Here is a 71,028-nt window from a genome sequence, read left to right on the forward strand (position 1 = left end):
AAACCCACAAGAAACCTCTTTCCAGTGCCCTGGCCCAAATTGGAACTCCTTCACTATGTTCCCCTTCCTGCCACCAGAGTTTCGAGGACTCTGGCCCACACCATGGAACTGGAACCTGCAAAGATAATTCATACAACAAAGACTTTTGAGCACCTATCTGCTGCCACCACCACCACCCCACGAGCACACATACCCCGCTTCAGCTGAAGCTGAGGCAGATGCATAAAAGAGGAAGACCTTTAGCCCAGTGATGTGGGGGAAAGAGCAAGAGCTCAGGAGTCAAGGACCTGAGTTCAAATCCTGCCTACGCTTCTTAAGGTGTGTTAACTGTGTTACTTTGGGCACCTTACACAACCTCTCTGAGCCTGTTTCATCACCTGTAAGGCGGGGTTAGTAAAATTCACCCAATTATTCTGTGAGGACTAAAAGACAGGGAAAGACTCCATCAGCAGCAATGTGTCCACCCATGTGTGGACACCCAATGTGTCCAACGACCCCCTTCCCTTTCCCAGCCCCTGTGGCGAGCGTCTCCTCAACATTCTCCCTGTCCTGCAGTCGCTGAAACAGAAATCTCGTCCCTCAGCCTCAGACCCCCAGGCGCACACACCTCGGGAAATTTGATCTTCAACTTGGCCAGCTTCATCCGACTCCCGCCGCCCGCCCCCCCCCCCCCCGCCCCCCCCCCCCCCCGCTCCTGCCCCTCCTGGTCCATCATGCCTCTCGCCCTCCGGTTTGCAGGTCGCGTTTTCCGTAATAACCTTTAATGCGGCTGGCCACGGCCCAAATGTTCGCGATGGAGCGCTGGGCCCCGCACATCAGATGGACGATGAAGTGTTAATCATTCCCCAGGGAGCCGTCCCGCGGAAAGTCGTCATTAATTTCTCTGAATTACACCAATTCCGAGACATTCTTTATGGACAGACAGTGCGGGAGACAGTTATATGACAGGACTTGCTGTGCTAAGCAGATGTGGGAGAGATTGCGTCGCCCCATGAATACTAAACAATCTCTCGGAAGAAACCTCACAAGCTTCTGCGCTCAGAGCTGGGACGCTGCCCAGGCCGCCCCCACCCCGTCAGGCACACCCTGCAGTTGCCTGGAACTGGAGTAGGGGCTGAGGGGGGAGGGGATCACACCGCTAACCCTTGCTGCTTAGGTGGCTCCTCAGCTCTGTTCCGTAGTCAGAACTCAGCCTGAGTGGGAAGTGACTCTAGGAGTCTTATCCTCATCTTCCTGGGACCCTCCAAGAACCCACAAATAACCTTGCTGTCCCTGCCCGCTCTGTTCCCTACATTCCTTCCAGGGCCTGACCGGCTTCGGAGCTGCTGCCTGTCATCCCCCTCTCCCACTCTGACCCTCCTCCAGCTCTTCCTCTAGGCGACTCACCCTGCTGACCACCTCTGAGATCCCATCTAGCATCCTTCATCGCGGTTCCGCCACCTCCCCACCCTGCCCCACTCCATCCCTCCGACCCCTTATCCTGCCCACCTTCAACTGTGCCCCCTCTCCAGCCAGATCACCTGTCGCTTGCCACCTAGACAAGGCCCTCACCTCCTAGTGGGCTCTACTCGCCCATTACCTCTATCTCTCCAACTGCTGCATCTCACCATTTTGCCCCCTCTCAAGTCATTGCTCTTACATCTGCTTTCACCCTTCTCCCACCCTTCAGAACCTAAGGGGAATGGCAAGGGTCAGAGCAGAATGGAAGGCGGACGGAGGCTTGGCCCTTTCCTGTCTCCTCATACCCTCTTCCTGCCCTCCTCCCTCTCTTCCTCTGGCAGACCAAACGGGTGTTATCGAGAGCTGGGGTCATCTCCTCACTAGCGAAGTGGTGGGCGGGAGCGGGTGAGGTAGAAGGCGACCAGGGGGAACCCTGAGTGGCAATTCAGTCACACCTGAGGGAAGCTCCGCCCACCTAGGGCAACCCCGCACCTCCCAGTGGCCTCCGCTGGCGGGCCTGCCAGCCCGCAGCTAACCCCCGCCCCAGGCCCGGAGGGACTTTTGGCAGAGCTGGGACCTCGGAGGCCCCCGTTTCTTAGTCACCCCAAAGTCATTCCCCCTCTAAAGAGGACGGGGGCGAATGGTTACTGTTCCGTATCAGGTCATCCATTACCCCCACTTCCACACCAGCTGGAGGGGAGACTCCCCTTCAGCTCCTAGCGCGGGGGTCGGGGAGAGAAAGGAAAGTGCGCAGCCTCTGCGTCTTTTCTGCTCGCAGATAATTTATTTCTGAGAGCCGAGCAGATGGCGGGTAATTTAGGAATTACCGTGTGCAGAAACGGGACTCGCGCCTCCACACGGAAGCCAAAGATTCCCGCCGCAGTCTCACCTTCTTTTCTCCCTGTTTTCTCTTATTTTTGTCTCCCCTATCCCCTAGACCCACCTTGCTGAATCCCACCACTCAAGGCGGAGCCTTTCCTAAGGGTCTCTTTTCGTCCTGATCCCTTCCTGTTTCCGGGTGGAATTTCTGCTTCAGAAAACAAGGAGAGCTGTCTGCTAGCTGGAAGTTCTTTCTCTCCTCTCACCTTAATCTTTCTTGCTGCCATAAGTGATCATACTGTCCTAGAAGACTGTGGGGCTCTTTCCCAACCTTCTCCCCCACCCCAACTTCTTCAGACTTTCCATCTCATTTCTCCCAAATACCTAGCTTCCAAATCCCAGGCTCCGGAAGCTTCTGGGCTCCAAGATGAACCCAGGAGCTGAGGTGTCCTGGTGGTAAGAGGAAGGCAGCGATACTAAGGTGACATGGTCAGAGAGCGTTTTGGAGCTCTGTGCACACAGTGAGTGTGTAATAAGTGAAATAGCTGATTGAGAAGCCGACTTTGTGAAGTGAGAACGGGTAGAGGAGATAGGAATGAGGCTGAAAGGGTCTGAAATGCCTCCTTCCCGTTTCACTCTTCCTCTAGGTCACATGGAGAGAGGATATTATAAAGCAGGCCCTAAGCCTGGAGGCCTCCCTTAGCTGAGGGGGGGAGGGGATCCTCCCCTTCATCCACCTCCACCCAGTCCAGCTCAGCCCATGCCACCAGGACACCCACCACCAAGGTCCCAGGCCACTGTACCCCCCACACACCCTCTCTTCAGTGGACTTCCAGATCTCTGACCCCCAATCCTGCACACAAGCCTGAATGCCCCTAATTATGGTAGAAACTTAGGTGACCTCTGGGGTCTGAAAAGCTGGGCTCTTGGGCTTTCAGACACCCCCACCACCATCTATCCCAGTTCTTCCTCATTCCTCAACACCAGAGGAGCACTAATTAACTAGTGTGTGCAACCAGCCATGGGCACAATCCTGTTACTCACTATAGAGACCTGCTGTTAACACACTAAACTCCTGGGATATGGGCACACACCAATTACAGAGCCAGCAGCTCAGCTAATCACAGCTCCTGGTGACACTGCGGCTCACAGAGGAACCCCCAGCTTCTCTCTCCCTAAATCTTCCCCACCCCATGTTCCTGCCTCATAGAACAGGATACTGGAAGGAAGTAAAGACTAATAGGGGGCCTGACCAGGTGATGGTACAGCACATAGAGCATCAGCCTGGCACTCTGAGGACCCACGTTCGAAATCCTGAGGTCCACAGCTTAAGCACGAGCTTATCTGGCTTAAGCACAGGGTCCCCGGCTTGAGCCCAAAAGTCACTGGCTTGAAGCCCAAGGTCGCTGGCTTGAGCCTAAGAGGTCACTGGCTCTGCTGAAGCCACTGTCAAGGCACGTATGAGAAAGCAATCAATGAACAACTAAGGTGCCACAACTATGAGTTGATGCTTATCTCTCTCCCTTCCTGTCTTTCTGTCCCTGTCTGTCACTCTTTCTCTTTCTCCCTCTTGCTAAAAAAAAAAAGAATTGAGGCCCTGGCTGGTTGGCTCAGTGGATAGAATGTCCGCCCAGCATGCGGACACCCTAGGTTTGATCCCCTGTCAGGGCTCATATGAGAAGCAACCATCTGCTTCTCTTCCCCTCCCTCTCCCCCTTCTCTTTCTCTTCACCTCTCACAGCCAGTGGCTGGATTGGTTTGAGTGCCAGTCTGGTGCTGAGGATAGCTCAGTTGATTCAAGCATCAGCCCCAGATGGGAGTTGCAGGGTAGATCCTGGTCAGGGCACATGCAGGAGTCTGCCTCACTATCTCCCCTCTTCTCACCTAAAAAAAATTTTAAAAGAAAAAAGAAAGAAAAGTTTAAAAAGAGAAATTTCTTACTAATCGCTTTGGGCTATAAATGGTTACTCCGAAATTAGTAACTGCAGCAAAATGGAGTGTTGGTTAGACTATAAGAAGGACTTTCTGGCCTGACCTGTGGTGGCGCAGTGGATAAAGCGTCGACCTGGAAATGCTGAGGTCGCCAGTTCGAAACCCTGGGCTTGCCTGGTCAAGGCACGTATGGGAGTTGATGCTTCCAGCTCCTCCCTCCTGTCTCTCTCTGTCTCTCTCTCTCCCTCTCTCTCTCCTCTCTAAAATGAATAAATAAAAATTAAAATTAAAAAAATAATAAAAAAAATTAGTACATGCAAAGTCAATTCTTGCATGTGATTTTTAAAAAAAAAAAAAAAAAAAAGAAGGACTTTCTGAGGAGGTGCTAGAGTAGGATTGAACCTGGGAAAGAGCAGCTCTTTTCCCTATAAGCAGGAGGCAAGAAAAGATGGCCACTGATGTAAGGTAGGAAGGGAGATAGAGGCAATTCCAAGTACTCAGGTTTCTGATTCCATCCTGTCCCCAGCTGCAGTTCAAGGGTACAGAGAGGAGGCAGCCTCACTGCAGATGCAGATAGACGACTTTCCCCCACGCATGTCCCATTGACTTTGCTATTTCACTGTCAATCCACAGCTTCTCCGAGATTTAACATATTGACTTTCCAAGCTGCAGAAAATTGAATTTTCTTCATTACGACTGTCTCCCGACAAAAGCAGCTCATAAATTCTCAGTCTTTTTCAGGCTTCCCACCCCCTCATCACCCAACATCTCTCCAGGGGATTCACATATCTGAACATACAATTTACATGGGTGTAAAGGCAAAGCATGACCAACACTCCCCACGGACACCCACTCACCAAGACCATCTCTCACTGCCCAGGCAGAGAGGCTGACTATCTCAGAGCAGACCACTGCTTCCCGGAATGTCTTCTACAACCAGAGCCCATGTATATAGTAGTACCCAGACGCCCCATAGCAGATACAGTTAGCCCATACCAAGGAACTGAAAGGCCCCATGCCTCAGCCATGCTTGTACTTCTCCTGTACTCTAACAGTAGTCTCATAGATGTCACTCTCACACAAGATAGAGTCGTATGTCCTGACATGCAATACTCAGTCCAGGTTTACCTCGCCATTGCCTGGCCATAGCTAAAGGCTCCTCCCACAGTCTTGGAGCCCTGCACACCCCCACCTGGAATATGCCCACAAGTAGGAAACGTGCATAAGTCTACATGCTTTGCACACACACACACAGAGGAGGAAATATATCCTAGGGCCTAGTAGTAGTCCTCCTTCATACTATAGCAATCACTACTGTTTTCTCCCAACGCTGCCCCCAGCTCATGCACATACTAAGGTGGCTTTCCTTTGTGAACTACAGCCTAGCTCCTCAGCAGGTCTCTCAACGCACAGACGCCCCTTCCTCCATCAAGAGGTGTGTGTGAGCATTGATTCCCCACCCAGAGTGTGCTCTCTTCATCTGACTCTCCATCACTTCAGCCCTAGGAACAGAATTAGGAGAGGGGAGGGCTTCATAGAAGTTCCTTTCGATACCTATGCCAGACTGGCAGCTGAGGCTATAATGAATGGGCAACAGGCCAGACTGATTGCCAGCACCATGTGGCTTATGCCCAGGGCCAGATTGGGGTGGGAAGTAGTGGGCTAAGTGCCCAGGCACTACATCCTACAAAATGCCACACAATCTGTGAGTGAAAGAGACAGAAAAAGGGACCCAAATAGATACAGATAAGGACACCCCCTGAGACCAAACTAAGCCAATTCCTGTCCCCATCCTGGCCTCTTAACATACTCCCACCCCCATCACCCCAAATCTGACCCAGGCACAAAGGGAAGTCACCCTGAACTGACACAAGAAAGGCCAACCTGTTCTTTTCGAGTATGACCAGCCCAACTGTACACAACAGGAACTAGAGGATTGGGGGTGCAATCAGAAAGAGGAAAAGAATAATTCTTCACTTAGCAGAGGGGCTGAGATTGGGTATCTCCTCACATTTTTATGTGCACTAGTTAATGTGCAACTGTTATTATGCACAATGCAGATGAACATCTATTGTCTTTGCAATCCCAACCCTGCTTCTGATGGTATTTACACATTTACACACACAGAATTTATCTATTTTATCTAAGATTGGCTCTTGTGTTTCTCCCAGCGCCTGAATTTCTGAACCACCCTCCATATTCTTGTGTGTGTGTGTGTGTGTGTGTGTGTGTGTGTGTGACAGAGACAGATAGGGACAGACAGACAGAAAGAGAGAGAGATATAAAAAGTATCAATTCTTCGTTGCGGCACCTTAGTTGTTCATCAACTGCTTTCACATTTGTGCCTTGACGGGGGAGGGGGGCTACAGCAGACCGAGTGACCCCTTGCTCAAGCCAGCAACCTTGGGCTCAGGCTGGTGAGCCTTACTTAAACCAGATGAGCCCGCACTCAAGCCAGTGATCTCAGGGTCTCGAACCTGGGTCCTCCATGTCCCAGTCCGATGCTCTATCCACTGTGTCACCATCTGGTCAGGTCCTCCATATTCTCTTTTAAGAGAAAATTTGGAGCTACAGAAAGATAACCATGAATGTTCATTTCTAGAGTGAAAGATATAGCTTTCTGGTGACTGAGAGGTATTTCAAACCCTATATATCCAAAAGTAGAACAACTTCCCCCTTCCCAGCCCCACCCACAAACTTGGTCCTTTTGCCAAGGTCTCCATCTCTAAGAGGTACCACCATCCACCAAGCCGGGAACCTGGGATCAGCTATGACTCTTCTTTCTCTCTGGGCTAGGGTCAGAACAAGGTAGTCAGTTGCACTTATTAAGTGACTTAGATGACATTAAGAAAAAATAAAGCTAGCCTGACCAGGCAGTGGCGCAGTGGATAGAGCATTGGCCTGGGATGCTGAGGACTCAGGTTTGAAACCCTGAGGTCACCAGCTTGAGTGCAGACTCATCCGGCTTAAATATGGGCTCACCAGCTTGAGTGAGAGGTGGCTGGCTTGAGTGTGGGATCATAGACATGATCCCATGGTCACTGGCTTGAGCCCTAAAGGTTGCTAGCTTGAAACCCAAGGTTGCTGGCTTGAGCCCAAGGTTGCTGGCTTAAGCAAGGAGTCACTTGCTCTGCTGGAGCTGCCCCGCCAATCAAGGCACATATGAGAAGTAGTCAATGAACAACTAAAGTGCCACAACTATGAGTTGATACTTCTAATCTCTCTCTCTAAAAAAAATAATAATAATAAATAAACAAATATGAATCAATGAATGAGAATAAATAAATGGATGGAGGATTTCTCAGAGCCACATCTTACTCACCACTGATAATGGAAGGAATAAGGGCCCTGCCCATGTAGCTCAGTTGTTTAGATCATTGTCCTTATATGCCAAGGTTGTAGGTTCAATCCTAGATCAAGGCACATAACAACAGATGAATGATAAATAAGTAGAACAATAAATTGACATTTTTATCCTCTCTCTCTCTCTCTCTCTCTCTGCTCTAATCAATGTTTTAAAGAGGAAGGACTGCCTTAGCTGTGGTGGTGCAATGCATAAAAGCATGGACCGGGAATGCTGCGGTCACGTGTTCAAAACTCCAGGCTTGCCGGGTCAAGGCACATATGAGAAGCAACTACAAGTTGATGCTTCCCACCTTCCCTGCCTTCCACCTTTCTTTCTCTCCTCTCTCTAAAATCAATAAATAAAATGTTTTTAAGAAATAAAAATAAGCCTGACCAGGTGGTGGCGGAGTGGATAGAGCGTCGGACTGGGATGCAGAGGACCCAGGTTCGAGACCCCGAGGTCGCCAGCTTGAGCGCGGGCTCATCTGGTGTGAACAAAAGCTCACCAGCTTGAACCTAAGGTCGCTGGCTCCAGCAAGGGGTTACTCGGTCTGCTGAAGGCCTGCGGTCAAGGCACATATGAAAAAGCAATCAATGAACAACTAAGGTGTTGCAACGCGCAATGAAAAACTAATGATTGAGGCCCTGGCCGGTTGGCTCAGTGGTGGAGCGTCGGCCTGGCGTGTGGGGGACCCGGGTTCGATTCCCGGCCAGGGCACATGGGAGAGGCGCTCATTTACTTCTCCACCCCCCACTCCTTCCTCCCTGTCTCTCTCTTCCCCTCCCGCAGCCAGGGCTCCATTGGAGCGGGGATGGCCCGGGCGCTGGGGATGGCTCCTTGGCCTCTGCCCCAGGCGCTGGAGTGGCTCTGGTCACGCAGAGCGACGCCCCAGAGGGGCAGAGCGTCGCTCCCTGGTGGGCAGAGCGTTGCCCCTGGTGGGCGTGCCGGGTGGATCCCAGTCGGGCGCATGCGGGAGTCTGTCTGTCTCTCCCCGTTTCCAGCTTCAGAAAAAAAATACATAAATAAATAAATAAACTAATGATTGATCCTTCTCATCTCTCTCCGTTCCGTCTGTCTGTCCCTATCTATCCCTCTCTCTGATTCACTGGTCTCTGTAAAAAAATGAATAAATAAAATTTAAGAAAAAAAAAAGAAATAAAAATAAGCCTGACTAGGCGGTGGCACAGTGAATAGAGCATCAGACTGGGATGCGGAGGACGCAGGTTCGAGACCCCCGAGGTCGCTAGCTTGAGCACGGGCTCATCTGGTTTGAGCAAAGCTCAGCAGCTTGAGCCCAAAGTCACTAGCTTGAGCAAGGGGTCACTCGGTCTGCTGAAGGCCCATGGTCAAGGCACATATGAGAAAGCAATCAATGAACAACTAAGGTGCCGCAATGAAAAACTGGTGATTGATGCTTCTCATCTCTCTCTCTGTTCCTGTCTGTCTGTCCCTATCTATCCCTCTCTCTGACTCTCTCTCTGTCTCTGAAAAAAAATAAAATAAAAATAAGAAGGAAAGCAATCTGAACACTTTGAGATTAGAGTTTGTGGGTCTACAAAGGGAAGCAGGAGCTGCAGGACCTGAGTGTTATAAAGAACCCTAAACCACCCTTCCAGCTGTTCGTGGAGCCAAAGAACTAAGAGGACAAGAGAAAATGGGACAAGTCCCTAAAGAAAAGTCCAAAACAATCAGACTTTGCCCCCAAATTAAATTCATGTTTTTCCTTTTGTTATGAACTAAATGTGTGTATCTACCTCAAATCCATATGTTGAAGCCCTAAACCACAATGTGATGGTATTAGGAGATGGTACCTTTGTAAGGTTATGAGGGTTAGATTAGGTCATAAGGATGGGGCTCTCATGATAGAATTAGCACCCTATAAGAAGAAACAGAAATGTTGCTTTTTCTCACTTTCTTCTATGTGAGGACACTGTGAGAAATTAGCTATCTACAAGCCAGGAAGCAAGTACCCATCAAGGAACCAAATCAGCCAGCGCTTTGATTTTGGACTTCTAAGCCTCCAGAAATGTGAGAAATAAATTCCTGTTGTATCACCCAGCCTATGGTATTTTGCTATAGCAGCCTAAGGAGACTGTGACACCTACTTCCCACAGAGTCCATAGTTTGGAAACACGAAGTAACAACCTGCAATAACTGATACACCAGCTGCTTCTGTTATGTTTGTAAAGCAACCTGCAGAGCACCTGGAACACAGCAGCCACTCAGTAAATCCTAGCCATTATGATTTTTTTGAGAAACCATTGTATTATATTGGACAAGATATGGTTTTCAGAATGAGATTGTTCTGAGAAACCTTAAATAAGTTACTCTTAGAGTTTCAGTTTCTTCACCTGTGAAATCTGAGAGCACCTTGCATGGTTATTGTGTTGATTTGATGGGTGAAAGAGCCCTCTCACATAATAGGAACTCACGCAGCTATAGCTCCTCAAAGCATTCCAGGAGTCCAAGACCAGCTTCCATTCAAAGTTTATTATGTACCAGGCAGTGGGCTAGATGAAGAAATACCAGAGTTAGGAATTTAACAAAAAAGAAGAAAACTTTAAACTTCAGGAAATGGGATTTATTTTGCAGCAGCTCCTTCCACAGCCTCTAGAGAGCCTTGTCCGTCTTCTGCCAGTCCCAGTCAGGAATTAACCTATATTCTGAAAACTCCACAGTTTAAGATCTCACAGCCTCACTCCATAGTATTTTTTGATCCCCATAACTGTCACTCCCAACAATCTTCACAGTATTATATTCCCCTTGTTTTGAAAAAAAATCAGTGACTAACTTCCTATTCCTATGGGGAATCAAGTCCAAATCTTTTAACTTGATGTATTGGTTAAGAAAATACTACCTTCCCTGGGCAGTTGGCTCAGTGGAAGAGCATTGGCCCAGCGTGTGTATTTCCTGGGTTCAATTCCTGGTCAGGGCACCCATCTGCTTCTTCACCCCTCCCCCTCTCACCTCTCTCTCTCTCTCTCTCTCTCTCTCTCTCTCCTCCTCCTCCTCCTCCTCCTCCTCTCTCTCCTCTTCCTCCTCCTCCTCCTCCTCCTCCTCCTCCTCTGGCTGCCATGACTTAATTGAAGCAAGTTGGCCCCAGGCACAGAGGATGGCTCCATGGCCTTTCCTCAGGCGCTAAGAAATGGCTCCAGTTGCAATGGAGCAAGGGCCCCAGATGGGCAGAGCATCACCCATCATGCTGGGTGGATCCTAGGAGGGGTGCACGCAGGAGTATGTCTCTGCCTCCCCTTCTCTCACTAAAATAAAAAAATAATAATAAAAAAGAAAAAAAAAGAAAACACTACCTACTATAAAACATAAAGCCCAAAATTCTAGTGGTATCACAAATAGAAATTGCTTTATTGGTCAGATGAAGTCCAAAATGCATGTTCATGACTAGCAGGTAGTTCTGTGTCAAGTGGTGATTAAGGGAGATAGGTTGGTTCCTTCTAATCTGTGTTCCCACCATCTTTAACATTTGGCCTTCAAGATCACTGTGCTTAAGGTTATATGCATCAAGCCAGAAAAGAAAGAATATAAAAGATCTCCCTTGAGAGGTTTTCATGGGCCATGCCTGGAAGTAAGATAAATTACTTAAAGGGAAACTGAAAAACGTGGTCCAGTTATGTGTCTAAGAAAAAGAAGGCAGCCTGACCAGGCGTGGAGCAGTAGATAGAGCATCGGACTAGGATGCGGAGGATCCAGGTTTGAGACCCCGAGGTCGCCAGCTTGAGCGTGGGCTCATCTGGCTTGAGCAAAAAGCTCACCAGCTTGGACTCAAGGTCGCTGGCTCGAGCAAGGGGTTACTTGGTCTGCCGAAGGCCCGTGGTCAAGGCACATATGAGAAAGCAATCAATGAACAACTAAGGTGTCGCAACAAAAAACTGATGATTGATGCTTCTCATCTCTCTCCATTCCTGTCTGTCCCTATCTATCCCTCTCTCTGACTCTCTCTCTCTCTGTCCCTGTAAAAAAAAAAAAAGAAAAAAAAAAAAGAAAAAGAAGGCAAGAGATTCTGATAACCACATAGCAGGCTCTGCCTCACTTGGCATTCAAGATTCTCCACACTCTGGCTTACATTTATCTTTCAAACTTGATCTTTTCAGCCTAACCAAGTAGTGGCGCAGTAGATAGAGCATCAGCCTGGGAGGCAAAGGACCCAGGTTCGAAACTCCAAGGTTGCTGGCTTGAGCATAGGGTCACTGGCTTGAGCATGGGATCATGTACATGACCCCATGGTCGCTGGCTTGAGTCCAAAGGTCGCTGGCTTGAGCTCAGGGTTGCTGCTGGCTTAAGCAAGGAGTCACTGGCTCAGCCAGAGGCCCCTCTCCCTCAAGGCACATGTGAGAGAGCAATCAATTAACAACTAGGGGGCTGCAACAAGAATTGATGCTTCTCATCTCTCTCCCTTCCTGTCTGTCTCCCTCTCTCTTTCTCTCCCTAATAAAAAAGAAAAAAGAAAACCTCTTAGCATGAAAACATTGCAAGTACCCTAAAATGGAAGTTATTATTTTTAGCTCCAGCTGAGACTGAGTTTTCTTTCAAGCATTTATTCTGGATATAAAATGTAAACCAAGAACACTTGAGACTTTAGTCCCTGAGAAGGCCTCTCTCTTTCTCTCTCTTTTTGCATGCCTTTTGTTTTGTTTTGTTTTTGGCCTCACTCTTAACTTACTCCAGGACCTTGAGCTCATCCAGTAGCTTGCAACTCATAAATCCTGACTAATTACACAGATGTATCTCCTTAATGTTTGTGAAGCCCAGTGACTTATAGTTAGGTAAGTGCTTGGAGATCTTCGGGTGAAAGGCACCCAAAGGCAGGCACCAGACACCCTATTCAGTCATAAAAGCAAAATACTACCAAAAAAAACCCAAACAACAAAAAACTTGGCAAAAGCAGCCACCCAGAATGAGCAAATCAATCCTTAGACTGTGATACCCTAATACGGAAACAGGGAGCGAGGTCATTTAGAATGCCTTCCGACTACTTGGGCGAGTCCAGGCAGGGGAAAAGGGACAAGATCTCCAAGTCTTTGACATAACTTGAGGAGAAGAGTGTGAATCTTTCAACTTTCCCAAATGAAAATAGGAGCAACAACATGTTTTGTTATCCTAATTAAGACAGTTAAAAGGCTGGGGCAAACTGGCCCCTGTAAGGGGCTTGAGTTGTGACCAGTCCTGAATGACACCAGGCTCCCCTTCCAACTTCATTCTTCTACTTCACCTTCCCTCTCCCACACCATCCCTAATTCCACCACCTCAGGCCGTAGAGGTCACTCGAGGGGAGCCCAGTCCAGGAGTGTGAGCATTGGTAGGCTCGTCACTGAAACCAAGTTGGAAAAATATAGTGGTGCACATCACGTAGTTTTTACAGGGGTTGTCCCTGAGGTTAAAACAAAAAAGAAACTGCTAGCATAGCTATTAGTTTCCCATCCCTTAAATGGCAGGTAGCTGTGACGTAGTGGCACGGAGACTGCCCTTATAGAGCCTAGCAATCCTATCACATAACTTTGATATTTTAGACCGGTTCCTTAACCGCTCCGAGGTTTAGTTTCTTCCTTTGTAACGTATGAAAGCAATACTATCTCACAGCTTGTTGTTAAAAGTAAACAAGAGAGTACATCTGAACTTGTTCGGCCCACTGTAAATTACTACAAAGCAGACGTTAGAGCAGTAACAACTCCCTAACCCCCTACCACGCACTTGACAAACCACCAGTCACCACTAATACAGCCTGCCCCTCGTAAGGAATCATGGGCTGTGAAGTCCTCTGATGCACACACCCTCGTTTGCTGTCATGGAAGCGAAAACTATGCTTCCCAGAATGCAATGGTGAGGCCGCCGCCACGAGCGCCCTCTTCTCCGCCCTCCTTGCGCATGGCCTCCTGGGACGTGTAGTCCCCTATCCAAATTGGCTCACCAGTAAAAGGCTGTGGGGGAACCACAAACCCCAGAAGTCCTCGCGCCCGCTCTTCTCCCGCCCCTCTCTGAGTCGGAGTGCTGTTTTTGTCGTTGGTGAAAGGTGAGGGAACAGCTGATCCGTCTGTAGGGTAAGAAACTTGGCCTAATTTGGGGGCGACCTTATGGGGAGTCACCCCACTCTCCGGTTTGTGAAAGGATAAGCTGAGGGGACTGTAGAAGGGGGATGCAGGAGCGTTTGGGTTTTAATACTTTCCGTTCTGGAGAAGCCACACCACTGTTTTGGGAGTGCTTGGTCTCAAGGCGGCCCCAATCAAAGGGATGCCCCCGTCACTGTTCTTACCTTCCTCTCCGTTCTTCTTTTAAAAGCTTGGGACGCTTAAAGGGGTTGGGGAGGCTGAAATCTTTTCTTATTCTCCCCTATGCAAGACCTGGCCCTCAGAAACCTTCCCTTTACCCCTCCACCCTTCGCCAATCCAAAGGCCTTTACTATGTGACTCATTGGGGAGAAAACCTTACAAGGTGTAGAATGTCAAGGAAACCTAGGCCCCTGCAGAGTGGGGTGACGGTACCCCACCATAGGAACACCTCAATCTGGCTACACACATATACCTTGGATGCCCAGAGCTCTCTTTCAGGCCTGAGGAATGTTTCCAGCTGTTAAGGATTTTATTTGTGGCGAGTATTTGAGATTTCCCAGGCTTAGATTTTTGGAATAACTTATCCCCTCTTAAGAAAGCCAGAGAACTGTGTTTGGAGAATACATGAACTAGTTTTAACTAGAGATTTTTAAGAGAGGTGAAAATTCAAAGAAACCTCTTTTCCTCATTTCAGTCTAGTTTGGAAGCAAAAGTTGCTCCTTTTTGTTGAGCTGGCTTACATTTCCATGTATACTGAGCATCTGTCTTCTTTTAAAGTTCTTGCTCCCCCCTTTCTTTAGTCTGGTGTGGGTTCGTGATGTTTGGGGGCATGTACATGATTAGTGGCTGTGGCTGACCGGACACAGTCAGCTGGGGCTGACACAGGATGATTACTGGGTTAGAGAGGAGGGAGGAGGATGGCCATCTCACAGCCCTGGGCTTGGGAGTTCTCTTGATTGTTATTATCTTTCCTCACCCCAGCCCCATTTCAATTAATTCTCCCCACCTAACTTCTCTCAATTTCCTCCTATAGTGTGCTTCCAGCTACTAATCCAAGCAGATAGAGGAATTCAGCACTTAGAATTGAGGCCAAGGGGAGCAGAGAGAAAATGGGAAGGGAAATACTGGAGTTAGGTTACATATAGTCAAACCAGTAGGTTTCTAATTCTGCTTCAAGCAAGACCAGAAGAAAAGAATGTTAGGTTCTTTTTGAACTATCTCTTCCTTCTCTCAACATTATATTTATATAAATATTCCCTTCTCAGGGCTCCTTACTTTCCACCTTCCAATCTTTCCCCTGTCCAGGGGTGGGGCTTTCCTGGCTCCAAGCCCCCACGTTCCACCTTCCCACACCACCACGTTCCTGCTGAGTGTTTCACTCCACCCTTGTATAGCAGCCTCCTCCAGAATTCTTGACTTCCTGAAATAATGAAGTTGAGGACAGAACCTGTCTTTCCTTATATCCTCCCTCTCCTGTCTCTTAGATGAGAGTGGAAGCTGTTTTGGTTTATTTTGTTTGTTTTAATGGGGTTAGACAGTTCAGAGAGGGGGAGAGAATAAGAGCTCAGGAGCCTAAGGTTTGGACTGGTTTCCAACCCCACGCTATATTTTATATTTATTTTATTTTTTATTTTTTGTATTTTTCTGAAGTTGGAAACGGGAGGCAGTCAGACAGACTCCCGCATGCGCCTGACCGGGATCCACCTGGCATGCCCACCAGGGGGCGATGCTCTGCCCATCTGGGGCGTCGCTCTGCTGCAATCAGAGCCATTCTAGCACCTGAGGCGGAGGCCACAGAGCCATCCTCAGCGCCCGGGCAAACTTTGCTCCAATAGATCCTCAGCTCCGGGAGGGGAAGAGAGAGACAGAGAGGAAGGAGAGGGGGAGGGGTAGAGAAGCAGATGGGCACTTCTCCTGTGTGCCCTGGCCAGGAATCGAACCCAGGACTCCCACACTCCAGGCCAACGCTCTGCCACTGAGCTAACCGGCCAGGGCCCCCATGCTATATTTTAGCTCTGAGGTCGCAATTATTACTTTCAGAGGTTAGTTGCTATTTTCAGATGTCATAGTCCTTCTGCTATACAGTTGGGTCAGCAAGCTCAGGAGTGCACAAGTAGACCTGCTCAGAATGAGGGGGCCCCACACCTCAGCTGGATTTTTAATTCAAGAGCCAGGAGATGTGAGGGATGGGGTCTGGACATGGAAACTGAAGAATTTGAAATGCTCAAATTAAGAGGCGTGAAAGGAGAGACTAAGGAGGGCAGAGCCTGGGATACTGAGACTTGGTCAGCGGAGCTGTGAAAAGGGAGCACAAATTAGATCTTAACTCTAAGCAGAGTTTATGATTTAGAGTGGGTGTGATGTGAGACAGGATTAGGATTGACATGGAAGGCCAGCCAGACTTGTGTCCTGCAGGCTAAGAGTAACATCTCTAAAAGGGTCCTATAATCCTCAGGGACTGAAGACTAAATATGACTTCATCTCCAGGTGCAGTGACAGGGGATATGGCTGGAAATGGATGGAACTTAGAGGGGAAAAGGGAATGGAGAAACTTTAGGATATTAACCCTTTGTTTCATAGGGGGGCACATATCTCAAGGGAAGAATGGAAGAATCATCACTAAGCCGGGCACCATCTCGGGGTGGAGTCAACTTTTTAAATGTGGCCCGGACCTACATCCCCAACACCAAAGTGGAATGTCACTACACCCTTCCCCCAGGCACTGTGCCCAGTGCCAGTGACTGGATTGGCATCTTCAAGGTACACCTGGAAACCTTTATGGCTCAGGTTTATAGGCTGGTTGGAATAGGGAAAATGACTAGATTTTTGGATTCTCAACCTCATATTGACAGAGAAGAAGGGGAAAAGATGTCACAGATGACAGAGGCCATCTATCTATATAAGCAAAGCTCATCTTCTCCCCATTTAGCCTTGCTGTCTTTTGACATATTAGTGTCCCCCACTTTCCCTGTCTCTCATCCTTGCCACTGTAACACCATCTTTTCCTCCCATTTAATCCCTCAGCCCTTTCTACTATCTATAGCTGGTAGTTCCATCACCCTAGTCCTCTCTCACCTTGGACTTTCACAGGTAGAGGCTGCCTGTGTTCGGGATTACCACACGTTTGTATGGTCTTCAGTGCCTGAAAGTGCAACTGACAGCTCCCCCATTCATGCCAGTGTCCAGTTCCAAGGTACAAGGGAAGATGGAGAACCAGGAGGGAGGGGTTAAGGTTTGGAAGAGGTTTGGAAAAAGGAAGTGGGCTCAGAAACATGAAAGGCACAGAGAACAAGAAAAAATAAGTGCAAATAAATTAAATAAGAAATATATATTGCCTGACCTGTTGTGGTGTAGCGTATAAAGTGTCAACCTGGAACGCTGAGGTCGCTGGTTCAAAACCCTGGGATTGCCTGACCAGTGGATAGAGCGTCGGACTGGGATGCGGAAGACCCAGGTTCGAGACCCCAAGGTCGCCAGCTTGAGCGAGGGCTCATCTGGTTTGAGCAAAAGCTCACCAGCTTGAACCCAATGTTGCTGGCTCGAGCAAGGGGTTACTTGGTCTGCTGAAGGCCCGCGGTCAAGGCACATTAAAAAAAAACAAAAAAAAACAAACAAAAAACAAAACAAAACTCTAGGATTGCCCAGTCAAGGCACATATGAGAGCCAGCTACTATGAGTTGATGCTTCCTGCTCCTCCTCCCTTCCCCCCTTCCTCTCTCTAAAATCAATAAATAAAAATCTTTTAAAAAAATAAAGAAAGAAAATATCCAACAGACTCAGCTGACATGGGATTATCTCAGAATTGATGACTTATGACTTATAGTCTATAGATGGAAGGATCTATAGAGTACAACTAACCCCACCTCCTACTGAAAGAAGTAGGAACTAGGGGTAGGGAAGAGGTAAAGGAGTTATCAAATGTTAAGAAGAAGGTGGTCATTTGATTCTGAAAGGCCTGGGTTCAAATCAACTCTAATACTTATAAGCTGTTTGACACTGGGCAAATTATTTAACCTCTCTGTGTCTATTATGTTAACATTAAAATAAGCTACATCTACTAAAAGGGATGCTTGGTTTAAAGGGACACTGAGAGGATTTTAAATGATATAGAGAAAACTGTTAGCACAGTAACTGGTACATGATGAGCAACAGTGATTGGTACATGGTGAGCAGTCAATAAAGAGTAACTAGCATTATTATTATTATTATTATTATTATTATTGAAGGTAGGTTTAAGAAACAGAGGAAGGAAAGGACTAGGCAGAAAGGAGGGAGAAGAGTATCCCCGGGAACAGAAATAGCCTGTGGGAGGTGGAGAGGAGAGAAAACATGGAACAAAGAGCAAGGGGCCAGAGCCAAAGACAGTGACTAATAAAATACAACAAAGGTACCTGCTGAGCATGGAGGGCCTGGGGTCATACTGGGGTCCTGGGTCCATTCTTCTTCCCACAGCCAGCTACCTGCCCAAGCCAGGAGCCCAGCTCTACCAGTTTCGATATGTGAATCGCCAGGGTCGGGTGTGTGGGCAGAGCCCTGCTTTCCAGTTCCGAGAGCCAAGGCCCATGGATGAACTGGTGACTGTTGAGGAGACTGATGGCGGCTCTGATATCCTGCTAGTTGTCCCCAAAGCAACTGTGTTGCAGGTAAGAACAGAGCAACAGAGCATGGAGTTGCATGGGAGTCAGTGGACACCATGGCAAGGGGCCTTTTCCCACTGCACCCTCCCCTCAGCTGTAGCTTCAACTGAAGACCTCACTGGGAGTTATACAAAAGTCTTATCTTCAAGAAAGTCTCAATGTAACATAGACATGAACATGTCGGGCAGGAAAGCAAGCCACCATTACTCAAGATTTCACAAGAACTCTATAAGTGTTCCTTCTTTAAGTGCTACATCCTGCCCTAGGCCCTAGAAGAAAATGCAAAGAGTTAAGGGAGGCCACTCCAGGGAATGAATGACAAGAGGAAGGGGCAGATGAGACCCACTTCCAGGACAGGTGAGGAGTGAGAACAGATATTCAGGACCCCAGACCTGCTCCATCCAATACCAGAGGCACTATCCACATGTGCCTCTTTAATACTTGAAACTTGACTATTCCAAATTGAAATGTACTGTATGGGTAAAACACTTACTGGATTTTGAAGACCTACTATTAAAAAAAAATCTGCATGATATTTTATTTTGATTAGATGTTGAAATAATATTTTGGATAGACTGAGCCTGACCAGATGGTGGCACAGTGGATAGAGCATTGGACTGGGAAGCAGAGGACCCAGGTTCGAAATGCCGAAGTTGCTGGCTTGAGTGCGGGCTCACTAGCTTGAGCAAGGGATCGCTGGCTTTAGCATGGGATCATAGACATGACCCCATGGTCGCTGGCTTGAAACCCAAGGTTGCTGGCTTGAGCAAGGGGTCACTCGCTCTGCTGTACACCCCCCCCCCCCAGTCAAGGCACATATGAGAAAGCAATCACCGAACAATCACTAAGGAGCTTCAACGAAGAATTGATGCTTCTCATATCTTTCCCTTTCTGTCTGTCTATTCCTATCTATCCCTCTCTCTGACTCTTTCTGTCTCTGTCAAAAATATACATATATTTTTAATAGACTGAGTTAGATAAAATATTGTTAAAATTATTTCACGTGCGGCTTGACCTGTGATGGCACAGTGGATAAAGCGTTGACCCTGGAACACTGAGGTTGCCGGTTTGAAACCCTGGGCTTGCCTGGTCAAGGCACATATGGGAGTTGATGCTTCCTGCTCCTACCCCCTTCTCTCTCCCTTTCTCTATCTCTCTGTTCTCTCTCTAAAAATGAATAAATAAAATCTAAAAAAAAAAATTTCACCTGCTTCTTTTTAGTACTTTTTTAAATATCTACTAGAAAATTTTAAGTCATATATGTGGCTCATATTATTTTTCTATTGGACCAAATAGAGAAGAGTTAGGAAGTAGAAGCAGATGTTAGCAAGGAAGACTTCCTGAAGAAAGGTGAAGACCAGCTAGGTGGGAAGGAAGTACACTCCCCAGATAAGAGGACAGGTCTGAGGAAGGCTCAGAAGAGGTAAACTGAATAGTTTGTCTTTGGTTTTGATAAACACCAGCCCTCTAGAACCCTGTGAACACATGGAGTCGACAAAAGAATAGGAAAAAGATGTTTATATCTTAACATTAGTCAGAGATGAGTAAGCTCCTAGACCATATTCTGTTTTTACATTCATCACTCTCATTACAATTATCTTGAAACAACCCAGGCTAAGGAATCACTTTACAAATGAGGACACAGATTTCAGAGAAGTTAAGTCATTTGTTCAGAGTCACATAGCTCATAAAAATTGTATTGGAGATTTAAACCTAGTGTCTGACTGCTGAATCAGTAGGTTAAAATTAGGGAAACCCATCTCTTGTCTGTGTGGATTTACAAAGACTTCTACCAGCTGAGGGATTCCTGCCATGGCTGAGCCAAGGAGGGTCCAACCCTCAGGTGGGAAGAAGTAAAAGAAGGGTGGGCAGTTAAGAGTGCCAGGAGCTGGCCCTGGCTGGGTAGCTCAGTGATGGAGCATTACCTGGCACACCAAGATCGCGGGTTTGATCCCTGGTCAGAGCACATACTAGAAGCAACCAATGAGTACACAGCTAAATGAAATAAGTTGATGCTTCTCTATCTTTTTCTCTCACTCCCTCTCTCTCTCTCCCCTCCTTCCTCTCTCCTCCTCTTCTCTCTCTTCCCCTCCTTCCCCCCCTCTCTCTTTCTTTCTCTCTTTCTCTCTCTCATCCTCCCCCCCCCTCAAATCAATGGAAAAATAAGTAAATAAAATGAAGAGTGCTGGGTGGGGCCTGGTGTGTCTGGTGGCTGGTGTACAGGATTCAGTAGCACACAAACCTCTTTGTATTCTGTGATGCTGTGACTTCCCAATCCTGAAATGCATCTGCAGAGTGATGGGGATGGGACCTTGGAATGGGTGCTTCACAAGCACACCCCCTTCTTATCCTGCCCCCTGTAGAACCAGCTGGATGAAAGCCAGCAAGAGAGGAATGACCTGATGCAACTGAAGCTGCAGCTGGAGAGGCAGGTCACAGAGCTGAGGAGCCGAGTACAGGAGCTTGAGATGGCTCTGGCAACTGCCAGGCAGGAGCACACGGAGCTGACAGAACAGTACAAGGTGGGATTTGGGCTGGGGGCAGAACAGGGCCCAGATACTCACCCAAGGTCCAAAATCGGAAGCCGGTGAAGAGATGTTAGTGGGCTTTCAAGATGGTTCTGGCATCAAAGAAATAGGTAAAAGGTGTAACAAGTGGGATTCTTGATATGATGGGAGACACATCCCAGATTTGTAAAAGACTCGGTTCTCTGAACACCGGAATGCTGAGGCAGAGTGGAAGTAGCTATATTCACTGGTAAGGGAATTTTCCCTTACAGTTTCTGATTCAAGGAAGATTACTGGGGAGATGGGTGGGAACAAACTCTGGTATGCTCCTAAGCCTTTGCTCCACTCTTTGAGATGAGTTTCAACTTTTCTCTTTTGGGGAACCTTAATTCCAGGAGCTTTCCCAGTCCTATGGGGAACTCACAGAAGAGAGGGACATGTTGAACCAGCAACAGGGAGACCATGTGACACACATCCTGGAACTGGAAAATGACATCCAGACCATCAGTGAGAAAGTGCTTACAAAGGAGGTGGAGCTGGACAGGTGAGGGTCCTCCTCTACCCCATTGCTTCCTGTCATTTCCTGTGCCCCTGGAAATCCAGCCTCCTGTTTCAAGCAGGCAGTCCTGCTCTCTTGTCTCAGGTGGTTTCCCTTTTCTTTCTCAACCTCACTTAGGGTATTTCAATTACTGAGATTATCTTTTACTGCTTTACTATCTTCCATCTTTAGCTAACTTATTCTGTATTCCTCACCTTCAGAAGTAATTGTAGTTACTATTTATTGTGTAGCAAAGGCTAAGCAGGAGCTAGGAGTAGAGGATTTGAAAAAAAGAATGGATAGAACAGTCAATACAAGATAAGAAAAGATAAGATTTCAGATTTTACCACAGCAAAGAATAAAATGACTTTGTTCTCACTGTTAGGAAATGTTAGAATGAATGGTCTATGAATTTTATGGACTCTTTCCTGAAAAAAAAGTATAAATTGTAAACTTTTACCATTGGGAGGAATGTAAGGTATTTAACAGGGTATGGAGGAGAAGATCATTACTTGAGAAGCAGCCTCTTTCACTGTCAGATGTCTGTCATTTTTGTATCTCTGTGTTGATTCAATCTCTGCCAAACTGTACCCTTCACCCTTTGGTCCTAGTTTAGACCTCTAGAGCCACACTAAATAAATTTCTTTCTTCTACCAGACAACTATTATTTCTATCAAATAACACAAATATTGACCTCTTCCCCTGCTTGTTCTTCAGATTTTCACCAAGAGAAATACTCTAGTTATTTCTTCCATCAAATGATGTAATTAAGTTTCTTTCATTCAGTAAATGGTAGCTTTGATTTTATTTTTTTTCATTGATTTGAAAGAGAGACAGCCTGACCAGGTGGTGGAGCAGTGGATAGAGCATTGGCCTGGGATGCTGAGGACCTAGATTCGAAACACCAGGGTCTCTGGCTTAAGCACAGGCTTATACGGCTTGAGCATGGGACCATAGACATGACCCATGGTCGCTGGCTGGAGCCCAAAGGTCTCTGGCTTGAGCAAGGGGTCACTGGCTCAGCTGAAGCCCCCTGGTCAAGGCACATATGAGAAAACAATCAATGAACAACTAAGGCACTGCAACAAAGAATTGATGCTCTCATCTCTCTCCCTTCCCATCTGTGTGTGTGTGTGTGTGTGTGTGTGTGTGTCTCTTTAACAAGAGAGAGAGAGAGAGAGAGGAAGTGGGGGGAGAAAGAGAGAAGCACCCACTCTAGTTGTACACTCATTAGTTGCTTCTAGTATGTGCCCTGATCAGGAGATCTAACCCACGATCTCAGCGCACTGGGATGATGCTCTATCCACTGAACCATCCGGCCAGGACCTGGCTATTATCTTTTTAAAACTCTCTAAAGGAAAAAGGCATTCTGTCCAAGGCCCAGAATAAAAAGTGAGTTGATCCCTGAGGCTTCTTTAGTCCAGGACATGTTAATCTTGCCCTAGGAAGATACTAAATGTCTAGGATCTAAATCATGGAATAGAAAAGGAGGGATCAGCCTGGCCAGGGAGTGGCACAGTGAATAGAGCATTAGACTGATACACAAGAAGACCCAGATTCAAAACCCCAAGGTCATGAGCTTGAACGCAGACTCACCACCTTGAACACAGGGTCACTGGCTTGAGCATGGGATCATAGACATGACCCTATGTCAATGGCTTAAGCCCAAAGGTCGCTGGCTTAAACAAGGGGTCACTCGCTCTGCTGTAGCCCCCCAGTCAAGGTACATATGAGAAAGTAATTAATGAACAACTAAGGTGCTGCAGGGAAGAATTGATGCTTCTCATCTCCCTTCCTGACTGTCTTTCCCTGTCTGTCCTTCTCTCCCTCTCTCTCTCTCTCTCTTTCTCTCTCTCTCTGCCATAAATAAATAAAGTTTTGATAGTTTTTAATAGTTGAAATATTTTTGATATGTGAAAAATAGGTGAAACTAAAATGTTGTTCTTAAATAAAGTTTTATTGGAATAGCCATGCTCATTTATTTACTTCTTATCTATGGCTGATTCCTCAGGACAATGACAGAGTTGAGTAGTTGCCATAGAAACCACATGGTCTGCAAAGCCTAAAATATTTACTATTGAGCCTTTTACAGGAAAAGTCTGCCAACTTCCTATCTAGACCAAAAGTTTATAATCAACAATGGCTGTCCCTTGTCTAGAAAAGACTGGATTCTGGTCTCCTGACTGACTCAAAACCAAGGAGCCATCAACAGATCATTTCTTAAAATGATATATAAAAAGAAAAGAAAAACTTTATATCTAGATTGTGCTCCAGAATCAGGAATGTTGAGTACTTGGGGCTTAGAACTCGGTTTGGGAATTGGAGCATGCCAGAGAAAAGTGGGGGTCTGAGCCTTCTAGGCACCAGTAAAAGAGCTCAGGACAGAAGTTTGAGTACTTCATTTCTTCTCTGGTGACCAGTCGGTTATCTGATATTCTGTCCCCCAATTCATAGGGTTAGAGACACAGTGAAGGCCCTGACTCGTGAACAAGAAAAGCTCCTTGGGCAGTTAAAGGAAGTGCAAGCAGACAAGGAGCAAAGCGAGGTAAGGGCTCAGGGTTGGTTTGCCTTCTCAATTGTTCCGGTGTTTATTGAGTGCCTTCTGAGTGATGGGCACTAAAGGGGATAAAAATGTAAAGAAACATCACGTACACGCTCCTAGGGAACTAAGTCATATACATAAATCAGGATTAGTCAAGGGGGAATGTAAGTATCAACAGAAAAGTGTGATAAAGTGTTCTGATGCTCCACAGAGGTGAATGTGAGCACATCTTGTTAGAGACATTAGCAGGGACTTTTAAAAGAGGGGCATAGGCCTGACCAGGTGGTGGCACAGTGGATATGCATCTGACTAGAACACGAAGATCCAGGTTCAAAACCCTGAGGTTACTTGAGTGCGGGCTCATCTGGCTTGAGTGTGGCTTGAACGTGAGATCATGGAAATGACCCCGTGGTTGCTGGATTGAGCCCAAAGGTCGCTGGCTTGAAGCCCAAGGTCACTGACTTAAGCAAGGGGTCACTCGCTCTGCTGTAGCAACCCCCTGTCAGGGCACATATGGGAATGCAGTCAATGAACAACTAAGGTGTCACAACAAAGAATTGATGCTCCTCATCTCTCTTCCTGTCTGTCTGTCCCTCTCTGTCTCTGTCAAAAAAAAAACTCAGAAAAAATAATAAAAGAGGGGCAGAGTCTGACCAGATGGTGGCGCAGTGGATAGAGCATTCGCCTGGGATTCTGAGGACTCATGTTTGAAACTTTGAGGTCACTGGCTTGAGCACAGGCTCATATGATTTGAATATAGGGTTGCTGGCTTGAGCGTGAGATCATACACAGGACCCCATGGTCACTGGCCTGAGCCCAAAGGTCACCAGCTTGAAGCCCAAGGCCACTGGCTTGAGCAAGTGGTCACTCTCTCTGCTATAGCCCCTGCACTGGTCATGGCACATATGAGAAAGCAATCAATGAACAACTAAGGTGCCGCAATGAAAAACTGATGATTGATGCTTCTCATCTCTCTTTGTTCCTGTCTGTCTCTATCTGTCCCTCTCTGTCACTGTCTCTCACTAAAAAATAAAAGAGAGATATAAACTAGCTTAGTATTTCTAAACATTTTTAGCAGCAGTGCTCTTTCTGCCCCATCCTCTGATGAAGTTTTACATCTTTGTTTTTGTTTTTTTTTCCAAAGTTAGAAGCGGGAAGGCAGTCAGACAAGACTCCCACATGCACCCCACTGGGATCCACCCGGCATGCCCACCAGGGGCGATGCTCTGCCCATCTGGGGCATTGCTCTGTTGCGGCCAGAGCCATTTTAGCACCTGAGATAGAGGCCATGGAGCCATCCTCAGCACCTGGGCCAACCTTGCTCCAAGGAGCGTTGGCTGCGGGAGGAGAAGAGAGAGACAGAGAGGAAGGAGAGGGGGAAGGGTAGAGAAGCAAATAGGCACTTCTCCTGTGTGCCCTGATTGGGAATCAAACCCAGGACTTCCACATTCTGGGCTGACACTCCACCGCTGAACCAACCAGCCAGGGCAAAGTTTTACATCTTAAGTGGAACCTCACTGAATAAATAAGAGCAATATTTCATTACTATTTATTACTATATTTTTTATAAATTCAAATGTATAACATTTACATTTTTATTTTAATTTTATTTATTCATTTTAGAGAGAAAGAGAGCGAGAGAGAAAGCGAGAGAGAGAAAGAGAGAGAGAGAGGGGAGAGAGAGGAGCAGGAAGCATCAACTCCCATATGTGCCTTGACCAGGCAAGCCCAGGGTTTCGAACCAGCAGCCTCAGCGTTCCAGTTCGATGCTTTATCCACTGCGCCACCACAGGTCAGGCCCAACATTTACATTTAAGGTAATGAAAGCAATTAGATAATTTTGATGGATACCAAACTTTGAAATTGGAGGTTGTGGATGACTGTTCGGTCAGCCTCAGCAGCTAATGTAGTTCTGTATTTTGTTTTAGTTGTACAATATTGAGAACACTTTGAGTCACATACAAGTAGGTGCAAATTGGTGACAGTTTTTAAACTATCCACCTGTAATCTCATTTTGCTCTTCACATCAATAGAAGGTACAATAGAAACTTTATTCTGAGCTTTGCACAAAAATGTATTAACCTGGAAACATGTCCATGGATTGGTGATCTCCAAGGTTTTCACTCGTGAGTTTGTGCATTTCTTCACATAATTTTTAATATTTTAAAATATTTGAAGTTTAAATCAAATATTTGCAGAGCCTCTGAATGGCTTCCTCAGAACCCCAGGCTTCTGTGGAAGATTATTTGAAAACCTTTTGCTCAATAGTGAAGAACAGGTAGAATTTGAGTAGACAGATGAAGGGAGGCCATCCTAGGAACAGAGGAAAACATGAGCAAAGGCTTACAATTCAGAACACTTTGGGCAGTTGAATATGTGGATGAAGAGTTTGAGATAAGCCCTGGTAAGATTGTAGACAAGCATAATTTAATCTTTATTCTGTAAGCATTGAGAGGCATTGATGATTTTCAAGTAGGTGGCATGTACTCAGAGAAGATTAATCTGATTGTTTTGTGGGAAAGGAGCTAGTTGTGAAGTTTTTCAGTAGTTTAAGCAAGAAATGACCAGAGCCTGAGCTAACATGGCTGTGGCAATAGTAAAAAAGAGAGAATGGTCGTGAACAACATGCAGGATGGAGAAGCAATAGGGTTTTCTGTGGGCCACTAGGGAGAGAACAGAGCCAAGCATGGCAGCAGTGTGTCCAGCTTGAGTCACCTGGGTATTAGTTTGAACTATGGACAGAAATACAAGTGGAAAGAACTAGGGTTGAATGGGAGGTAGAATATGCTGAGTGTGTGGGGCCTGGAGGACATTTAGACTGTTTTGCTTTAACCCTTAAAGTAGTGAGTATTTTGTTAACCCTTGGAGTGAGGATGTACATGAACATTTGTACTACTCAAAGGGTTAAAAGAAAAAGTGGGAAAGCAGAAATGGGACCTGGGATACCTAGATTTATGTAAGACCTTGGGCTGTGGCACTGGATAACGCATTTAGGAAGCTGGAGATTGGATGTTCATGATTGAGTCGCTTTGAGCTGAGAACCCAAGAAGGGCTGGCAAGAGCAGAATGCTTGAGTTTGTGTTAAATCTGAGAAGTGGAATCTTGACTTCTCTTATCACAGTGGTTTACCTCCTTAGCTACCCCAGATACATATACTCCTTTCCTTACCTATTCTCCACCTCCTTCAGGCTGAGCTCCAAATGGCACAACAGGAGAATCGTCACTTGAATTTGGAGCTTCAGGAAGCCAAAGGCTGGCAGGAGGAGCAGGTTGCTCAGACCCAGCGACTGAAAGACAAGGTGGCCCAGATGAAGGACACCCTAAGCCAGGCCCAGCAGCGGGTGGTGAGTGAAGCCCCTAGGCAATAAGAAGTAGAGAAAGCCTGACCAGGCGGTGGTGCAGTGGATAGAGCATCAACCTGGGACACCAACGACCCAGGTTCAGAACCCTGAGGTCGCTGGCTTGAGTGTGGTATCATTGACATGACCCCATGGTTGCTGGCTTGAGCCCAAGGTCGCCGGCTTGAGCAAGGGGTCACTGGCTCAGCTGGAACCCCCAGTCAAGGCACATATGAGAAAGCAAACAACAAACAACTAAGGTGTCACAACTATGAGTTGATGCTTCTCATCTTTCTCCCTACCTGTTTGTCTGTCTCTGTCTCTGTCTCTCTCTTGCTAAAAAAAAAAAAAAAAAAAAAAAAAATGTAGAGAAAGTTCCAAGGGCTAATTATAGAAAAGTCTAGAGAAAGACATGGCTAACCTGACCTGTGGTGGCGCAGTGGATAAAGTGTCAACCTGGAAGTGCTGAGGTCGCCAGTTCGAAACCCTGGGCTTGCCTGGTCAAGGCACATATGGGAGTTAATGCTTCCAGCTCCTCCCCCCTTCTCTCTCTCTGTCTCTCCTCTCTAAAATGAATAAATAAAATTAAAAAAAAAAAAAGACATGACTAAAGACTAACATCCCTCTTCTGAGTGGGGGAGGAGAGAGCCTACTTACTACCTTCCTGGTTCACAAAGACTCACTTGGAGCCCTGATCTTCATCTCTTCCTTTCTCCTGAGGCTGAGCTGAAGTCCCTGAAGGAGCAGCTTCGAGGAGCCCAGGACCTTGCAGCCTCAAGCCAGCAGAAAGCTACCCTTCTTGGGGAGGAGTTGGCCAGTGCAGCGGGTGCCAGGGACCGCACCATAGCTGAGCTACACCGCAGTCGCCTGGAAGTGGCTGGAGTCAATGGCAGGCTGGCTGAGCTCAGTCTGCATCTGAAGGAGGAAAAAAGCCAGTGGAGCAAGGAGCGGGCAGGGATGCTGCAGAATTTGGAGGTAGAGATGGGGAGAGCTGACAGGCTCACTTCCCGTCCCTCCACCTCTTTGTGGTCAGATCTCCTAAGAGGAGAAAGGGGGGAATGGGAGCCTCAGAAAACTTAGGGATGCGGAGGGGCTGTGAGGGAGAAACACTTCACTATCCAGGCTTGACCCATCCCTAAACAGAGTGTCCCAACCCTGATCTTCATAGCACCTTCCTTGGTTACCATCTTTATTCAGAAACATTTACCGTCCTAGGCACAGAGCCTGTGCTAATGCCCATTACTGATCATCAAGGCACCTTGTTTTTAGATCCCTTCCTTCATTCGCAGGTTAAAGGGAATGAGGATAGCAAGAAGGGGAAATTGCTCCCAGAAGACTTGGTTAAATAAAGGAAGGGTCACAGTGAGGGACCAGGGGCGTCCCTGTTCCTTCACCCTCCCATTTTCCTTCTGGCCATCTCCCAGGCAGAGAAGGACAAGATCCTGAAGCTGAGTGCAGAGATACTTCGGCTAGAAAAGGCAGTTCAAGAGGAGAGGACCCAGAATCATATGCTCAAGACTCAACTGGCACGGGAAAAGGATTCTAGCCTGGTGAGGCACCCCCAAATTCTGGTCCTCCTGAGGCCAGTGCCCCTCCTTCTGTCTTAAGTGTGAGCTCAAAAGAGCCAGGTGCTCGCTTGTATGTTGGGCAGCCCCTTACTTGCACACCTCCCAGCCCTCATTGGTTTGAAACATGCCATGTTTCTGGTCTCAGGCCATACATTCTGGGACTAGTAGTGATGACTCAGGAGGATTAAAGAGTATCCCTGCTTTGCTCCTGCAGCCCAGCCCAAGTCATCCAGGTCCTCACTCAAGAGGGCAGAGACTGAATCTCCCGTGGCCAAGAAAAGGGGCTCATGGAAAAAGTGTTGGGGCTTCTCCTGTATGTGTTGAGGCAAGGGAGGAATGAAGGCACCGAGAGGCGTGATTAATGGATTGTTGGGTCCAGGTCCCAGAGCCCAGGTTTTCCAAAGTACGTTCTAGGCTCCAAACTGCATTTGGCCCTTTTCCTCAGGTGCAGTTATCAGAAAGTAAGCGAGAGCTGACCGAGCTGCGGTCTGCCCTGCATGTGCTCCAAAAGGAAAAGGAGCAGTTGCAGGAGGAGAAGCAGGTGAGAACCCAGAACCCAGGCCCCCTGGTTGCCAGAATGGAGGGCTTGAGGGCTAGAAACTGTGTCTTATCCCTTAGCTTAGAAACTGGTATCTCTAAGAGGGCCCAGAAGCTAAAAATGGGAACATTATCAGCTGATTTGACAGGACAGGATGATTGCTGGGGGAAGGGAGGGGTGTAGGGGGAAGGAAGGCCCTTGGGTAAATGGGAATCTACCTTAAGCTGCCCTACCTTGGTGAAGGTGTCTAATCCTCAGAAGCTCAGAGTTCATCTTGAACACAGGAGAAGGTTGTACAGGGAAGCAAGGTTAGCTTCTTCCCAGCCTCTCACACCTCTTTTCTACCCAACACCAGGAACTGCTGGAGTACATGAGAAAGCTGGAGGCCCGCCTTGAGAAGGTGGCAGATGAGAAGTGGAATGAGGACGCTGCTACAGAGGATGAGGAGGCAGCTGCAGGGCTGAGTCTGTATACTCCCAATCTTGTGACACCTCTTGGGGAAAGTTTCATGTGACCCACTGGAAACTTCCTTTGCCTTCTGTTTTACCTTTTTCCTTCCCAGACTCTGGCCCCTGTCTTTTAACTGTATACTTTATCCACAGGATTCAGAACTGATCCAACCCTCTAACAGTGTATCCTTCTTTCTCTGCCCACTCCCTTGCCTACAGGCTGCCCAGCTGCTCTGACAGACTCAGAAGATGAGTCCCCGGAGGACATGAGGCTCCCACCATATGGCTTATGTGAGCGTGCTGACTCAGGCCCCTCTTCTGTTGGACCCCAAGAGGCCTCTCCCCTAGTTGTCATCAACCAGCCAGCTCCCATTGCTCCCCACCTCTCAGGGCCAGCCGAGGACAATAGCTCTGACTCGGTGAGCAGTGAGGAAGAATGGAACAGGGGCAGGGAGGGGGTGGTAGGGCCAAGCCCAATGACCCAGCCTCCATAGCAGGAAGACTTAGCCATATAGGACTCTCAGTTTTTCTTGGAGAAGAGAAGGCAGACCCACCCTCTCTTCAAGGCCACCCAATGGACACCACCCCAAAACCCAATCTGACCCAAAAGCCTCACTACTGCCAGTCCCTACCCCCCACACATTCTCTGCTTATCCACCAGCTCCCTTCAAAACACCCTTCCTGCCCCACTCTTACTACAGCCCTCTGTTCTGTCCTGGCCTGGACAGCTTTCCTTAACTGTTCCAAAGTGCTACTCCCCCATCCTGGGATGCCACCCTAAAACCCAACCTATCTCTTCTGTGCCCAGGAGGCTGAAGATGAGAAGTCAGTCCTGATGGCAGCTGTGCAGAGCGGGGGTGAAGAGGCCAATCTGCTGCTTCCTGAATTGGGCAGTGCCTTCTATGACATGGCCAGGTGAATACAAAAAGGGGAGGACAGGAGGGAGGTGGGAGAATGCCAACAGAAGGGGCATCTGGGTGAACAGCCCCCAACACTTCCCCCAAACTCTTTCTTGCCCCAGCCAAGAAAAGGAGACATAGGTGTGGATGACACAGAAAATTACTCACCAGTCTAAATCCCAGGTGTCTTAGGTAGTCCCTCCCCTCAGCTTATCAATACACATGCACTCAGAGGCCCTGCCTTAAACTGGCTTCTGTGTTCTAGCACCATCTTCTGTGGAGCCCAAATTGCCCTGCATCCCCTCTCTCTCCTGCCCCTATCCCTTCCCCAACCACCAGGTAGGTACCTAGGCTCCATCGGGGGAGGAAGGGAGGTAGGTGACCAAGCCCCCCAGGGACAAGAACAGCGAGGAGACTGGGATCCATTTGACCACCCCTGAAATGCTGTCTGTCTCTCCTGACTTCCCTGAGGGACCCTTGGGGTGGTAAAGCTGCAGGGCTGGGGAATTCAGGTACCAGAGTGCCCCCTCTGCCTTCCTTTATTCTGCAGGTCAAGAGGGGAAGGCAGAGGGAAGAGAGATTTTATCATCTAGTCCCCAGCTTTGCCTGGATGTGAGATGGGCTCAGGGAAGGGGGGGGTGATGCTGTCATCCTTCTTGGCTGGAGCAGGAAGATGAAGGACAATGTCAGACTCATTTTCAACCTCATTAGGCAGCAGACAGACAGAGATGGAGGGAGGAGAGCAGGAGTTTGGGGAATGGGCTCTGTACTCTGAGACCAGCAGGAACTAAAGAAGAAGGGCACAGGGAATCGGGAAACTAAGGCCTCCAGTATTGTGGGAGAAAGTTGTTGTGGAAGAGGCTAGGAGAGAGCACTACCAGGATGCTGTGTTAGGAACAGGGGAATCCGGAAACAGAGAAATGCGTGCATCCCTCTCCCTGAGGTCTGCAAGTCAAGAAGAAAACACTGACTCCTTTCCCCTCTGTCTCTCTTCAGTGGCTTTGCAGTGGGTCTCTTGTCGGAGGCCAGCACTGGGGGCACCCCTCCATGGAAGGAATGTCCCATTTGTAAGGAGCGCTTCCCAGCTGAGAGTGATAAGGATACCCTGGAGGACCACATGGATGGACACTTCTTTTTCAGCACCCAGAACCCATTCACCTTTGAGTGATCTCACCTTTCCCTAGTATAAGCACAAACACGCGCGCGCACACACACACACAGTCATACACAGACACACACTTAGGTCTCATGACTCTTTTCCAACACAATGGGCTCCATGATACTGTTCCTAAGAACCACTCCTGTATGCTCTTTTTATCCCAAGCTCTCCAACCTCATCCTCTTCTACCCAGCTCTTTTGTTCAGGCAGGGCTTCCTCACGAAGGCAGTGGCTGAATTTACCCCCAGAAGTGGTTTTGGAGGAACCAGGATGGAGGAGGCCTGCCCTCGGGGGAAAGACTCAGCCCCTCCTAGCTCTGGTTGCTCTTGTCACACACCAGCCACCGCACAAGCCACCACCACCACCACTACACCTACACCTCACACACCTAGTCTCTGGGGCCCCAAAGCCAATCCCTGGGGCACCCTTTCTTATTTGGAGTCAGTTCCCTGAGTTTCCTCTGGGGCCTGCATTGAGGCAGCAGCATGGACACCATGCCCTCTTCAGGTCTCTCAGTTGAGCTTCCTTGGTCCCTCTTACTGCCCTATTGCCATCTGCAGCCCATCCCAGCCTTTGCCCATACCATTAGGTATTAAGTGTGAAGGTTTCTTTTGTATTTTTGAGATTTTCTGTACTCTTATCTCCTGTTCCTCCCTGCCACCCCCCCCCCCTCCCAGTGTCCTCACATGGAAAGAATAATGCATTGTGCCTTCTGTGAGGGATGGGGGAACCAATGGTCCCAAGTTTCCCCATTTCCCAGCCCTTCCTCTCCAGGTTCCCCCACAGCAATAAGAGCTCTCCCCCCAATATCCCAAAATATATTTATATGGTATGTATAACTCTTCTAATAAAATGTGTTGCCTGAACAGGCGGTGGTGCAATGGATAGAGCGTCGGCCTGGGATGCTGAGGATCCAGGTTCAAAAGTGCAAGATTGCTGGCTTGAGCACAGACTCATCCAGTTTGAGCGCAGGGTCACTGGCTTGAGCCCAAGGTCGCTGGCTTGAGCAAGGGGTCTCTGGCTTGGGTGTAGCCCCCCCCCCCCTGTCAAGGCATATACGAGAAAGCAATCAATGAACAGCTAAAGAGCCACAATGAAGAATTGATGCTTCTCATCTCTCTCCCTTCCTATCTGTCCTTGTCTGTCCCTCCATCTTGCTAAAAAAAAAAAAAAAAATTGTGTGTGTGTGTGTGCTTACCATGAAGTGTGACTAAAGCAAAGAAGGGCTAGACACCTGGTTCTTAGACCTTGGTGGAGGGTCAAGGGAGGGAGGAGGCTCCAGGCAGGCTCTATCCTGTTATGCCTCCTGCTGTGCTGGCCACCAGTGGGAATAGGAGGAGGGAGGGATCTTTGTCTCAGGTGGAGGTCTGGCTAGAGGAGTACTGCAGTGACGAAGGGAGCAAACTGGATCGGTGTCAGCTTGCTCGGGGTTTAGTCGTGGAGGTGGGACCCAGGGTACAGGACCAAACTGCATTAGAAGTCAGGGGAGGTTTCCACCACTCAGACCTTCACCCTCTATAGCAGCCATCACTGTTCCTTGGGCCAAAGGACAGACATTACTCCTGTCAAGAGTGCACACCTTTGAGTACCACTTAATAAAAAATGCCCTAAACCAGGGGTCCCCAAACTTTTTACACAGGGGGCCAGTTCACTGTCCCTCAGACCATTGGAGGGCCGGACTATAAAAAAAAACTATGAACAAATCCCTATGCACACTGCACATATTTTAAAGTAAAAAAAAAAAAAACAGGAACAAATACAATATTTAAAATAAAGAACAAGTAAATTTAAATCAACAAACTGACCAGTATTTCAATGGGAACTATGCTCCTCTCACTGACCACCAATGAAAGAGGTGCCCCTTCCGGAAGTGCAGCGGGAACCGGATAAATGGCCTTAGGGGGCTGTATGCGGCCCGTGGGCCATAGTTTGGGGTCCCCTGCCTTAAACCCTATGCCTCTAGAGACTATTTTATATTCTTCCCATCTCTGCCTTCCTCTCTTCCTCTGTTACCCTCCTCACACACCCATGCACACATTCTGACTCCACAATTACAAAAACACATTCGTTCACTCTAACCAGCTTCACAGGCTAGCGCTAGACAGACACAGCATCATAAAGCATTTGTCGGCCCTGGCCGGTTGGCTCAGCGGTAGAGCGTCGGCCTGGCGTGCAGGGGACCCGGGTTTGATTCCCGGCCAGGGCACACAGGAGAAGCGCCCATTTGCTTCTCCACCCCCACCCCCTCCTTCCTCTCTGTCTCTCTCTTCCCCTCCTGCAGCCAAGGCTCCATTGGAGCAAAGATGGCCCGGGCACTGGGGATGGCTCCTTGGCCTCTGCCCCAGGCGCTAGAGTGGCTCTGGTCTCGGCAGAGTGACGCCCCGGAGGGGCAGAGCATCGCCCCCTGGTGGGCAGAGCATCGCCCCCTGGTGGGCGTGCCGGGTGGATCCCGGTCGGGCGCATGCGGGAGTCTGTCTGACTGTCTCTCCCCTTTCCAGCTTCAGAAAAATACAAAAAATAAAAAAATAAAGCATTTGTCAAGAACCTGCGTGCTCACAAGGCTCTGAGGAGTGCCTACAGCACACTGCACACCATCCCAGTAGCCCCCTTACCATCCACCCTGCATTCCCTTCAGAGCCCCTGGGTAGGCCACTGCCACCTCACCATTCCCTCTACCTGCCTGAATCCCTCCCTCCCTTCCACCCTCCCTTCCATCCCCCCTTCTAGCCCCACCTGGATCACATCTTACATCCTTCCTTCTTCCCTCACATCACTGTCTCCTAGCAACCCCATCTCATTCCCTGAATCCCTTCCAAGGAAATTAGAGATAATGGATCTCTCCTCTCTCCATCTCAACTCCTCTTTATTGATCCTCCTTTAATGAAAGTTAATTATAACAATGATTTAATTAATAGAATCCCTCTCTTTTTTTATTGCTTCCCGTATTAAGACTATTAATAAATATGAGCTGGGCTGACAGAGGCATCCATCACCTGCCTGGGATTCCCCCCATCCCTCTTTTTCCCCTCCCCTGTGTCTCCTCCCACTCTTGGCCTATAAACTTGCCGGGGTAGTGGGGGTTAATCAGAGAGGAATTATGAGCCAACATTTCCAGCAGGAGGTACATTTAATGAAATCACTTGTGATTTATGTCTGGGTGGTTAGGGAGGGAAGAATCTGGAACCCAGATATCCTGGCTTCCAGAAAGGTGGCCCCTGAGTGCAAAAGAGAAAGACAAAACAGGAACCCAGAGCCCCCACTCTCACCCACAGCCCCTGCTAAGGTACACACACCCCACTGGAGCCATAAGGGTAGCTGCACAAGGTCACTGACACACAGGCTGCCGAACTGAAAGCACTTAGGAGGACTGCAGCCTGGCTTTCGTTCTTTCCAGCCTCCAAAATTTGACAGGGGTCATTCTCACTTTTTTTCTCCCCAGCCCAGTTCTGCTTCACCTCCCTAAACCTGCCCCATGCTCCTTTCCTCTGTGAACAACCCCTCATTCCTCATCAGATCCCTCCACCCAGATATTTAGACCCCTAGCTGCTCCTTTCTCTGCCCTTTGTATGGCTCCTGATGTGAAATCTGCATCTTCAGGATGGGAGTTCCCAGAAGCTGAGGGCCATTTCCCTTGCCTACCTAGGATCCAGGGCCTGGTCTCTGACAGAGGGAGCTCAGGGAGGGGTAATTGACTTCATTGGCAGGGAGGGAAGATACCTGGGTTTCAATCTGAGGGTTTTTTCCTACTTGTGTGGCATTTGGCAATTCAGCCTTTCTACTCGTTCCCCTGCTGAAATGGATCCTCTCTTTCTCCTTGCTTCCCAGCATCCATGCAGAAACTGATGGACCTGAATGGGCTTAAGAACTAGTGTGAGAGGAAAAGTCAGAGCAAGAAGCAGCAAATAGGAACTTGAGTGTCATTATTTGGTAGGAGATGAATGAATCCAAATATTACTGCCCTCTGGCAGAACCTCAGTGGCTGGCTGTTACCTACGGGAATGTGAAGTGCAGACTGCTGAGTGCCAGTCAGGGTCTGCAGTCCCACTTTCCATTTCCCGTCCTATCCTAAGGAACCCTGGACTCCAGTTTTACAGAATCACTCCACAAAAATAGGCACTACATTTTTTTTTCTTTAGCGGGAGAGAGACAGGAAGGGAGAGAGATGAGAAGCATCAACTCATAGTTGCAGCTCCTTAAGTTGTTCATTGATTGCTTTCTCATACTTGCCTTGACATGGGGACTCCAAATTAGCCAGTGACCCCTTGCCCAAGCCAGCAACCTTGGGCACAAGCCAGAGACCTTGGGGTCATGTCTGTGATCCCACACTCAAGCCAGTGACCCTGAGCTCAAGCTGGTGACTTTGGGGTTTCAAGCCTGGGTCCTCAGAATCCCAGGCCGATTTTCTATCCACTGTGCCACCGCCTGGTTAGGCTAGGCACTACTTTGGATGCCTCTGAACACGTTTTCCCCTCAGCTCAATGGACCACCTCCTCCATGAAGCCCTACTTGACTTCATTCAGTTACATTTGAAATACTACATACAGCACTTGGTGAAAACATATTACATTATGTTTAGGCTCTGGCTGGGTAGCTTAGTTGGTTGTCCGATATACCAAGCTTGCAAGTTCAATCCCTAGTGATGGCCCATAAAGAATCAACCAATGAATGCATGAACAAGTGAAACAGCCTGACCAGGTGGTGGCGCTGTGAATAGAGTGTCAGACTGGGACACAGAGGACCCACGTTTGAAACCCCGAGGTCACTGGCTTGAGCGTGGGGTCGCTAGCTTGAGCCCAAGGTTGCTGGCTTGTGCAAGTGGTCACTGGCTCAGCAGGAACCCCCCAGTTAAATGGATAACTAAAGTGATACAATTAGAAGTTGATGCTTTTTATCTCTCTCCCTGTCTCTCTCTCTCTCTCTCTCTCAAAAAAAAAAAAAAAGACATAACTTGCTCAGGGGTCTCAACACTCAAATAGGGCTGCAGAGTAAGGATTATACGTGGTGTGTGAAGTGAGGCTGGAAAAGATGGACTAAAAAGCATTTACTCATACATTCACTCAACAAATATTCATCGAGTGCTCACTGTGTGCAGGTGTTGTTCTAGGCACTGAGAAACAGATAGGAATGCCTGCCCTCATGAAGCTTACACTCTATTGGTAGATCACAAAAGTCCAGAGAAACCAGTTAGCAACCCACTGTAATAACTCCAGGAAAAAATAGTGAGCATTGAACTTACGCTGTGTAAAAAGGAAAAGGGGCAGAATTGTTTAGGATGCAGAATTAATGAAACTTGGTGATAATTAGATATCGGAAGTGAACAAAAAAAGAGTCAATGCCTCCTCACCAGTGGTGGCATAGTGGATAGAGCATCAACCTGGGATGCTGAGGTCACAGGTTCAAAACCCTGAGGTCGCCAGCTTAAGTGTGGGATCATGGTTGCTGACTTGAGCCCAAAGGTCGCTAGCTTGAGCAAGAGTTCACCAGCTCAGCTGTGAGCCCCTACCCCCATCAAGGCAGGTAGGAGAAGTAATCAATGAACAACTAAAGTGCTGCAGCTATGAGTTGATGCTTTTCACCCTCTTTGTCCCCTCCTGTCTGTCTCTCTCTCTCAAAAAAAAAATAAAAAAGGAGTCAAGTTGATCCCAGGTTTCTGGTTTCAATGACCAGATAACTAGTGATGCCATTCACCAAATAAATAATATAAATGGAGAAATACATTGAGGGAAAAGACGATTGCTACAATTTTGTCTTGTTGAATTCCCAATGTCTTTGGGATCTTCTGAAGGAAAGAGAAATTCAGTAGGCAGCTGGATAGATATTTTAAGTCCAGAGCTCAAGAGAGTTTGGAATTGGAGATAGACTTAAGAACCTTGAAAGTAAAGGTGATGAGAGTGAGGAAAGATTACGCAGGTCTTCCCCAGTACAGTAAGAGGGTAAGAGGCCCAAGAGCAGCAGCATCCAGGAGACTATCAACATGAAAGCGAAGTATGGAGAATGCAGAGTCATGGAGAAGACAGAGGAAGCAATTCAGAAGAGATGAGTCAAAAAGATATTAGCAGCAGCAGGTGTGGCAGAAAGGCCAGGGAAATGACTCCTGAAAATCACCAGATTAGGCCCTGGCCGGTTGGCTCAGTGGTAGAGTGTTGGCCTGGCGTGCGGAAGTCCCGGGTTCGATTCCCGGCCAGGGCACACAGGAGAAGCACCCATCTGTTTCTCCACTGCTCCCCCTCTCCTTCCTCTCTGTCTCTCTCTTCCCCTCCCACAGCCAAGGCTCCATTGGGGCAAAGATGGCCCGGGCGCTGGGGATGGCTCCATGGCCTCTGCCTCAGGCGCTAGACTGGCTCTGGTCACAACAGAGCTACGCCCTGTATGGGCAGAGCATCGCCCCCCTGGTGGGTGTGCGGGGTGGATCCTGGTTGGGCGCATGCGGGAGTCTGTCTGACTGCCTCCCCGTTTCCAGCTTCAGAAAAATACCAAAAAAAAAAAAAAAATCACCAGATTATCCTTCAGGAGGTACCTAGTGGCTCATCAAAGAGCTTAAAAGAGAGCATTGCCCGTAGAAGTTATTGTGCGGCTGGACTTCACAGAGCCTGCAATAGAAACACAATTCTTTGACCTGTGGGAGTAGGTGTATGTCTCCAGACTCAGAAATAAACAAGGACTTCTAATTTAACATGTAAGAAAAATCAAGGGCTGGAGCCAAGATGTCTGGATACAACATCAGACATCTTGTTCTCTGACTAGCCCAGTGTGAAGCACACTCCAGACCTGCACTGTCCACTATAGTAGCCACCAGCTACATGCAACTACCAAACACTTGAAATGTGGCTACTAGAATGAATTGAGATGTTGTAAGTGCAAACTGCATAATAGGTTTCAAAGACTTAGTACCCCCAAAAAAGAATTAAATAATTTTATATTGATTACATGTTGAAATTATAATGTTTTGGATATATTGGGTTAAACAAAATGTATTATTAATGTTAGTTTCACCTGATTCTTTTTACTTTTTTTTAAATATGGCTACTAGAAAATTTTAAATTTTATGTGTGACCTGTGTTAAATCTCTACTGCACAACACTAGCCTAAGCCCTGCCACTGATTAGGACCCCCACAGCCTAGACATCTCTAGACTCACCTAGACTCCCAACACCCCTTCTTTTCTTTTTTTTTTTTTTTTTTTTTTTCATTTTTCTGAAGCTGGAAACAGGGAGAGACAGACAGACTCCCGCATGCGCCCGACCGGGATCCACCCGGCACGCCCACCAGGGGCGACGCTCTGCCCACCAAGGGGTGATGCTCTGCCCATCCTGGGGGTCGCCATGTTGCGACCAGAGCCACTCTAGCGCCTGGGGCAGAGGCCACAGAGCCATCCCCAGCGCCCGGGCCATCTTTGCTCCAATGGAGCTTTGGCTGCAGGAGGGGAAGAGAGAGACAGAGAGGGAAAGCGCGGCGGAGGGGTGGAGAAGCAAATGGGCGCTTCTCCTGTGTGCCCTGGCCGGGAATCGAACCGGGGTCCTCCGCATGCTAGGCCGACGCTCTACTGCTGAGCCAACCGGCCAGGGCTCCAACACCCCTTCTAAAAGGAAGATAAATACCTGGAATTTCCATGACTGCATTCTAGATGGACCCCAAAGCCCCGTGCTCCCAACACCTTACCTATGACAAGAGACTCCAGTGTTTAATACCCATCTTCAGGTCCCCTGTCCTGGTCCTGCACACTTTTTTTTTTCTTTCTCTGAGTCTGTTGATAATCAGGTGAGAGCAGAAATGTCCTGTTCTCACAAAGGTGGACTTTTTTTCCCCCAGCTTGGAGTCCAGAATATCCCACTCCTAAATTTAGAAATCATATCTTCTCCCTGTTTCCCCTATTCTTCAACTCCTTCTTTGAGTTTCTGAGACTGTAGAAATCTCCCAGATTGGCAGAAACACAGTGTTGTGACACACAGACTTTAGTCTCTGAGACTTAATCTGTCATACTTCTTAACCATGTAACCTAGTGGTAGTCAACCTGGTCCCTACCGCCCACTAGTGGGCACTCCAGCTTTCATGGTGGGCGGTAGCAGAGCAACCAAAGTATAAATAAAAAGATAGATTTAACTATAGTAAGTTGTTTTATAAAGATTTATTCTGTCAAATTTAGCGAAAATCCAACATAAAGTACTTGGTAAGTAATTATTAATATATGCTTTAACTTGCTATAACTCTGCTTTATAAATTTTGTAAAGTAAAGTTACTTCCCTACTTTATAAATCACTATTACTGTGGAACCGGTGGGCGGTTAGAAAATTTTACTACTAACAGAGATACAAAAGTGGGCGGTAGGTGTAGAAAGGTCGACTACCTCTGATGTAACCTGAAGTAAAACATCTATCTCTAAGCCTTCATCTGAAAAATGTGGATAACTCCTACCTGGAAAAGTTATTGTGATAATTACATGAGCTCAAATGTATAAAGTGCCTTGTACAGAGTCTAGCACATAGTAGGTACTTTGTAACTTGGGGGTTCCCCCCTTTATATCTTACTCCTGCATATTTGAAGAGCTAGGAAAAGAAACACAGATTTATATATATAGACTGACAGAACTTCAAAACCAAAAGGGTGTTTAGAGATATATTTCCAGTTTCTCATTCAATACAGAAATTCCCTGGGCTACCTCCCTCATTGGTAGTCGTCCAACGTCTGCTTAAACATCTCCAGGGGCCATTCATTGGTTAATTCGATAAACAAGAACAAGGCACTGTGGGAGCCACAAAGAAGGGCAGATACAGATCTTGCTGTTAAGGAGCTGATATATTAGCATAAAAGATATATCGAGAAATAACTATAAGGTAAACATGGTATGTGCCAAATGAGATGCCATGACAGCCAGCCTCTCTGAGGGATTTTGCTATCTGGCTGCCTGTGGGGGAAATCTGCAGCAACTCTAAGGATTTCATTGCCTTCCATGTGCACATGATTAGCCAGGAGTTATTCTTCCAGCTTCAGGATCTTTGTACATGATCACAGGTTAGTCTGTCCCCATCCTAAGCACAAGGGTGCCTTCCATGTGTGCATCATTGTATTTCCCATGTATCACAGGGCATGTAAGATCCCTGTGCCCTGTACCAACAATCTTACAAGTTACAGCTAGTGCTCCACTTACGACCATGATTGGGTCCGACAGACCAGTTGTAACACGATTTGGTCGTAAGTTGAGTACGCTATATGTACAGAACTATGAAATGATGTTATAAAAATCTTTAAGTCATATTTTATCATAATTTTCTTTCATTATTATATATCATAATTTTTTTGTTCATTTTATGCTATTTGTATCATCTCTACACTTCGTTTCTTATTTTTACATTCATCAGGTTTAAGTAAAACACTGCATTACCAGTACAACTGGTTTAATATTTGCAAAGACAATTTCCTCTTGGTAGACATCTTGGGAGGGGTTTGATGAAAAATATCCAAGACACAAAACACAAATTGCTGTACCGAGTCTGGGATAACAGTTGAAATGGTGCACGTGGAGATGGTAGTGCTACCGGAAGCTGGTCCACACTGTCGTACACCCAGCTGGGCAACGCTTGCGCTGCCAGACGCAGAACAGTCGTGTCTAGCGATTGTAGTCGTAAAGTTGAAAGGTCATAAGTTGCATAGGTCGTAAGTCGATCAATATTTGTAATCCAGATTTAATAAAGGATAGTTCTAATATTAAAATCTCTTCCTGGTCTGACCTGTGGTGGTGCAGTGGATAAAGCGTCGAGCTAAAACGCTGAGGTCGTTGGTTTGAAATCTCAGGCTTGCCTGGTGAAGGCACATATGGGAGTTAATACTTCCTACTCCTTCCCCCCTTCTCTCTCTCTCCCTCTCCCTCTCTCTAAAATGAATAAATAAAATCTTTTTCAAAAAATCCCTTCCAAATCTCAGACCTCAGTTTTTCCATTCATTTCATGGAAAATAGAACAAGATCCTTCCACACTGTCATGGTTCATCCTTAAGGGAAACATTTCTGTAATAACCTTAAAATTCCAGGAGGAAGTGAACATGGAAAAATCTAGCATGGATGAATGGAGGCACAGGTGTGGGCAGGACTGGACTAGCAGCAAACTCCTCAAGCCTCTTCCATATTAGAGAACTTCTGAGAATTCCTAGACGTCTATCCATCCTCTGTGTACTACCAATTCCTGTCCCCTGGAAGGCCCTGCAAATTCCTATTCTTAAGCTTATCCAAATGTTGTCTGTCTGTGCTTTTCTCTCCCTTTTCTACCCATCCCTATCACATTTTCATCTTTTATCAGAATGTCTATAATTTTCTATATGTTCATCTCCACTTCCTAGCATTTAGATTTTTGTTATCTGTTATTCGTAAGGACTTTCTGTCTCTGTCTTTGTCTCCCTTTATTTTATTCTTTCATCGTTCTCCGTTTCTTGGTTGGTTTCCATTTTTCTGTCGCTGGCCTTGTGTTCTCCCCAGCTGCCGCAGAGCCATAAACCCAGCCGGCCCTGCAGCAGGCAGCAACCAATCACTGGGCTCCAGGAGATGAGGGGAGGGGGCTGCAGAGAGGTGGGGGCTTGGAAATGTTGGGGAACTGTTGCTACAACAGGGGTGGGGAGAGGCAGAAAAGAGCAGAGAGATGCCACTCCCAGAAGGCAGCCACAGCTGCCTCACAGCCAGTGTCTGGACCCCTTTCCAGCAGGGAGCAGACACCTGGCTTCTCTTTCTGTTGTGAGGCACGGTACCTGTGTTCCTCCCATATACTCCCCAAACCATGATTTCTTCTTCAAAACCACTGGCCACAGATCTATGAGAGATTTATGTCGCCCTTCATTCTTAGGCTTCCCAAAATGAGAAAGCTAAAGGATTCTAGGAGTTTGAGGATGTCTGGGACAAATGTTACATGAACACTGGTACAATAAAATGATGGCCAGCACAGGGTGGAGTGAAGAATGTTAAGAAGCAATAGTGATGGAGAGGCAATGAGAGGTGGAGGAGTCCTAATTGGACAAAGGTGAACCAGAAGCTTGGGCACTCCAAGCTTCTTATCAGCAACTTGACCATTTATTCCTAAAGCAGGATTGACATCCAGAATCCAGGTTGGCATTAGTCATTTAGGGTATTGCATAATGGGCAACTATCCAGCTCATGGTCACAAACCCACAGGGCCAGGCCGTGGGGGGCGGCTAGAAGGAAAAGCAGGGAAGGGAAGGGATTAGTGAGAGATTTTAGAAGAGCAGAGGCAGAGGAACATTTCCATCCTGTAGAGCAGGAGACAAACCCAGCAAGTGGTAATTCCTGGTGTGCCGGCGACCCCTGCTGGTTATGCACACCACTGCCCGGGAGAAGAGGGTACTGCCAGCCTGTGTGAGTTCTGTGTGGGTTGAATGTGACAGCGTTTTTTTTGTGTGACGGTGCGAACGTGATAGTGCGTTAATGTGTGACAATGAGCATATCGCTGCTCGTGATTATGTGTGGTCACCCCTGGATGAAGGCCGTAATGTGACCAAGTACAAAAACCACAAAGTTTAGGCTCTGAACTCCTGCTTCCCTTGTAGGGAGTGTGGGTATCTGAGAAGGGTATCTTTGAGCCCAGCACATCTCACCAGTGTCACAGCAGAAATATAAAAATACTCGGTGAGGCATTGATGACACCGAAGTAAAATTAACTAGTCCATGGTTTAGGTGGAAAAGTGGGGGGCTTTGGAATCAGACTTCCGTGGTTACTATCTGTATTACCTCAGGCAAGTTACTTTACTTCTTTGGGCGCAATTTCCTCACCTGTAAAGGTATTGTACCTATCTTACAGAATAAGTGTTTAGCACAGTGCCTGGCAATAGTAAGCATTTAATAAATGTTAATTTTCTCCCTCCCTTTTTCTTTATCTACTTCTACCCCCAAGACTGAGCAGGGATTTCAAAAGGCAAATAAATAATGGAGGAGGATGTTGATAATGATGATGACTGTGGTGTATATTTATATCACTCACGCAAGTCATTTTAAACATATTTTAATACACGACTCTTTCCCTTTTTACTAGCCAAGCACATGATGATCATGCTTTATTGGAATAAAAATATCTTGGTGTTGTGCCAGGTATTTAGAAGGATGGCCTTATGAAGTGATAACAAGGCATGACAAATCTTTCTTTACTGTGATACATTTTCATTATTCAGGTTAATCAGGAATTACTCATTAGAACAAGGGTTTAAGATAAGTACATGACGATCATCTGCGGAGATCAGAATCTCCTGATTTTCCAATGAGCATCTAATTGTTATTGCTGTTGTGGAGGGACGATTAATGCTTTCAATGAACTGGTCCTAAAACATTAGAGTACGTTTTAGGAGCTATGTCAAGAAGATAGGACGGTAGTTAGAAATAGTACAAAGAAGACAGATTTGAATTACTCCAAAGAATATTCTAACCTCTATAGCTGTCCAGTGACAGGGGCAAACTGCTTATGAAGTAAAGAGCTCCATTTCAAAAGAGGCATTGAAGCAGAAGCTGTCTGACTCCCTGGCAGGCTTACTGCAAAAGAAATTTGGGCTGCAGAGCGAGATCAGATAAGAGGCCCTCTGAGGGTCCTTCCACAGATACACTTCAGTGCATATTGAATACTTAGCTTGGTAGCAGTGTTGTTCCAAATGGCATTACTGCCATATCCATAGTCATTGTCACCACAAGTTAGGAAGGGGTGGATAGTGACAACTGTATATTTTTTTCCTAAGACTGTTCTTCCCAAGAAAAGCAAGGTTGCAGAATCTTCCCCTCTCTAATCATCCCCACATTCTTCTTGGTTCCTACTTCAATCCTCTTTTACTTTCTTTCTTGGCTTAATAGGATTCATCTTCAAGTATATATATATATTTTTTTAATTTTTATTAATTTTTAATGGGGTGACATTAATAAATCAGGGTACATATATTCAAAGAAAATATGTCCAGGTTATCTTGTCATTCAATTATGTTGCATACCCATCACCCAAAGTCAGATTGTCCTCCATCACCTTCTATCTAGTTTTCTTTGTGCCCCTCCCCCCTCCCCTTCACTCCCCCCGCCATTACCAACACACTCTTGTCCATGTCTCTTGGTCTCGTTTTTATGTCCCACCAATGTATGGAATCATGCAGTTCTTGTTTTTTTCTGATTTACCATCTTCAAGTATATTAAAGAAAACTTTACTTAAAGAATGGGCTTTTTTCATCCTTTAGTTTTCTGCTTCTAAGAGGTGGACTGGCAATGGGTGGGGGTGGAGGAGGGAACAAACATTTGTGGAGGTTATATTTAGTGCAGATGTTGTAATTTCTGTGTTTGATTCAGAGAAGTATGTGCCTGCGCTCACACAGGTAAATGTGCATGTATATATTGTTTTGTAAATGTGGATGTAAATGTAATGGGTCTGCAGGAATTCTCTGCTATTCAGGCCTCTCTGAGGAATTTTGCTATCTGGCTGCCTGTAGGGGAAATCTGTGTGCAGAAACTCCGAGGATTTCATTGCCTTCCATGTGTACATGATTAGCCAGGAGTTATTCTCCCAGCTTCAGGATCTTTGTACATGATCACAGGTTAGTCTATCCCCATCCTAGGCACAAGGGTGTTGTCACATCAGGACTTTACCTCCCATGTGTGCATCATTGTATTTCCCATCTGTCACAGGGCATGTAGATCCCTGTGCCCAGCCTACCCTTCACGAAGCTATGTGTGTCCCACAGTCCCTGTTTCCACCTCTGCAAAGAGTTCTTGGCAACCTCCCCTCCTGGCTCCCCCCCACCCCCCACTTTCCATGCCAGGAGAGATCTAATTACACAGAAATTAGTACAGAGAAGGATCGTTTGCTTTTATGGCATCAGCGCCAGGGCAGCTGTAAATCTGGGGCTGCTGCTGCAGCTGCCTCTGGGTACTGTGCAGGCTGTAGCCAGGCTCTCACCTCCACACCCTCCTTTGCTCCATCTCTGCCCTGCTGCCTGGGCCTCTACCCCACCAAGGACTGCAGAGCCCTATTTGGTACCCACCTTAATGGACAGAGAGAGGCCTGGGAAAAGGGAGTTGTGGTCAAACAAAAGATGACACATAATAGGTGCTCAATTAATGTTCTCTAAATGATTAGAAAGGAGTTAACCCCAGCAATCCTAACTATTACCTAACTACCTAGACCAGTGGACAAGGGATGAATATTCCTAGCAAGTACATACCAGATAATCTTTACTTTCTTGCAAATCCAGATGAAGTATGCAGGGCAATCAATCATTCTGGTTTCCACTGTAGAGATCTTGAACTCCTTCTCAGGCAGCATCCTTCTCAAACCAGGGTTCAGATCTTGATTCTTCTGTTTACTTACATTTTAAGTGACCTTGAGTACACCACACATCCTCACCTAATCCTTGATTTCCTCATCTGTGAAATGGTAGCCATGAAACCTAGCTTTCAGGTTGTTGAGATATCTATGAGAAAGCACTGGACCAAGAGGAAAGTGGTCCACTAATTGTTATTATGACTGTTAATGACTTGCTAGATAACACTCCCATTTTCCCATTACCCTTTAACTAGTCTTTATCTCAATCAATTCCCATTCAAGTGCCACCATACAATTTGGGGCAATAGGCTATACGGGCAGGTTATGTCCAACCTAGAATGAATATTTATTTATGTTAAGAGTTTCATCAGAAGCCAGGGATGAGGACAGGTGATTCCAACCATCTTTGGACACCTAAAGACATTGTTTCACCATAGCCACCTTTCTCCAAGAGCCTACTTTGGCAGTGATTATTTTATCTCCATTATTTTCATGGAGGGTATGAATTTGTTCCTAAAGAGTCTTGTGGTATGACTGGGTAGAAATAATCAAGGACTTACAGAATTAGAAGAGAGCAGGAGCTGAGGAACTGAAATGAATGGAGACAGGAGTCTTATACCATCCCAGAGCAAGGTCTGGGGCCCTTTAGGGAGTAGCAGAGACAGAAGCCAAAAGTCAAGGTTCCCAATGTCCTGTCAATACAGTCTCCAAACCCAGGCACTAGGAGTATCCTCCCTCTTGTCCTCTCCTACTCTGATGTCTCCAGACCAAGGCACTCAGCCAGGAATTCCTGACTTTCGCTTTATGTGGACAACCCTGCAGAGCTCTAACTTGTGTGTAGAGAAAGGAAAGAGTATCCCTCCCTTCCAACCCTAGTCTTCCTAGATCCCCAAGCATCGTTTGTGCAGGACCCCCTGCTCCCACCATTTGGGGGCAGGAGGAGCCAGCAGGAAAAAGCCAAAGCATGTCTGTGTCCAGCTTCTCACCCCCTGATCTGCATCCCAGGGAGGGTGAAGATTTGGCGTGAAGGGCAGAGCGACTGGGGGATCTTTGGCCCCCGCCTCCTCCCACCCCCAACCCAACTCAGGCTGCAGTCTCTCCTCGTTGTAGCAGAGCGAGAGCAAAGGGACGGGCAGTAAAGATGAGTGATGGCGCGGAGACAAGCAGAAATACACCATCATGAAAATGCTAATGACTCCTTGCTCTCTTTCTTTATGGTTGGAGTAATACAGACTTCAATCATAAAAACAATCTCCCAACATTTTAATGGGCTCCATCATGCCCGCACTTGTCGGTATATTTGAAGAATAAATCACCCTCCCCGCTCGGAATGAATTCGCTGTCAAACTCGGCTCCCTCGGAGAAAATGGATGGGGAGCGAGGATGGAAGGGGGCTGTTTTAGTGTGTGTGTGTGGGGGGGCCCTCTCCCCCTCTGACTCCCTCCTAAACCAGGCTTTAGATTGTTGTGCCAGAGGCCTACATCCTGGGTAGGAGAGGGGCAACGAGAATTGAAGTGAGGGCTTGTGGCAACGAGGGGACTCTACACGCCCCTTGGATGGATATGGAAGAGAGAAAGGGGTAGGAACTGCAGCAGCATTTGACCGAAGGAGCAAAATCTTGACACTGAACTGAGAGAAAGCAAAGATGAAAAAATAAATAAATAAAAAGCACACAAATCTGCATTATTTTTGCGTTATTTGGTCGGATTTCTTTCACACTCGGCCTCAGGCAGAGGCACCAGAGAGAAGGGAAAAGTTCGAGGTATCTCTTCGAGGGAAGAAGAGGCAGAGGGCAAGAAATAAGCCCTGAAAATCCTGCACTGAGTTGCAGGTTTCAGCGTATGATCCACAGGTCCACAAGGCTGAGAACCAGCTGCGAGTTCGGTGTAATTATTTCCGTACAGGTGGCCGTCAGCCAATGAAAACTTACGATGCGCCTACTGCGAGCAGCCAATCCCAGTTAAGGATGAGCCCGGCTGCCGGGTCTGATTGTATCCTGATTGGTTGTGATGTTGCTAGGCAGAAATGAGGTCCTGGAGATTGATGCGGGCAAGATTGAAGAGACAGGAGGATATGAAACTATCTGGAAACCTAGGCTACTGGAATGACATTTTCCTTCCCGAGCTCCTTCATTCTTAAAGGATTAATGGAGTCAGCTAATGACACTCCCTTTTCTCCTCTACTTGAATGGGATAAAGCCAAATAGTTACAATTTCCCCCCAAAACCCTGAGAAATCCGGCTACTTCGAGGGTGTTCTAATCCGCAAAATCCCCGGGGAGGAGACTTCCCACTAAAGAAGTTTTTCTGAGGCCTACCTGCAAGCCTTCAGGCTGTGGTTTAGGGTCAGTTGTTTTTTTAATACGCTCAGGAAATGGCAAACTTGCCTCACGTTCTTCCTTCAGACAGTAAAACTCCATGAGCAAGAGATTTCCCTACCTCCTGGGCACTCCGCCACAACCCAAGGGTGCCCCGCAGACCCTAGGAGGGTCAAGGAGGCCATAATCTTCCCCCACCCCCAAGGGCAATCTAGTGTCATTCCCAAAACGCCGCTTCTACGCCTTAACCTGCATGCTATTTGCATAAACCCCGTTCCTCTGCCCACCCTCCAAGCCAAATTCACCCACCTCTTCCTAGCCCGGGCCCATCTCGCCACCCACCTCTACAGTTTCTCTCTCCCACACTACTACTCTCACCAGCGCGCCTGCCCCCACATCCCGGCGCACCCCCGCCTACAGCCTCAGTGCTGGAGACAGGGCGCCGGATCCTCCCCCGGCTCCTGTGTCGCAGCCTCGCGGGAGGCAGGAGTTGGGAGGAGAGGGGAGAGGTGGGGGCTGCCGCCCGAAGCTACGAACCCACTGTTCTGAACAAGACTGTCCGCGAACAATATGCCACCATTTAACGCGCGCCAGCCGCCGATTGTGATGTTAATTCGGGGATGATTTAGGTAGGTGGCACGGTAAGGGGGCTGGCCGCCTCTCTATCAAAGTGCTGTCCCGGGGCTTAATATTTGTAATTGAAGCTGATGAGGATTCCTCTCTGTTTCCACTGATAAATAAAAAAAAATAAAACAGGGAGGGTAAAAAGACCAACTAAATTATGGGGCTGGGAGAAAAACATGATTAATCAAAGGTTTGAATTGTCGCCATGTTCGAAGCCCAGTAAATCTCGCCCAACCGGGGCCTGTGAAGGCTGGAGGATAAATCTGAGCCGCCCCGTGTTTGCCGCCCCTTTTGTTTGTCTCTCGGTTAGCACGTCAATTAACTCAATAATTGGATGTGAAGAGATGTCAGGAGACTATAGACGGGTAGCCGGGAGGAGTGAGTGTGGAGTAAGGGCCCGGGGAATGGTGATGAAGGAGGCGAGAGTCGGGAAGGTCTAGAAAGCACTTAACCCAGCGGCCTCCGCTAGTGACTAGCAGCCAGCGAAGAGGAGCCCCCGGGAAAGGCACCGGGGCTATATGCTTTACCCTCAACTACAGTTACCGGCCTACCTCTCCACACACGACTCCCTCCAAGAAGCATTCCAAAATTTTATCTAATTCTGCCCTTCTGTGGTAGCCTCCTTTCCAGTTCTGTTCTCCACTTGAAGGTGGTAAGTGACCCTGCCTGAATTCATTTGCAACTGTTTGTATATTTCTTCGTAAAGTTTATTCCCCAGTCCCCTCCTCTGGTTCACCCAACCTGGAGTTCCCTACACCCCACAGATTCCCAGCAAGGCAGGGACCTAGACTTGTTTTTTTGTTTGTTTTAATTATTGATTTGAGAGAAAGAAACATCGATTTTGTTGTTCCTCTCATTTACGCATTCATTGGTTGATTTTTTATGTGCCCTGATCCAGGATGGAACCAGCAACCTTGGTGTGTATTTGGATGATCCTCTGACCAACTATCCTGGCCAGAGCTACACTTGTTTTTGAATCCCTACCCCCAGGAATCAGTACAGAGTTTTTGTCCTCACCACCACCCCCACTTCCTCTCCCACACACACATTTAGAATTCTGACCTTCCATCAAAGCTACCTTCTGCTTAAATCCCTTTACAAACAAATTATACACACATGAAGCCTGATGCAAAACCTCAGATCAGCAGGCCCTCAGCTGCAGCCTGACATAAAAATAGATGCTTCAGAAATTCAGGCCTTTAGTAAATCACAGGTGGATGCCCCCAACAAGTGGACTCATTCCCTAGAAGGGGAATAACTATTTTTTAGGTTTTTTTCTCTTTGTTTTTGCATTGGGAGTGATTTTGGTTTGATATTTGGGATATGGCAGAGTCAGAGGAGAGGTAAAGTTTGTCTTCCTCTATGTGTGTGATAGAGAAAGTGAGAGAGAGATTCTTCTTTAGAGGATTTTCTCTCTTGTCTCTGTAAAATTTTATGCAGGGATGGAGAAGGTCAAAAGAAAGATAAGGCATACAGTAGAATGATGCAAATGATTCTAGAAAATCAGGTGAAATTGGAGGCCAGAGAAGGTGATGAGGACAGGTAATATAAAAGCTGTCCTGCCAGGTTGCCTGATGTGAAAGATGCTCTAGGAAAGTACACTAGCAGTTACCCCAGCCAGAGGCTACCCTGGTGAGAACAGAACACACAGCTACCCCTGATACACAAGACAAGGGAGACTAAGAAGGGAGAGCTGAGCCAAATGACAACATGAGGGATACAGCAAACTAATTTTTATTTTAGCGTGCCAATTTAAAACACATGCCAACCAACCATGCACACTTGTTCAGATAATCATCCTTTGTCTACTTACGTAGGAGGCAAAATCCCATCTATAAAGGGACAAAATGGAGGATTTTGGAAGCTTCAATCTCTGTGTGGAGGCTTCTCAGGGAAGTAGATTTTTACCTGTTCTTTCATGTTATCTGGTCTCAATCTCTTGCCCATGCTGATCAAGCTCTATACTCAGAAATGAATTGGACCTACCACCTGCCTTTTGATTATAGCCTGGTTTTGACTATGTGCTCTCTTAATGGAACCTTGATAATAAACATCCTATATACTGGGAAATATTTTCACTTAAACCCAGAAATTGAAGGATGGGGGTCACAGGAAGAAATCAAGTTCAGGTACCCTACTGCAGCTCTCTATATTCCCCCTCAGGCAGGCCTTTCACAAGCCATCAAGGTCTTCATATCTGACCTCTCAAAAAAGGACACCTATGTTATGAATGGCAATACCATAGGCTGCCCCCAATACCACAAGGAGATGAAAGATGAGATTTAGGGGATCACCACCAAATTTAGGCAGTTAAAGCTGATGTAAAGAGCATAGGACTTGAATTCAAAAGAATAGGCTTTAAGACTGGTGCTGTTACTCTTCAGTTATTTGATCAGAAGGGGCTAAAGACCAGAGAGGTGAAAGGACTTCTGCAGGTCACACAGAAAGTGTGGGCCAGCTCAAAAACTCAGTTCTCCACTCTACCAATTCATTTTGTAGACAGCATAACGTGCCTTTTCTACTTACTAGCTGTGTCTCAGTTTCCTCTTCTGTAAAACAGGTATAATTACTGTACCTACTTCACAGTGTTATTGTTAGGATTTAGATAATTTATGTAAAGAAATCAGCATAACATCTAACACATAATAAGTATTCAAAAATAGCTGTTTTTATTATGATGATAGACATAGTCCTCATAACTCACCAATCTGAATGACATAAATTGGCAAAAGGTATTCACCAATGCCCATAAAATGCTTTGTGATTTAATCACTGAGCCTTCAGGGAAGGAGAGAGCACTGCCTTGAAATTGCCTTGAAAAGATAGTAAGCTCTGTGTTTTGATGCCTCTAAAGACCATTTTCCCCCTTAAACCAGTCTTACCCCTTGAAATCTGCTAGAATTAGGTTTGTATAGGAGGGGTACACCTGGAATAGTTGTATCAGGGACTCATTCATTCATTTATTGAATGCAGTAATCCATCAAACCTATATTGAGGACCCATTATGTGCTCAACACTTTTATAGGCAGTTATCAAACTATGAGTCCATAACAGTATTAGCTTCTCTGGGAAAGAGGAGATAGAGATAGAGATAGAAATAGAGATATAGATATAGATATATAGATATATTATGCCTCTTTGTATCCCCAGCACCTAACACAGTTCAGGCCCATGGGAATTTGATAAATGTATACTGAATAAATACATAGACCCCATGAGAAATAGAAGAGAAACAGAAACATAGCTCTCCCTCAATAAGCTTAAACTCTATTTGGGGAGAAAAGACGCATACATGAAAGAGTAAGAGAACAATACAAGACAGTAAACATATTAAGACCATGATCAGGCCCTGGCCGGTTGGCTCAGTGGTAGAGCGTTGGCCTGGCGTGCAGAAGTCCCGGGTTCGATTCCCGGCCAGGGCACACAGGAGAAGCGCCCATCTGTTTCTCCACCCCTCCCCCTCTCCTTCCTCTCTGTCTCTCTCTTCCCCTCGGCAGCGAGGCTCCATTGGAGCAAAGATGGCCGGGGCGCTGGGGATGGCTCCTTGGCCTCTGCCCCAGGCGCTAAAGTGGCTCTGGTCGCAACAGAGCGACGCCCCAGAGGGGCAGAGCATCGCCCCCTGGTGGGCGTGCCCGGTGGATCCCAGTCGGGCACATGCGGGAGTCTGACTGTCTCTCCCCGTTTCCAGCTTCAGAAAAATACAAAAAAAAATACAAAAAAAAAAAAAAAAAGACCATGAATAAGTTCCAGGCGATAAAGACTAGAAAGAGCTCAAAGAAAGTGGGGGAGGATAGTGGGCAAAGATGCTTAACAGGGAAGGAATGGACTTGAAATAAAGAGTAGAATTTGGTGGGAGGAAGGGAGTATTTCGAACCGGCTATCTCAACGTTCCAGGTCGCCACTGTGCCAGGCAAAACCTATGTATTTTTTTTTTTTGACAGAGACAGAGTCAGAGAAAGGGACAGATAGGGACAGACAGACAGGAAGGGAGAGAGATGAGAAGCATCAATTCTTCATTGCAGCTCCTTAAGTTGTTCATTGATTGCTTTCTCACATGAGCCTTGACCAGGGGCTACAACAGAGTGAGTGACCTCTTGCTCAAACCAGTGACCTTTGGGCTCGAGCCAGTGACCAAGGGGTCATGTCTATAATCCCATACTCAAGCCAGTGACCCCTCGCTCAAGCTGGAAGAGCCCGCACTCAAGCCAGCAACCTTGGGATTTTGAACCAGGGTCCTCCACGTCCCAGTCCTACACTCTATCCATTGCACACCACCTGGTCAGGTGAAATCTATGTACTCTTATTGATTAATACCACTCTGTTAAATTTAATTTTCTAAGTAAAATTTTAAAAAAAGAAAAAGTAGAATTTGGAACAGCAGAGGAGAAAGAGTATTCCAGCTGCAGGAGCAGTAAGAATGATAGCATGTGGTAAGAATCTCTACACACAGTCTCTGAATCAGTCTCGATGTTTGAAAAGCAGAATCCATGTTTGCAACTATGTGTTTCTCTGACCATGTTCCTGGCCATCAATAAGTGATGTTTGCATTTTCTATTTGATAGATATGTGTATTCCAAACTGCCCTCTTGATGTTCCGCTTATCTGTCAGACCTCACCCTTACTGGACTATCGCCCCTGAGACAGAGGAATTCCAAAAACTGACAAGCTGCCCCAAGAAGGGGCTCCGGACATACCAGGACTTTTGATTCAACCCCCACATGCTCGAAGCCCCCCAAGGAGGAGCATTCCGGACATACCAGAACTTTTGCCTCAGTATCCCCTCAGGTTCTACCAAACACTATATAACTCACCCCTAGTCTGTAACCCGGTACACTTCTCCTGGAGGAGTGCCCCAGCAGGTCTTTCTCCTCTAATAAAGCCTGCACATCTGGTGATGGAGTGCCATCTCATTCTTACACTATTATTTTAGAATACTCACACCTTCTTCTCCTATCTTAACCTGGAATCCAAGAACAAAACAGAAGCCAGCTGCTACAGTCATCAGCAAAAGAAACAAATTGTAAAAGCAATTATGCCATTATCATTTCTCATTTGTCTTCATCCAAGACAGCTTACTCTTCCACTTTCTCTCACATGGTCACTGTCTGAGCTGGGATTATTACTACCTAGATTATTACTGTCTCTTCTCTAAACTTCTTTTAGCCAGACATACTCTTTCCAAATAGCCTGGCCTGAAAAGAAACTTTATATTTTTTCCCCAGCTTCCATGGTTACTGTGAGGGAAGCATGGTAGTGAGTGGAAAGAAAATAAGTGAATGAATGGTGTTTATTAAATACGAGGTGCTCAGACTGAGCAGGCAGTGGCACAGTGGATACAGTGTCGGACTGGGATGCCGAGGACCCAGGTTCAAAACCCCGAGGTCGCCAGCTTAAGCGTGGGCTTATCTGGTTTGAGCAAGGCTCACCAATGAACAACTAAGGTGCCACAACAAAGAACTGATGCTTCTCATCTTTCTCCCTTCCTGTCTTCTGTCCCTATCTGTGACCAATTGTCCTCCTTTAGGAAGGACAGTCCTTCTTTTGTAAGTTCCATCCTCCCTCAAAAAGTGTCCTCCTACATGTCCTCCTTTTTGATATTGGAAGAGTAATCTGTGCATGTCCGTATTTGATCGATGCAGAGTCGATCCATTGTGGGTGATGTGAAGTATTTGTATCTAAATGAGTCCTTTTTTCTTACAATTATTATTAAAAATTAATAGGCATGTAAACATAATTATAATATAAAATATTACAAATGTTTTATTATCATTTATCATATATAGTATATTATTGTTGCAATGAATAAAATGTTTCTCTTATTTACAATATTGTTTTCAATTTATTTTTGTCCTTTTCATTATAAAAAAGTTGGTCACCTTACTATCTGTCCCTCTCTGACTCTCTGTCCCTGTCACCAAAAAATTAAATAAATAAATAAATACCAGGTGCTCACGGGACCAAGTGGTGGCGCAGTGGATACAGCATCAACCTGGGATGCACAGGACCTAAGTTCAAACCCTGTGCTCGCCAGCTTGATCATGAGCTCATCCGACTGAGCATGGGATCATAGACATGACCCCATGGTCACTGGCTTGAAGCTCAAGGTCACTATCTTGAGCAAGGGGTCACTGGCTCAGTTGGAGCTCCCCACTCCAGTTAAGGCACATATAAAAAAGCAATCAGGCCTGACCTGTGGTGGCGCAGTGGTTAAAGCGTCGACCTGGAACGGTGAGGTCACCGGTTCAAAACCCTGGGCTTGCTTGGTCAAGGCACATATGGAAGTTGATGCTTTCTGCTCTTCCCTTCCCCTTCTCTCTCTCTCTCTCTCTCTCTCTCTCTCCTCTCTAAAAATTAATAAATAAAAATTAAAAAAAAAAAAAAGGCAATCAGACCTGACCAGGCGGTGGTGCAGTGAATAGAGCGTCGAACTGGGATGCAGAGGACCTAGGTTCGAGACTCCGAGGTCACCAGCTTGAGCGTGGGCTCATCTGGCTTGAGCAAAAAGCTCACCAGCTTGGACCCAAGGTCGCTGGCTCGAGCAAGGGGTTACTCGGTCTGCTGAAGGCCCACAGTCAAGGCACATATGAGAAAGCAATCAATGAACAACTAAGGAGTCGCAATGAAAAACTGATGATTGATGCTTCTCATCTCTCTCTGTTCCTGTCTGTCTGTCCCTATCTATCCCTCTCTCTGACTCTCTCTCTCTCTGTAAAAAAATAAAATAAAATAAAAGATAGCTAAGTTCTCTTAAAAAAAAAAAAAAAGAAATCAGCTGATGCTTCTCATCTCTCTCCCTTCCTGTCTGTCTCTGTCTCTCTCAAAAAAATAAATAAATAAAAATATATAAACACCCAGTCCTCTGCACATATTAGCTTACTTAATTATCACAACAACCTGTGAAGTAAATATTATTATTGCCATTCTATAAGTAAGAAAACAGGCTCAGAGAGTCTGGTCATGTTCAAAGAAGAGTTAATAAATATAATAGGGATTCAAACACAATCTATATATGATTTCAGAGTCCATTCCTTTAGGCCTGGCAAAAAGAACCTCTTTTACCCTGGATGCCTATTTTAGAAAATCTTCTCCAGAGTGAGGATAACTTAAGGCCAAGGTAGGCATGTGCCTACCCAGAGCTCATGACTCTTCTCTTCTATACTGTGCTCCAGTTGCCAGAATCCCCTGCCAGCAGCCCCGAGCCCACTTCCAGGGCCTCTTCCTTGGGCCCCATCTCCTGAGAGCACAGAGGAGCTGCTGGAGGGCACACTACTAGCCCTGTTGGCCTGGAGTGTGCATGGAGTTTAGATGTGTGGCTGCACTGAGCACACACTTTTGTGTTAGGCCCCTAGTGGAACAGCCAGGAATGGAAAGACAACCTGAGGGTCAGACTGGGAGCTGGAGGAATCCCAGAATGCTAAATATAAATCTCCAGTTGATTTTGATATATTTGCCAAAAAAAGAGGGTAGAACATGTTTTATTTAACAGTTTGTTAGTTTTGATTTATAACTCTCACATATTTAGGTATTTGGTACATAGGCTTATATATATTTTTATGTTGCCCTAGCCTCCGCAAGTATTAGGAGTAGGACTTCTCATCTCAGTATAACAGGCTGATTCTTTGCCTCTGCCCTCTGTCCTTTCTGCCTAGAAATCCCCAAACTTGCCCACTAGGCAATTCACCCCTCTTTATTCTCATAGTTTCCCAAATCCGCCTTTCACCAGAAACTCAGCTTAATTAATGCAAAAGGAGGTGTTGATTTCCTCTCTCCTGACCTTTCATAGCTGCCAAGACTTCTTGCTATTCTCAGATTGAAGAGTTGTAACTAATTTACAGTGCATATCTGTAGTCATTTTATTGTCTATCCTGCCATTCTTTTGTCCTTTTTATCTAGGAGTCTTCAGGCTGCATATAGCACTCATCAGTAGCTGGCACAAGCCTTTGCCTCTGTCGAGTGATAGTGGGGGAAAATTCTTGTTCTTGTATAAATTCCCAATCTAATACACAAGGAAGGGCCTAATGACTTAATCAGGATTAGAAAAGTAAGGACACAACCAGGGGAATCTATGATGGTTTCAATTTCATTAAGTAGGGGAAAAATGGAAGGAGTAGAGCCCAGAAATAAAGGTTAGATTCATGCAGAACCAAGTTTAAAGGAAGGTCAGCTTAGGGTGTAGGGCTCCCATGTTGTGAAGCCAGGCCAGCAAGGTGGTTCACAGGATGTGGAGATGCAAAAGGCCTGGCTTGGAAGAAAATCAGGAAATGGCACATCTCAGTGACCCAGGCTAGAACACTGAGCACCATCTTTATTGCTCCCTTCTCCTTCCCCCCAATCGATAACCGAGTTCTTATCACTTCTTTCTAAACCTCTTGAGCTCTGCCTACTTCTCTCCATCCCTACTCCCACCTCAGCGATCAGACCACCATCATCTCCCACGTGGATTATGACAACAGCCTCCTCTTGCACTTCATATCCCTAGTCCTATCCCCAGCCCCAGCCTCAGCTATTCTCCACACTAGAGCTATTATAAAATAATCTTTCTAAAATGTACATCTGAGCTTCTCACTCTTCTGCTGAAATGTTTCTTGCTGCTTTTTGAAAAAAATCCAAATGCCTTAACTTGATGTTCAAGATCCTTCAGGACCTAGCTACTAACAACCAATCTCATGTCTTTGTGCCCTGCCACACCCACAACTGTTCATTCTGGCCACAATGAATTACTTTCCCTTTGGAGAAGAGACCATGTAATTTCTCACTTCAAAGCCTTTGTACTTAACTGCTTCTTCTCTCTGGGACATCCTTCTATTCCCTTCCTACACAAGTCCTTCACCTGTCTTGTAAATGTCACCCTCTCCTAGAAGCCTTCCTTAATAATGACTTCTCAGGACTGGATTCATGTTCTTCCTATGTGCCCCCATAGGATCAAGTACTTACCCCTCTTTGTTTGTTTGTTTGTTTTTGTATTTTTCCAAAGCCAGAAACGGGGAGACAGTCAGACAGACTCCCGTATGCACCCGATCGGAATCCACCTGGCACACCCATCAGGGGGCGATGCTCTGCCCATCTGGGGCGTTGCCCTGTTGTGACCAGAGTCATTCCAGCGCCTGAGGCAGAGGCCACAGAGCCATCCTCAGCGCTCAGGCCAACTTTTTGCTCCAATGGAGCCTCGGCTGCGGGAGGGGAAGAGAGAGGCAGAGAGGAAGGAGAGGGGGAGGGGTAGAGAAGCAGATGGGCACTTCTCCTGTGTGCCCTGGCCGGGAATCGAACCCGGGACTCCTGCACGCCAGGCTGACGCTCTACCACTGAGCAAACCGGCCAGGGCCAAGTACTTAACCCTCTTTTTGTTTTTTGGGGGTTTTTTTGGGGGTTTTTTTTGCATTTTTCTGAAGCTGGAAACAGGGAGAGACAGACAGACTCCCGCATGCGCCCGACCGGGATCCACCCGGCACGCCCACCAGGGGGCGACGCTCTGCCCACCAGGGGGCGATGCTCTGCCCATCCTGGGCGTCGCCATGTTGCGACCAGAGCCACTCTAGTGCCTGAGGCAGAGGCCACAGAGCCATCCCCAGCGCCCGGGCCATCTTTGCTCCAGTGGAGCCTTGGCTGCGGGAGGGGAAGAGAGAGACAGAGAGGAAGGCGCGGCGGAGGGGTGGAGAAGCAAATGGGCACTTCTCCTGTGTGCCCTGGCCGGGAATCGAACTCGGGTCCTCTGCACGCTAGGCCGACGCTCTACTGCTGAGCCAACCGGCCAGGGCACTTAACCCTCTTATAACAATACTGCACCCTGGCCGGATAGCTCTGTTGGTTAGAGCATCGGCCCAAAGCACAGAGGTTGCCGGTTTAATCCTGGGTCAGGGCACATACAGGAATGGGTTGATGTTCCTCTCTCTCTCTCTCCCCCTCTCCCTTCCTCTCTGGCTAAAATCAATAATTTTTTTTAATTAAAAAAGAATTAACACTATTGCACCATGTTGAAATGATTTGCCTTTTAATTCTCTGTATTCCCTGCTAGACTATAAACGTTTCAAGGGCAAGGGCTGTCTTATTAACCTTTCAGTCATTCAAAAAATTTCTGTTGAGAGCCTCGTATGTGCCAGGTTCTAATGCTGAGGATACAGTGGTAAACAAGGTCCCTGCCCTGGTGGAGCTTCTGGAGGGGGGAAGCAATAAAAAAACCAAACTATGATAAATGCTAAAAAGAAAAATAAAGGAGATAAAAAAGGGAAGGTAGTGGCTATTTAGATTGGGTGCTCAGGAAAGGCCTAACAAGTGATATTTGAGATGAGATCTAAATGAAATGAGTGAATGAGCATGATTTGGAGAGATTGCTTCCGGCAGAGGAAACAACAAAAGGCCTGAGCAGGAACAACGTTTGGTGTGTCTGAGGATCAGTAGGAGTCTAGTGTAGCTGAACTCTGTGAGTGCCGAAAAACTATTGGGAGGTTTTAAATTGCATTATCTGACCTAGATTTTACTCTAACATGTTTTGTTTTGTTTTTATGCGAGACAGAGACAGGGAGAGGACAGATAGGGACAGACAGACAGGGAGAGCAATAAGAAGCATCAATTCTTCATTGCAGCACCTTAGTTGTTCATTGATTGCTTTCTTATATGTGCCTTGACCAGGGTGATACAGCCAAGCCAGTGACCCCCTTGTTCAAGCCAGTGACCTTGGGCTTTAAGCCAATGACCATTAGGCTCAAGCCAGTGACCATAGGGTCATGTCTATGATCCCACACTCAAGCCAGTGACTCTGTGCTCAAGCTGGTGAGCACACACTCAAGCTGACAACCTTGGGATTTGGAACCTGGGTCCTCCTGTGTCCCAGGCCAATGCTCTATCCACTGTACCACTACCTGGTCAGGCTATTTTAACTTTCTAAGATTTTATTTAGGCCCTGGCTGGTGGCTCAGTTTATAGAGCATTGGCCTGGCATGTGGATACCCTGGATTTGATTCCCAGGAGAAGTGACCATCTACTTCTCCCCCCACCCTCTCCCTTTTCTCTCCTTCTTCCTTTCCCACAGCCAGTGGTTCAATTGGTTTGAGCATGGCCTCAGACACTGCAAGTCAGCCTCAGGTACTAAAAATAGCTTGGTACTGGAGCATCATCCCAGAGGGGTTGTCTGGTGGATCCTGGTCCAGGGGGCATGTAGGAGTATGTCTCACTATCTCCCCTCCTCTCTCTCTCTCTCAAAAAAAAGATTTTATTTATTGATTTTAGAGACAGGTGAAACAGAGAAAGAAGGTGGGGGCAAGCAGGAAGCATCAACTCACAATAGTTGTTTCCTATATGTGCCTTGACCAGGAAGCCCAGGGTTTCGAATTCCAGCGACCTCAGCATTCCAGGTCAACACTCCATCTACTTCTCCACCATAGGTCAGGCTAAATAATCTCTACTTTAAAATGTCACTTTTGCTACTTACTGTGTGGAAAGTAGACTGTGGCAAAACCAGATTGGAATCAGGGAGACCAACTAAAAGGATATTCTAGTGGTCCAGCAAGAGGTATCAGTAGCTTGGACCCAGTAGATTTTGGAAGTAGTAAGGGATGAATAAGTGTGGTATTATATTCTCAGTGTCTAGCATGATGCCTGGCTAGACATTCAATAAATATTTAATAAATGAATTAAGAATTAATCCAACTAAATGAGGACTCTGAACTGGACCTGAAATCATTCATCCTTTAAACCTCACTAATAGCCTTGGCTAGGTGGCTCAGTAGGTAAAGCGTCAACTCAATACCCCTTCAATGCACCAGAGGTCATGAGCTCAATCCCTGCTCAGGGCACATATGAGAAGCAATCAGTGAGTACACAATTAAATTAAACAACTAAGTAAAATAAGTTGATGTGGCCCTGGCCAGTTGGCTCAGTGGTAGAGCATTGGCCTGGCATGTGGAAGTCCCAGGTTCAATTCCCAGTTAGGGCAAACAAAAGAAACGACTATCTGCTTCTCCCCCACCATCTCTGTCCTCTTCTGCCACAGCCATGGCTTGAATGGTTTGAACAAAGTTGGCCCCTGGAGCTGAGGATGGCCTCAGGTGCTAAAATGGCTCATTGCCATTCAACAGAGCTGCAGGATGGGTAGAGCATTGTCTGGTAGAGGGCTTGCTAGGTGATCCCTGTTGGGGCGCATGCGGGAGTCTGTCTCTGCCTCCTCGCCTATCATTTAATTTAAAAAAATGAGTTGATGCTTCTCTCTCTCTCCCCTCAAGTCAATGGAAAAAATAAAAAACCCTGGCCGGGTTGCTCAGTGAATAGAGTGTCATCCCAGTGCGCTGAGGTCGGGGATTCAACCCCTAGTCGGGCACACACGAGAAGCAGCCAGTGAATGCACAGCTAAATAGAACAATTAAGTAGAAGAGTAAGTTGATATATCTCTCTCTCTCTCCCTTTTCCCTTCTCTCTCCCTTCCTCTCTCTCTCTCAAATCAATAGAAAAATTTAAAAAACCTCTCTAACAAAGGATCAGTAGTAGGATATATATATTTGTTAATTTCTATTATATAAATCAATAGGGAGATGAAATAACTAAAAAGGAAATTGAGCTAAAGATATACATGAATAGGCATTTCACAGAAGAGGAAACATGATTGGCCAATAAATATATGAAAAAATGCTCAGGCTCATTAATGATCAGGCAAATATAAATTCAAACCACCAGAAATACTATTTTATATTCAACAGATTGACTAAATACCAAAGTTGGTAAGGATAAGGTAGCAACTAAAACTCTTATATACATTGATGGGTATAAATATTGGAAAACAATTTGACATTATCTAGATAAGTTGAAGATATTCATATCCTACAATCCAGCAGCTCCCTTTGATATGTATATCCTGAAGAAACTATTGCCCATGTATACCAGAAGACATGTACACAAATGTTCTGAGAAGCATTGTTTGTCATGGTAAAAACCTAACTACTCATCAACAGGGAAATTAATATATAAACTGGTGGAATATCAATGAAACTGAGTAAACTACAGCTACCTACATCAACATGGATGAATCTTAGAATTTAATAATATTAAGTAAAATGAGCAAGCAAAGAAGTCTAAAAACATTATACCACCCTTTAAAAAAATGTTTTTTGCTTGATTTAAGAGAGACAGAAAGGAAGGGAGACAGAGAGAGAGAGAAAGAAACATTCCTTTGTTGTTCCACTTACTTGTGCATTCACAGGCTGCCTCCTCCCATATGTGCCCTGAGTGGGAATCAAACCTGCAACCTTAGTGTTTTGGGATGATGCTCTAACAGACTGAGATAACCTGCCAGGGCCCTTAGAATTTTTTTTTTAAAGGTTGGTACCACTTTGGTCACGTGGCTCAGTTGGTTAGAGCATTATATATGCCAAGGTTGTAGGTTCAATCCCTGGTTAGGGCACATTTAAGAATCAATCCAGCCTGACCAGGTGGTGGCGCAGTGGATAGGGCGTTGGACTGCGATGGCGAGGACCCAGGTTCGAGACCCTGAGGTCACCAGCTTGAGCGCAGGCTCATCTGGTTTGAGTAAAAGTTCACCAGCTTGGACCCAAGGTCGCTGGCTCAAACAAGGGGTTACTCGGTCTGCTGAAGGCCCACGGTCAAGGCACGTATGAGAAAGCAATCAATGAACAACTAAGGTGTCACAACGAAAAACTAATGATTGATGCTTCTCATCTCTCCGTTCCTGTCTGTCCCTGTCAATCTCTCTCTCTGACTCTTTCTCTGTCTCTGTAAAAAAAAAGAAAAAAAGAATCAGTCCATGAGTGCATAAATAAGTGAAAAAATAAATTGATGTCTCTCTTTCTCCCTTCTTCTCTCACTAAAATCAGTAAATAATTTTTTTAAAGGTGGAGCCCATAATTAACAATATATGGCAAAAGTATCAAGGAAAACCTTGAAGTGGCAAACATAAAATTTATGAACTACTGCCCTGGCTGGTTGGCTCAGTGGTAGAGCGTCGGCCTGGCGTGCGGAAGTCCTGGGTTTGATTCCCGGCCAGGGCACACAGGAGAGGCGCCCATCTGCTTCTCCAGCCCTTCCCCTCTCCTTCTTCTCTGTCTCTCTCTTCCCCTCCCGCAGTCAAAGCTCCATTAGAGCAAAAGATGGCCCGGGCGCTGGGGATGGCTCCTTGGCCTCTGCCCCAGGCGCTAGAGTGGCTCTGGTTGTGACAGAGCGACGCCCCGGATGGGCAGAGCATCGCCCCCTGGTGGGCATGCCAGGTGGATCCTGGTCGGGCGCATGTGAGAGTCTGTCTGACTGCCTCCCCATTTCCAGCTTCAGAAAAATACAAAAAAAAAATACAAAAAAAAAATTTATGAACTACTATAGGAGAGAAGCATGTGGGCCCCTCAGTGGTATTGCTAATTTTTTTCTTTTCTTGAATTAGGGGCAGTTTAATGGGTTTCCATTTTATGATTATGCTTCATAATTTATGTAGAATGTTAACTCTGGGAAGGCAAGGATTTTGTCCTGTTTTGTTCACAGCTGTGTATACAGCACCTAGGACAGTGCCTGGCACATAGCATCTCAGTACATATCTGTTGAATAAATTATATATATTACTTGCAACTTCTATATGATTCAAATATTTCATACTTTTTTGTTGTTTTTTTTTTGTTTTGTTTTTTTGGTTTTTTTGCAGAGACAGAGAGAATCAGAGAGAGGGATAGACAGGGACAGACAGACAGGAACGGAGAGATGAGAAGCATCAATCATTAGTTTTTCTTTCCTTCCTTCCTTCCTTCCTCCCTCCCTCCCTCCCTCCCTTCCTTCCTTCCTTCCTTCCTTTGTATTTTTCTGAAGCTAGAAACGGGGAGAGACAGTCAGACAGACTCCCGCATGCGCCCGACCGGGATCCACCTGGCACGCCCACCAGGGGGCGACGCTCTGCCCCTCCGGGGCGTCGCTCTGTTGTGACCAGAGCCACTCTAGCGCCTGGGGTAGAGGCCAAGGAGCCATCCCCAGCGCCCGGACCATCTTTGCTCCAATGGAGCCTTGGCTGCGGGAGGGGAAGAGAGAGAGAGGAAGGAGATGGGGAGGGGTGGAGAAGCAGATGGGCGCTTCTCCTGTGTGCCCTGGCCGGGAATCGAACCCGGGACTTCTGCACGCCAGGCCGACGCTCTACCATTGAGCCAACCAGCCAGGGCACTCATTAGTTTTTCTTTGCGCATTGCAACTCCTTAGTTGTTCATTGATTGCTTTCGCATATGTGCCTTGACCGCAGGCCTTCAGCAGACCGAGTAACCCCTTGCTTGAACCAGCAACCTTGGGCTCAAGCTGGTGAGCTTTGTTCAAACCAGATGAGCCCGCACTCAAGCTGGCGACCTCAGGGTCTTGAACCTGGGTCTTCAGCATCCCAGCCCAACGCTCTATCCACTGCACCACCGCCTGGTCAGGCTCATACTTTCTTAAAGAAAAAAAAATAACTGGCCCTGGCCGGTTGGCTCAGCGGTAGAGCGTCGGCCTGGCATGCGGGGGACCCGGGTTCGATTCCCGGCCAGGGCACGTGGGAGAAGCACCCATTTGCTTCTCCACCCCGCCCCCCTCCTTCCTCTCTGTCTCTCTCTTCCCCTCCCACAGCCAAGGCTCCATTGGAGCAAAGATGGCCCGGGTGCTGGGGATGGCTCCTTGGCCTCTGCCCCAGGCGCTAGAGTGGCTCTGGTCGCTGCAGAGTGACGCCCCGGAGGGGCAGAGCATCGCCCCCTGGTGGGCAGAGCGTCGCCCCTGGTGGGGGTGTGCCGGGTGGATCCTGGTCGGGCGCATGCGGGAGTCTGTCTGATTGTCTCTCCCCGTTTCCAGCTTCGGAAAAATACAAAAAAAAAACAAAAAAAAAAAACTATATTAATCATGGTGCCTTTTTATCATCATAGCTGGAAGTCATACTGCCTCAACTCCTATTACTCATGTAACCTATTAAAATCTTGCCACATATACGCCTGACCAGGTGGTGGTGCAGTGGGTAAAGCGTCGGACTGGGATGCGGAAGACCCAAGTTCGAGACTCCTGAGGTCACCAGCTTGAGCGTGGGCTCATCTGGTTTGAGCAAAAAGCTCACCAGCTTGAGCCCAAGGTCGCTGGCTCAAGCAACGGGTTACTCGGTCTGCTGAAGGCCCGCGGTCAAGGCACATATGAGAAAGCAATCAATGAACAACTAAGGTGTTGCAACACCCAATGAAAAACTAATGATTGATGCTTCTCATCTCTTCGTTCCTGCCTGTCTATCCCTCTCTCTGACTCTCTCTCTGTCTCTGTCTCTGTAAAAAAGACAAAAGAAAAGAAGAAAATCTTGTCACATATTATATGTGTACATATCTTTCTTGCTGACTATAAATTTATGAAGGAATTATGCCTTCCCCTTTATTCCCACTTGCAATATGTAGCACAATACCTTGCACATAATAGATGCTCAATAAATATTGGTTGATTACTTGAAATCATAAGAGACAAGGACAAATCTATGCTATTTATATTTAAAACCGAAAGAGAACTTTTTTTCTTTTATTTTTTTTTGCAGGAGAGACAGACAGACAAGGAAGAGAGATGATCCTGACCAGGCGGTGGCACAATGGATAGAGCGTCGAACTGGGATGCGGTGGACCCAGGTTCAAGACCCCAAGGTCACCAGCTTGAGCGCGGGCTCATCTGGTTGGAGCAAAGCTCACCAGCTTGGACCCAAGGCTGCTGGCTTGAGCAACAGGTTACTGGGTCTGCTGAAGGCCCATGGTCAAGGCACATATGAGAAATTAATCAATGAACAACTAAGGTGTCGCAACAAAAAACTGATAACTGATGCTTCTCTTCTATCTCCGTTCCTGTCTGTCTGTCCCTATCTATCCCTCTTTCTGACTCTCTCTCTGTCTCTGTAAAAAAAAAAAAGAAAAAGAAAAAAAAAGAAAGAAGAAAGAGAGATGAGAAGCATCAGTTCTTCCTCACAGCACCTTGGTTGTTCATTGATTGCTTTCTCATATGTTCCTTGACTGGGGGCTACAGCAGAGCGAGTGACCCCTTGCTCAAGCCAGTGACCTTGAGCTTCAAGCCAGTGACTTTTGGGCTCAAGCCAGTGACTATGGGGTCATGTCTATGATCCCATGATCAAGCCAGCGACCCCAACCTCAAGCTGGCGACCTCAGATTTCAAACCTGGGTCCTTTACTTCCCAGGCCAACACTCTATCCACTGTGCCAGCAGCTGGTCAGGCTAAAATTGAAAGAGAACTCAATCATCTAGTGTTTTCCTACATTTTGCATGTGAAAAAACTAAAGTCTATATGGGGAAGTGATTTTTCTCAAAGTCACATAGTTAATTAGTAGGTTTCCAAAATCTAGATTCAGATCTCCAGTTTGCTATCCTTAGCTCTTTACAATAAATATATCACAATAACTTTTATTTTCTGTTTTGTTTCTGTGTGTTCCTTGGCTTGGGAGCCAGACATCAAATAGCAGGGACCAAATCTGCTCACATAGATATTTAATCATGACTTCTAGACAAATATGTAGGGCCTGTACAAATTCATCGTACAAATTCAGAATAACTTAGGTTCTTCCCCAACAAAAATTTGTTTATCCTTCTGTCACCAACTCTCCCACTGATCCTTCCCTCAGAAGCCTGGATACTAATGACCCTTTCCCTTCCTCCATTTACTGTTTTCTTTCTCCCAGAGTAGGGTGGTTTATTGATGGCTCACAGTTCTGCTGTTCTGGGTGTAAGAATGAGACGGTAATCAGCACTCGAACACCAGGTGTGCAGGCTCTATTAGAGGAGAAAGACCTGCTGGGGCACTCCTCCGGGAGAAGTGCACCGAAACAGACTCTGAGGCAAACATTTATTAAGGTAGGGAGAGCTTTGAGCAAGTGTGCGTGGAGTCAGCAATTCTGGTATGCTCCCTTCTGCAGTCCTATGATTTCGGCTTCCTAGAATGCTTTTCCTCAGGGCAGCTGACCAGCTTCCTAGAACTTTTCTGCTTCAGGGGCGATAGTAAGTAAGCAAGGGTGGGGTCAGATAGACAAGTGGAACAGCAAAAGGGCAGTTGGAAGTTCTGGTGAATTCATGTATCTATCACTGGGGAACTAATTTAGCAAAAGGAAGTAAAAAATCCACCAGTCATTGCCCATCGGCCCCAGGAGCCTGAAATTAACAATCACAAATAGAGGAGTTTAAGACCTAAAAAATAGTCCTTATTGGCAGTGCAAAGGTATCACTTCAACTTGTATAAAATTGCCTGTTCAGCAGAAAGAAACAATCCCAGAAGGTTAACTCTGGATGGAGCCTTAGAGATCACCCTGATTTTTCCAAATGAGGAGACTGGAGCTTTGACAGATGAAGAAACCTGCAGCTCTACTCAGCTAGTTAATAGCAGGGCTGGGACTAGATTCCCAGTCTCCTGAGTCCAACACAGCTACTCTTTCCATGCCCTGTGCTGGCAACATGGGCATTTGGCAAAATGTACTGTAAAGCAGCCTCATCTGAAAACATCAGGAATGAAAAACAAATTTTCAAACCCTTCCTTTTCTCTCTGGCAATTTTTTTTTCTTTTTGTTTCCCTATGATCTAGTTGCTCTCTTTTTACCCCTCTTCTGTTTCTCTCAGTGAATCCCTCCCTCTGTTTGGGGTTTCAAATTGAGCTGTTTAACATGCCTGTATGATTCTCTTGATTCTTCTTTCAATAAACCACTGTGTCTTTCTTTTCTTTTTCTTATCAAGTAAGAGGCGGGGAGGTGGAAAGACAGACTCCTGCAAGCGCCTGGAGGCGGATCCACCTGGCAACCCCCATCTGGGGCTGATGCTCTGTTGCTCCCCAATGGAACTATTTTAGCGCCTGAGGCAGGCCATAGAGCCATCCTCCCTGCACCTGGGGCCACCTTGTTCATCCAAGCCTTGGCTGAGAGAGAGAGAGAGAGAGAGAGAGAGAGAGCAGGGGTGGAGAAGCAGATGGTCTCCTCCTGTGTGCCCTGACTGGAATCAAACCCAGGACTTTACATGCCAGGCCAAAGTTCTACCACTAAGCCAACTGCCCAGAGCCTCCACTGTATCTTCCTAAAAGCAAATATTCATAAGCCAACCAAGACCTTTGTGACCCTTGTGGAAAAGAACACAGAATTTCTAAATGTGAGATGCCGGAGCTCCCTCCTAGCATATCCAATCAATAAAAATGAGTCTCTGCCCCCCCCCCTTTGTATTGCTAACCAATCCTGAGAAAGAAAAGATCAATCTTATTTCTTCATCACTATTGTGCAGGGAAGCTGCTAACCAGTCAGAATCTGCCACTAACAGTCATTAGAAAAGCTGACCAATCAGGCCAACTTTGTTACATGGTCTGGTAGGAAAAGAAAGGGATTGATTGGAAAGGGTAGTTCTGGCTCCACATCCTTTCCTTCCTGGACCCCTCCCCCTTTCCTGGCCCCAAGTGAAGGAAGAACCCTTTCTCAAGCCCTTGGTAAATATCTGAAGGCACTTTACTAATTACGTTCTCGTGGATCATCTTTTGTTATCTTCAAATTCACTCCTCTCTCACATACCTCCGTCCACTTTTTGTAGTTTGTTCCTTATTAGTTTAACTTCTGGTTTCAGACCTAAAAGGAATTGCCCCCAGGATTCTCAACTCTCCAACACCACCCTCCATGTCAAAAAACTTGTTTTGGATGATTTATGTAGGCAACGAAGTTCTGTGATAGTTGAGTATTTTTTCAACTATCACGGAAAAGACCTTGTAATAATGTCTCTGAGGAGCAGTGCAGAATTAAATTGCAGTGCTAACAATAACAATAACAATGTTGTTGTTGCTAGCATTTGTAAAACTCCTATTGAGTTCCAAGCACCTTGCTAAAATCTTCGCGTTTGTTATCCTAATGTTCTCTTTGGGGAAAGCACTACTATTATTTCCAATTTACTCTGGAGGTAATCGATTTGGAGGGATTAAAGAGCTTGCCCAAGGTCACAGCAATTTGGGAAACCACGTTTGTCTGAATGCAGAGCCCCGTGAATGGGAGAAAGGGAGAATTAAACCTGGCAAGCTTTAACAACTTTGGGGAGGAGCCAGCTTTAGTTGCCTCAGAGCCCCTTCTCCAAACCTCCTTTGGGGTTTTTAGCGACATCTGAAAGGGGTCTACATTGTTGCAACAACTGCGAAAACTGGTGGTAGTGGCCCTAAGAACTGTGGACTTTTTGCCTCGGATGGCGTGAAGCTGAGAGCTAAAAGGAATTCAGTACCGGCGCAGTGGGTGTGTCTGGGGATTTCAGGGGATATCCTTGCTGGCCTGTCTTCCCTTGCTCTTGACTGCATCTGACTGTGCCTAGCTCGCCTTGGTACTTGGTAAATACCTGTTGATCGATTCGCAAGGCTCCCAAGCTTCAGACCTCACCAACTCTTCTCCCACCGCCACTGGAGGGGGATTTGGGACTTTCAAAGGAACCAGAGAGAATCCTCATTCAGTTGAAATCATGGATTTAGGAAGGGTGGGAGACTTCTCTCTGCGCCCCGCTTCTCCGATTTCTCCCCACTCCTCCCCCCCCTTTCAGGAGCTCAGGGCCATAAAAATGCAGATGGAGGATCGGGTGTGAAATAACTGGCCCATATAAATCCCTCTGCCGCCCGCCTGCAAGATGGATTGGCCGCATTGAAATTCCTCCGCGAGGATAATTAAACTCGGGGCCTCATCCGGGCAAAATTACATTCCTGTGATGGCGTCGCTCGAGGTCCCGGGAAATTGCTCCGTGGGCTTTCAGCGGCGGTTTTTATCGCCGGCCGGGGTGTGCCTGGCTGCGGCTCGCCTCTCCTCCGGGACCGTAAAGCTGCTGCCATGATTTATCCTCCCCTTCTCCCAAATCCGATTAAATGGAGGAGCTCGGGGCCGGGGCGCCGCGGGGCCCGGGAACCGGGAGGGGGCGGCGGGAAGGACGGGGCCAAGGAGGGGAGGACAAACGGCCCCTCAGAGGGTGGCGGATTTGGTATTATTTACAGCCGCGGCTTTCTTTTTTTTTTTTTTATGGGGGTTTGGTGAGCTTTCTCTCTCTCTCTCTTAGTTATTCATTTTAGAGAGAGCGAAAGCCAGAGAGACATAAGTGGGAAGTAGTAGGAAGCATCAACTCCCATATGTGCCCTGACCAGAGTTTCGAACCCACGACCTCATCGTTCCAGGTCCACGCTTTATCTACTGCACCACCACAGGTCAGGTCTTAGGAGTCCTTCTCATTATACGTTCATGCACGATGTCACAGTGGCCGGGGTTCGCAAGTGAGGGGAACTAGGTAAGCCTTGCCATCCTTCTCTTCTAAAGGGGCTGATCATACCTTGTCTAGGAGATAGAGGCCTAGAAGCAGCAATGAGGGCCAGGAAGTCCTCCCCCCACTTCCTTAATAGGGGGAAGACAAGGGACAAGGGCACGAGGGAGATACTGAGAGGTTTTCATTGGAGAATCTCATTGGAGCTCTGCTTATCTCAACTCGAGTAAATGACGCCTGGGCAGAGGCCTGGGCAGGTCACTGATGCCCATTATTCCTTGAATGTCTCAGGACTTAGAGTCAGGGTGCTCGAGTCCCAAGCATAGCCCCTATCTTCTGGTTCGCTGATGCTGATTTTCTCATGGATGATCACTGGAATTAACAGAGAGAGGGAGCCTGACCTGTGGTGGTGCAGTGGGTAAAGCGTCGACCTGGAACGCTGAGGTCGCTGGTTCAAAACCCTGGGCTTGCCTGGTCAAGGCACATATGGGAGCTGAAGCTTCCTGCTCCTCCTCTCTCTCTCTCTCTCTCTCTCCTCTCTAAAATGAATAAAGTCTTTAAAAAAAAGAGGAGGGGGGGATAAAATGCGAAGCCACCAGAGGTAGTTTGGGCGTTTTCCTGTATCCCCATTGAACGGGTTTCCCATCCATAAAGCCAGGATTGCGAGAGCAACAGAAGGCAGGTATGCATGTCTTCATTTCCCTCCAGCTACATTTTGGGCACTGAACTCTAATACAGATCGTATGCTAATACTGACTTTCTGGGTAATTTTTTTTTTCTTTTTTCCTTTTTTTTACAAGGACAGAGAGAGTCAGAGAGGGATAGATTG

At 46.8% G+C, this 71,028-nt stretch overlaps 1 protein-coding gene across 2 annotated transcripts; it reads left to right on the forward strand.

Annotated features, from left to right (window-relative positions):
- Positions 1 to 13,523: 13,523 nt before the first annotated feature.
- On the forward strand, positions 13,524 to 32,640 carry CALCOCO1 (calcium binding and coiled-coil domain 1). 2 transcript variants are annotated; one of them, XM_066258550.1, is made up of 15 exons: positions 13,524 to 13,590; positions 16,180 to 16,359; positions 16,690 to 16,792; positions 18,052 to 18,242; positions 20,600 to 20,758; positions 21,139 to 21,287; positions 23,736 to 23,826; positions 27,012 to 27,167; positions 27,882 to 28,136; positions 28,586 to 28,711; positions 29,175 to 29,270; positions 29,623 to 29,731; positions 29,936 to 30,135; positions 30,525 to 30,631; positions 31,612 to 32,640. In XM_066258550.1, the coding sequence occupies exons 2-15, from the start codon at positions 16,204 to 16,206 to the stop codon at positions 31,781 to 31,783; spliced, it is 2,070 nt and encodes a 689-aa protein (XP_066114647.1). In that variant the 5' UTR covers positions 13,524 to 13,590; positions 16,180 to 16,203; the 3' UTR covers positions 31,784 to 32,640. The 2 variants fall into 2 exon arrangements, with proteins under 2 accessions (XP_066114647.1, XP_066114648.1); XM_066258551.1 differs by having other exon boundaries at positions 29,181 to 29,270.
- Positions 32,641 to 71,028: the final 38,388 nt, after the last annotated feature.

This window comes from Saccopteryx bilineata, chromosome 2, assembly GCF_036850765.1.
Source record: "Saccopteryx bilineata isolate mSacBil1 chromosome 2, mSacBil1_pri_phased_curated, whole genome shotgun sequence".
NCBI lineage: Eukaryota > Metazoa > Chordata > Mammalia > Chiroptera > Emballonuridae > Saccopteryx > Saccopteryx bilineata.

Bases quoted from the DNA above. Each gene is read 5' to 3' on its own strand.
- CALCOCO1 (XM_066258550.1), top strand. From the start codon at position 16,204: ATGGAAGAATCATCACTAAGCCGGGCACCATCTCGGGGTGGAGTCAAC. The intron at 20,759-21,138 runs GTGGGATTTGGG...CCTTAATTCCAG, and splicing joins AGCTGACAGAACAGTACAAG to GAGCTTTCCCAGTCCTATGG. The intron at 21,288-23,735 runs GTGAGGGTCCTC...CCCAATTCATAG, and splicing joins AAGGAGGTGGAGCTGGACAG to GGTTAGAGACACAGTGAAGG.